The 72,089-nt window shown below is 38.3% G+C and overlaps 1 protein-coding gene across 1 annotated transcript; it reads right to left on the bottom strand.

Annotated features, from left to right (window-relative positions):
- Nucleotides 1–35,970: 35,970 nt before the first annotated feature.
- Nucleotides 35,971–56,608, bottom strand: LOC118479593. The gene is made up of 2 exons (XM_035974201.1): nucleotides 56,553–56,608; nucleotides 35,971–36,373 (listed from the first exon to the last, which is right to left on the bottom strand). The coding sequence occupies exons 1-2, from the start codon at nucleotides 56,606–56,608 to the stop codon at nucleotides 35,971–35,973; spliced, it is 459 nt and encodes a 152-aa protein (XP_035830094.1).
- Between the last annotated feature and the right edge of the window lie 15,481 nt (nucleotides 56,609–72,089).

The following is a 72,089-nucleotide window of genomic DNA, read 5'->3' as shown; positions in this document are numbered from 1 at the left end:
AATGGGAAGCCCCCATTATAAAGGATAAACGTGAGAATCCCTCACCAGTAGAATACACTTGTATGGGAATCCCCCACTAGATGGACATACGCATTATTAAAACGAACTTACTTTCTGTGAACTCGCTCAACTAGTTGTTGATTATTTGCTGCATGCCTTGCAGGACCTTAGGTACATTCTGGGAGCTTGCACAGGGAGGAGCAGGTCGTTGTGGGCATATGGATCGTGATTACTTATGTCATTACATACATTAATACTTATGATTGGGTTTTTACATTAATGCTTCCGCTATACTGAACTATGTTGGTTATGATAAACACCTTTCGTATTGATGGATAACTTTTGCTATATATTTACATGTTCAATATGATTGGTGGCTTGATCCTGGTCAGTCACGCTCCCAAGCGGTGATACTCCGCAGGTGGATTTTGGGGGTGTGACAGATTGGTATCAGAGCCATTGGTTATAGAGAACTCGGTTTTAATATGGGAAAACGTTTTTATTAAAACCAGACTATAACCAGAACAGTGCTCTCAACGATCCACAACGACGCTTCGCTCCACGTGCAAGACTCGACATCCTAGGTAATAAGGTTTATGTTATTGCCTGCATGCTAGAACTATATAGAACTTTGCTCGCATTACGCTTAGATACACATGACTTTATTACATGAGAACACCTACGTGCTTACACTTTTCTGTCATCGCCCTACTCGCGAACCACTCTCACTTACGTTACTTTTACTATGAAGATCATGTCTGGACGAATTAACATGACTCAAGCCCAGCTAGAGGCTCTCGTTCAAGCTCAAGTTGCTGCGGCACTTGCAGCTGCTCAAGCAGGTAGTATATCCTGTAGTCATAACTTACGCTAGGATCTTTAGATCCTACACTCCTAAACTAGCCCTTGTATTTAAACTTTGCCCTATTCGTACACAATAGGTCAACCAGCGCAGCAGCAAGTTTGCACCTTTAAGAACTTCATGGACTGTCGTCCAAGTACTTTCAGCGGCACAGAGGGGGCAGTGGGACTCCTCCACTGGTTTGAAAAGCTCGAGTCTGTATTCGAGATGTGCGAATGCCCAGAGGCTCGCAGGGTGAAATACGCCACTGGCACGCTAGAAGGAATAGCACTAACTTGGTGGAACGCCCAAGTTCAGATCTTAGGGTTGGCAGCTGCTAACGCCACCCCATGGAACGAATTCAAGGAACTTATCAAGCGTGAGTACTGCACAAGGGATGATATCCACAAGCTGGAAAATGAGTTTTATCACTTGAAGATGACGGGGTCAGAGATAGAAGCTTACACGAAGCGATCGAACGAACTGGCTATTTTGTGTCCTACCATGGTAGACCCTCCGATCAAGCGCATCGAGTTGTACCTCAAGGGTCTAGCCTCAGAAATCCAGAGCCATGTTACATCGGCTAACCTCGACAACATTCAGGATATCCAGCGCCTTGCTCATCGCCTCACGGATCAGGCGGCGGATCAGAACAAGTTGCCCAAACGCATCAGTGCTACCACTTCAGCCGCTACTCCCACTACACCCAGTGACAGCAAAAGAAAGTGGGATGGGGATTCTAGCAAAGGTTCAGCATCCGTTCAGTCTCAAGCTCAGCAACAGAAGACTTACCACTACCAGAGTCCTGGTCAGCAATCCTCTGGTGGTCATAGACAGAGAAGGTATCAAGGGTTTCACTCCAAGTGTCACAACTGCAACAGGCATCACAGCGGCCAGTGCAACAAGGGTCGTTGTCAAAGATGTCTCAAGATGGGTCACGAGGCTAAAGACTGTAGGAGCCCACGGCCTGCAAATCAGAACCAGCAACCGCAACAACCAGCTCCACAGAACCCGCAGCAGCAGCAGCAGCCACAGCGTGGAAACCGGGGATGTTTCCAGTGTGGGGCTGAAGGTCATTTCAAACGCGATTGTCCTCAGTTGAACCAGAATCGCAACAACAATAACCAGGGCAACGGGCACAACAACGGGGGAAACAACATCAACAACAATGGCAACGAGGCAAGGGGTCGAGCTTTCGTGTTAGGACGAGGAGACGCAATGAACGATCCCAATGTGGTTATGGGTAAGTTTCTCCTCGACGATATTTATGTTACTGTTTGATTTGATTCGGGTGCGGATACAAGTTATATTTCTGTGAAAGCCAGTAAACTGTTAAAACGTACATCAACACCCCTAAACACCAAACACGTCGTAGAACTAGCTAATGGTAAGAGTTTAGAAGCCACGCAGATAGTCAAGGGTTGTAGTATTGTCTTAGCTGGTCAAGTTTTCTCCATCGACCTTATCCCCATAGTCTTGGGAAGCTTCGACATCGTCATAGGGATGGATTGGTTATCCCAACATCAGGCAGAAATTTTATGCAACGAGAAGATCATTCGTATTCCACGTTCTGGTCAAGAACCTCTCGAAGTTCCAGGCGACAAGAGTGGTGCTGTAGTTGGCATCATCTCTTTCTTGAAGGCTCAGAAATGCTTACGAAAGGGGCACACTGCCATTCTGGCACTTGTTACAGACGCATCAGCAAAGGAAAAGAAATTGGAGGATATTCCAATCGTTCGCGACTACCCTCAGGTGTTTCCTGAAGATTTACCTGGCTTACCGCCTCACCGTCAGGTCGAATTTCAAATCGAGCTCGCTCCAGGAGCAGCACCCATAGCTCGCGCACCATATCGTCTAGCTCCATCAAAATTGAAGGAACTGTCAAAGCAGCTACAAGAGCTCTTGGAAAAGGGCTTCATTCGTCCAAGCTCTTCGCCATGGGGAGCTCCAGTACTATTTGTGAAAAAGAAGGACGATACCTTCAGGATGTGTATAGACTACAGGGAACTCAACAAGGTGACGGTGAAGAACCGTTATCCTCTACCACGCATAGATGATTTATTCGACCAGTTGCAAGGGTCGTGTTATTACTCCAAGATAGACTTGAGGTCTGGTTATCATCAGCTGAGAGTCCGGGATGAGGACGTCTCCAAAACCGCATTCAGAACTCGTTATGGCCACTACGAGTTTCTTGTCATGCCGTTCGGGTTAACGAACGCGCCTGCCGTATTTATGGACCTTATGAACAGGGTGTGCAAACCCTATCTTGACAAGTTCGTCATAGTATTCATCGACGACATTCTGATTTACTCCAAGAGTCAGGAGGAGCACGAGCAGCATCTACGCCTTATATTGGAACTCCTTCGAAAGGAACAGCTGTACGCTAAGTTTTCGAAATGCGACTTCTGGCTTCGTGAAGTCCACTTCTTAGGCCACGTAGTGAACAAGGATGGGATCCATGTCGATCCATCCAAGGTAGACTCGATCAGAAACTGGCCTGCACCACGTACGCCAACGGAAATACGCCAATTCTTGGGTTTGGCGGGTTACTACAGACGGTTTATTAAAGACTTTTCAAAGATTGCTCAGCCGCTTACGCTACTGACACGGAAGGGTGTCACCTACCGTTGGGGAGATCCCCAGGAAACTGCTTTTCAGCACCTAAAGGATAAACTTTGCAGTGCACCTATCCTCTCTTTGCCAGAGGGCACAGATGACTTCGTGGTTTATTGTGATGCATACATTCGGGGACTTGGATGTGTGTTAATGCAGCGCGACAAGGTTATTGCTTACGCTTCACGCCAACTTAAGATTCATGAACGGAACTACACGACGCACGACTTAGAGCTGGGAGCTGTTGTTTTCGCGCTTAAGATATGGCGACACTACCTGTACGGTACCAGGTGCACGATTTACACCGATCACAGGAGTCTCGAGCATATCCTTAAGCAAAAGGATTTGAACATGCGTCAACGGCGATGGGTCGAGTTGCTGAATGACTACGAATGTGCTATCAAGTACCATCCAGGCAAAGCCAACGTTGTGGCTGATGCCCTCAGTCGGAAAGACATTTTACCTCGGCGCGTGCGAGCGCTACAGCTTACGATTCAGTCTAGTCTTCCTGCACAGATACGAGATGCTCAGGCAGAAGCATTGAAACCAGAAAACGTCAAGGCTGAAGCCCTACGCGGCTCACGACAGCGATTAGAACAGAAGGCAGACGGCGCCTACTATGTAACGGGGCGTATTTGGGTCCCACTTTATGGCGGTCTACGCGAACTTGTAATGGATGAAGCTCACAAATCTCGCTACTCGGTACACCCAGGGTCGGATAAAATGTACCATGACATCAGAACTACTTATTGGTGGCCTAGCATGAAGGCCCACATCGCTACTTATGTCGGCAAGTGCTTGACCTGTGCGAGAGTCAAGGTTGAATATCAGAAACCAGCGGGTCTACTTCAGCAGCCTAAGATACCTCAATGGAAATGGGAAGAAATTTCCATGGATTTCGTTACAGGCCTACCTAGATCCCAGCGTGGGAATGATACCATATGGGTGATCGTGGATCGACTCACCAAGTCTGCACACTTCCTACCTATAAAGGAAACGGATAAGTTCTCCACTCTCGCAGACGTATATCTTAAATAAGTTGTTTCGAGGCACGGGGTGCCCATCTCCATCATTTCGGATCGCGATGCACGATTCACGTCAGAACTTTGGCAAGCGATGCATAAATCTTTCGGCTCACGATTAGACATGAGCACAGCATATCATCCTCAGACGGATGGGCAGTCTGAGCGAACGATTCAAACACTTGAAGACATGCTTAGGGCATGCGTTATCGATTTCGGCAACGGCTGGGAAAAGCACCTCCCTTTGGTGGAGTTCTCATATAATAACAGTTATCACACCAGCATACAATCCGCTCCATTTGAGGCATTGTACGGACGTAAATGCCGGTCACCTCTCTGTTGGGCAGAGGTGGGGGATAGTCAGATTACGGGTCCAGAGATTGTAGTGGACGCCACAGAAAAGATCGCACAGATACGACAACGCATGGCGGCAGCACGCGACCGTCAGAAAGCCTACGCGGACAAGCGTAGAAAGCCTTTGGAATTTCAGGTCGGGGACCGGATTTTACTAAAAGTCTCACCCTGGAAGGGTGTGGTACGTTTTGGCAAACGGGGCAAACTGAATCCGCGATACGTCGGACCATTCGAAATCATAGAAAAGATTGGCAAGGTAGCCTACAGATTGAACCTACCGGCTGAACTCGGGGCAGTTCACAATGTCTTTCACGTGTCGAATCTGAAGAAGTGCTTATCAGATGAGACCCTTATCATTCCTTTCAAAGAACTCACTATCGACGAGCAGTTGCAGTTCGTCGAGGAACCAGTTGAAATCACGGACCGGGATGTGAAGGTCCTCAAAAACAAGAGAATCCCTCTTGTTCGACTACGTTGGAACTCCAAACGTGGCCCAGAGTACACCTGGGAACACGAAGACAGGATGACAGAAAAGTACCCCCAGTTATTCGGAACCAATGCAACCACTACTGAGGCTGAAGCTACTACTGCGGAATTTCGGGACGAAATTCCAGATCAACGGGGGGAGGATGTGACACCCCAGGAAAACCAGTGAACGATTGAATTTATCTAGCTTCCTCAGTGAGTGCATACCAAATTTCGAGACGAAATTTCTTTTTAGTTGGGGATAATGTGACAACTCGAACTTTAGACCTATTTTGTGTAACGATACGTGGTTATGAGAACGTTATTAATTGAATAATTATGCGATTATGTTATTATGTGCATTGTGTAATATGTGTATGTATGTATGTTAAGCGAGCCCAAACCGCACAACATGTTCCGAACGCACAACACCACTCGACCGCACAAGCCATTTGGGCTTTACACTTGCATGCGGACCATTAGGGCAGCCCAAGTGGGTTCGGCCCACTTCCCTTAGTCGTGTAAACCCCATAGTTGGGGATTGGTATTGTTATTTGTCACAAGAACAAAATCATAACACACTAGAAACCCTAGCTCTCTCTTCTCTCTTCGCAAACCGACGGCCACCAAAGACTTTCGTACTCGGATCATCATTCCCTACTCGTAACCGGTTAGTGCACTACTATGAACGTATAATTGTTAGTATGTTGATTGCATGTATTATCTTATGATCTTAGTGATGTTGTGTGTTTAATCATTGGGTTAGTGTTCTTAGAATCGGCTTGTGTGTGTGCGTGTTTGATATATGATCTAGCCAATCGGATATGTTACTGATTGTTGTGGGTTGGTTATCATGTTGGTGTTTTAGATTAAACATATAAACTGGTTGGATGTTCATGCAAATCGGATCTTACCTTGCTGTTTCGAGAACCAATGTTCATAAATCGGTTTCATGCTTGTTAAATTATTCATATGTTTAGGTTAGGGTTCATATGAATTTGTGATAGATTATGCTTGTTTGATCGATATTCTTGCTAACTGATTTGTTGATATTGTGTTAATTGATAATTTGGTCAACCGAAATTAATTGGCTATAGTAACAATATTGCTTGAAATATGGAAACAATATAACTGTTTGGCATAATTTCGGATTCACACAAGTCCAACCGCACAAGGCCTCTTAATCGCACAAGAGGCTGTTCGCACAAACTCGGTCGCACAAGACTTCTTGGTCGTCCAAGAAGTCCAATCACACAAGACGTTGCCAACCGCACAAGGCTTGCGGAATCGCACAAGTTATCTTGTTGTTCACTGTTGGACTCATCATGTCAATTGGGCCTTAAAGCCCAAGACCCTCACTCGCACAAGGCCGGTTTATGTCGTCTGGGCCGGATAGTTATTGGGCTGGACTTGATCGCACAATCCAGTTCAGTCGCACAAGGTTAACCGGGTCGCACAAGGTTAACCGGGTCGCACAAGATGTTGTTTAATTGTTTTGGGCCGAATATGTTAGTGGATTGCTTATGTGTATGGGCCGGGGTATTGGATCGCACAACATGTTGTGGATCGCACAACCTGTTGGGCCAAATATTATTGGGCTTCTTGATATCACTTGACTGCTGAGATGTTGCCATGATCAATACGTGTTAGTAACGTGTTAACTTGTATGTTTTATACGTGCATTACGTGAAGTCAAAACCTGACTTGTGTGGTAACCCTGTTAGGACGTGGTTGACCACTGTTAGTCCAAGAACCCTCTTCTTTGCGTATCTGCCGAGCAAACCAAGGTGAGTTCACAGAGCCAAGGCATGGGATTCCCGGGTTGGGAATTGGGTTGGAATGTTTGATATGGAATGATTACTCGTACTTACGCAATCACTAGACTATAGACCATCGTCCTCAGGATAGTCAGGACACTTACGTAAAACCTACGTAAACTAGTATCTACCATTGTCTCCCGGGTCGGGAGGACACTTACGTAAATCCTACGTAACCTAATACCTACTACTGTCTTCCGGGTCGGAAGGACACTTACGTAAATCCTACGTAAACCCCACGCGTACCACTGTCCTCGGGGAAGGGCACTCACGTAAATCCTGCGTGACCTAGTACGTATTCCTGTTCTCGGGTTAAGAAGAACACATGGTTGCAAATAGTCTAGTAAGTACCATAATGGGAAGCCCCCATTATAAAGGATAAACGTGAGAATCCCTCACCAGTAGAATACACTTGTATGGGAATCCCCCACTAGATGGACATACGCATTATTAAAACGAACTTACTTTCTGTGAACTCGCTCAACTAGTTGTTGATTATTTGCTGCATGCGTTGCAGGACCTTAGGTACATTCTGGGAGCTTGCACAGGGAGGAGCAGGTCGTTGTGGGCATATGGATCGTGATTACTTATGTCATTACATACATTAATACTTATGATTGGGTTTTTACATTAATGCTTCCGCTATACTGAACTATGTTGGTTATGATAAACACCTTTCGTATTGATGGATAACTTTTGATATATATTTACATGTTCAATATGATTGGTGGCTTGATCCTGGTCAGTCACGCTCCCAAGCGGTGATACTCCGCAGGTGGATTTTGGGGGTGTGACAATTGGACGGGAGGAAAGTTTGTCTAATCTCATTAGGCATGCACCCCTTACACTCTTAGGGTGTAAGGGGCACTCCCCTAAGAGGGGAGTCCCCTCTCTTACGCATAACCAATCCCCGTGTGCCACGTCAACTCCCCTCTTAAACTCCCCTAACACCCTAAATTGATGGCGGCACTCCCCTCTTAGGTGACTTGGTTTTTTATTAAAAAAAAAAATTCATTGGTCCTTCTCCTCCCTCTCTTCTCCCTCTCTTCGGTGACTTCCCACCGATTTCATTCCCCCAAACCACTCACCTAAGTGATGACGGCGGTGTTCCCCTTAGGTGACTTGGGTCACCGAATGGGGTCACCGAAGGTACCCCTTACACCCTTAGATCGTTCGTAATTGCCGCCAAAAGCTCGACTGTAATAATTTAGTTCAAATTGATTAGACTTAATTAAGGTACTTGATTCGTATAAATATTCGAGATCAGTTTAATTTCACGATAGTTCACTTAAAAGAATTTTCATTCACGAATTTTCTTATATAGTAGGTCATCCGTAGTTATAAAGCCCTTTGTGGGACGTTATGCGATACTGTCGTGCCACGTCACACAGGGACTTTATGGGCATTATATCACTAGAGCCCGTAGTCATAAAGCCTCTACCCATCAAAACCTAATTATTAATTTTCGTTTTTATTAATTAATTAGAAAAACACTAACTAATTTTTGATTGGTCCAAACTTTGAAACCTCCCCCATACTTAGCGCTATATATATCACGCTCCACTAATTTTTTTTTTGTCTAATAAAACCCTTCGTAATGGCGTTTGGGGCTTTATATAGGCTTTATGTGGATGCATAACGCCCCACTACATATTGTCTTAGGCCTTGTTAGTTTGGTGCTATGCATTTTGATCTTAAAATTTGTTATTATTGTTAACTTATAATTTTACACTTGTATAGAAAAATATCAAAATTCAAAGTAAATGGGTTTAGACTGAATAAAACGTGCTTAACTAGCTTGACTTGTTTTTTTATTAGCTTGAGCCCGAGTTGGATTCATTCGTTAAACAGCCATGGGACGTGAACAAAGTTATAATACATATATATTTTTTTCTCATAGACTTGATTACACTTTTGCGTTTTAGATTTCTCTTGAAATAACCTAAACTAGCTGTATAGATTAAAGATAATTTTTTTTAACGACAAATTTATTTCAATCTCTATCATTTGTGGGACTTAAATCTAAGACTTTATGCTCTCAAATCCTGATGTTTAAAGACTTTGCCAATAGACAACCTCTAATCTTCATACATTCTTTATTTTTTTTAATGACTAAACTTGCACACCATGAGAATTATACATATAATCTTCTATTGTCCTAAACTTTATTTAACTCACCATCACCAGTGAGCTATTACAAAGTGGATTACATTCTGAAACAAATAAATGTTGAAACATAAATTTAACTAGCAGATTGACCCGCGTGCGTTGCGCCGCGGCCAATGAAATGGACATGCTGTTGATCAGATTCACATTTACAATGTGTTAAAGATGTTTTTGTCGGTTAAGTTTGTATTACTATCCTATATAAATAAGTAATTCACCAAATAAGCTCAATACAATTAATGGTATCATAATTACTACGTTACATGACTTGTATCCATACAAATAACCTATCGTATTAAGCTCCTCGCGTTGCAGCGGGGGCTTAAAACCGTGACAAATAGCACCAATGCCACACTATAGCCAATGACCACCAATATTGAAGTTCCGGCGTCTTAACGTGGAAAAATTAGACCGACATATAAAACATAGAAAATAATAACTAACTCGATTTAGAACTCGCGCGTTTTGACGAACTTATTAAACGGGGAAAAATAGACGACGTAAACACACTGTACCACACACGTACGTTGCCCCATGTTAACTCGCAAAATTTAGAATGAAGCGTATAACAAAACGTAAAATCGTTGAACCACACACACACATTGTGCCGTGTTAAGTCGCAAAATTTAGATCTAAACGTAAAACGAAAAATTTTGCAAAATATAAAAAACATAGGGGACTAAAGTTGAAAGTAAAAAAGTTGTGAGGTTAAATTGGAAAAACTAAAAACTTTTGGGTTAAAACTACAAAATAAAGTAGTTTTGGGTTTAAAGTGAAACATCACTTTTGTTTTTTGAAAAACCCTCAAAACATAGAGTAGAACACCCTAATAACTCAACTTATTGTAAATTTATATTATGTAAATAGTACATTTTTATTCTTTCTTCTTTTTATCAACGATTATTAATTGAAACATGTATACTGATTTACGAACACTTTTCAATTCTTTTTTGAGGAATTTATTTTAGGAATTTAAGATTAGTAGTAAATTAATGGGAAAATGTCACGGAATAGTAACAAAGTTTCAAAGTATTCTAATTAGGTCATTTGTATCGTTTTTGTCTCAATTAAATAATTTAATATTCAAATCAAGTCATGTCCTTTTTTTATGTTTCAAGAGAAAAATGGAGCATAAGATGTTGGGGTTGGATTATTTTAATATATGAAATTATATTTATAAAAAATAAAAATACTTTAATTACACTAAAAATTAAAAAAAACAAGTTAATATCCATGTCATCACTCGACGTTAGCATCAAAAAAGGGGGAAAAGAGACAAAAATTCATATCATCACACGGTTACCTATGAGATGGATAAAAAAAACCCTTAATTTTAATGAAAAATGAATTTTTAGTGATCTGGTTGAAACACTTTTGAAACTTGAATGACCTAAATGGAACACTTTAAAACTTGGTTACTATTCTACAAAGTTACCCGTAAATTAATCTTTAAACCTTCAAAAATTTAAATGTTAAATCCAAAACTCCTTTAAGAAACTTTTTGACTTGTTGAAAAGATCACTTAGGGTGGAAGGGTAGCTCCTCAATGGAGAAGAGTGGTAAATTTTTTCGCTAACCAATAATTTCATGTGTTGTCAACTCCTCACTTCATTCCTTAATTTGCACTCAAACACTAAACGTTTATATTTTTTATTTCTAGAAATTATGCATTAAAAATAAGTAATACATATATTAAACAAATTAAAATTAATTAAAAAACACATTACATAAAATTAAAACTAGAAAATTAAACCATAATAAAACAAAAATTTAGACATGGCATGGCCAATTATATTTTTTTTGCGATATCCCGTTCCCGCTCAGAATAAACGGCAACATCTCGGGTGAAGCATGGTCGTGTGGCTTAGTAAACGTTTTCATATCCCGATCATATAAAAGTTGTTTCACCGCCTCGCGTTGTTCCGCCACTAACGCTATAGTATCTTCCTCACGTTTCTTTTTTATATTCGACAACTCTATCGCCCGTGCTTGTTTTGCTTCTTTCATAATGGTGTATTGTGAGAGCTTCTCGGTCAAAGTCGTTTCGCTATCAGATAGTGTTGCAGCTCTCTTATCTTTCTTTCGTGGTCTTGTTGGAGAGGGACTATCGGATGGTGTTGCGGCTCTCTTATCTTTCGTGGTCTTGTTGGCGAGGGGTCTAGGTTTATGTCGGGTATACTGCTAGTGAACTCAGTTCCTGGTGTACCCGCATTATAGTTACCCGAATCCGACGACATTCCTTTTTGGCTCGAACTACCACTATCTTTATCCAACAATGGTACCGGGGCCCATTTGTCATGTTTATTAACAACCTCCCACGCCTCAACAATGTGAAAACCACTCGAAAATTTTGATTGGTAATCTTTTAAAACCTATTCATGATATCGACGTCGCCACACCCGCTACCACGAATACGATCCTGCATATATATATATATATATAACAGATATAAAGTAAAACATAAAAAAACCAATGTTATAGAAAATATTTTATAAAGTTCAAAAAAGATTATACCGCTTGTTGCCAAAGGCCGTTGAAGTGATTTATCTTATTCAACATAGGGAGCCATTTTGAACGTACTTGATGAACGGTTCGTGTACTTCCGCCGACCATTGCGTTGTAATGCTCCAGAACTTTTTTTTTCCAAAAATTGTCCGCTTTTTGTTGGTTGTCTTTTTTCTTGTTTAAAGAACAATGAACCCATGCCTTGGCTAAGGCCTCTTCTTGTTTTTTCGTCCAAGTTTGACGCTCCGCCTTTCCTCCCTTTTCTTTCGGCTCACTTGCTTCACCAACATCTTCGTCCTCGCCAATTTCTTCATTTAAATGTTATGTTTCGGGGACAACCTCTACATCTTGGTCTTCATTATCCTCGTAGATCAGAGGTGAGCGCTCGACATTCTGTCTTGGGGATTGAATTGGTGGGCTCCTAAATGCAAATGGATCGAATGAGTTTTGCGCTTCCATGGAGTATTCGTACATGCCGGGTGCGACCATCGTTGACCATGTGGGTGTGAAAATATTTGTGGCGGATAATTAGGTTGGGGTTGGGTGTTATAAAAAGTCGGTTGTGAAGCTTGGGGGTAAAAATATTGAGGTTGAGAGTTTGTTGAATATCCGTATGGGGTTTGAAACAGTGCACTCGGACCGCTAGAACCACCTCGTCTCGTTTGTGACACACATCCTCTTGGGTTTGCACCCGATCCTCGGCTAGCAGAACCTTTTTTCTTGTGTTCACCTTTGTTTTATTTATCCATGGGGTGGCGTGTAAAAATTTCAATGAGAGTGGTGTGTGAGATGAGTGAAATGTGTGGGTTTTATAAAGAAAACAATTTTTTTAATACCAACGGTAACCCCAGCGGTCTAAAAATCCATAATGTTCCTATTTTTCATTCGGTCACCGTTTCAACCCTTCACCACTCACCGATATTATGATGGCGGCACCTTGCCGATCAGTGAAGAGTCTCACCAAAGGGGTCATGGTGCCCCTTCCACCCCCTTTGCAGATCACATACTTTTTTTAAGCATGAAATCTTAGTTTTTAGTTTTCAGTTTTAATACTATACTGATATATTTAAAACAAGCATATCTCATTCTTTGTTTTTTTTATCTCTCTCTCACACACAACCATCATCATCACCAATACATCATTGTCACACTCCAATCTCCGCTCACTTATAGACGTAAATTAACAAGTGACAAATACTGGTATTAAGACAAACAACAAAGACAATATCCACTTTAGATGGTTTACCTTAACTTCCCAGATTAACACAAGACTATGATATGTACCACCAAATTGATTTGAAGAGAAAACAGAAGGATATAACCAGAAAGAACAAAAGAAATATATTAAACTTGTTTGTTTGTGTTCACTAATGTTAAATTGTGTTTGTTCGTATTTGTTTAATTACGTTTATTTGTGCTCGTTTATGTTTGTTAAATCATGTTAATTTATGTTTGTTTATGTTCGTTTGTGTCCGTTTATGTTCGTGAACTGTTCGTTTAGGCTTTATACGAACTAAAATAAACAAACACGAACATGCCAGCTTTCTTAATGAACAAACACAAACAAAAAATGTGTTCGATTATATATTCGTGTTCGGTTAAAGTTAAATGAACAAACATGAACATGCCAATGTTCGTGTTCGTTTGATTCGTTTACAGGCCTATTTATAGGCTTACTACAAAAAGAAAAGCTAGAACTAAAGGAGTATTGCATGGGAAGGTGGCTGTGGTGCAAATCAAATCGTGGCACACAACATGTTGGAAATTTGGTGAATGGATATTTAATATATTTATAATTTAATAAAATTATAAATATTAATTAAAATCTTCATGTGGTAAATAAAAGAGAAACTCTTGAGTAGAGCTTCTTGATGACATTTAATTAGTTTTATTAGAGTTTTTAAGTCTCTAATTAAGTGACTAATTAAGTGAAACATTTCACTAATCCTTAAGTCTTGTACAAATAGTATGTTATGTGCTTCTTTTGTTGCAACAAGAATATGGTATTGCTTGATACGTGAAGAATACTAGAAGGAGGATGAACACTTAAAGACCAACTAGAGAGATGAGTACTCTCTACTTGTTTTCCACCACATGAGTTCAAACACTACAATTACCGGATGTAACCTTGGGCCCGTGAGCCATCTCCGGCAGTACTGACTGCTTCGGCTGTTATACCCTGGGAGACAGACACTTTGTCTTTAGTAAAGTCACGAAATCTGTTTTAAGGGAAGCGTGTTGAACACGTGCCTCAATCAAAATTGTCAACGTTTTAGTGTGCTCTTTGTTGCAGTCAAGGGGTATTTTTCAAGACTCAAGAGGATGAATACTCGAGTCTAGGATGCTATGAAGTGTGCGGGAATGACCCACTAGAGATGCGGCTTGAATCAAGATTGGTATATATAATTATATTTTATATTCTTTTTATTTAGTTATTGCAACCGGTATTGTACTATGATATTTCCTACGAATAACGAGAGTCTCGTTATTATATATTTTGTAATTATATTTTACAAAAGGTCCTAATTCCTACAAACTTAAAACAGATTTCGTGAGATTGTTGGTACAATCTTAAAGACCTTATTTATAAGGATTTTGTGTTTACGAAAGGATTTATAATAGAATAAGAAAAAATATTTTTAGAGGATATGATCTTATAAATATTTGTTTTGGGAAATATATATGTAGTACAACTTGTTGTGTTTCGATTTTTGAGATTAAGACACAATCTTAAATCCTATACAGTGGTACAAAACGAATAGTTTTGGTTCCAACGTTTGGTTTTTTTTTTTTCGATTCAACGCTTGTCATTTAAATATAACCAGAAAACTTGTTAAGTTACATCAAAACAGAAGGTAGACGGGCAACAAGCTGCGCCGCCAACCTTTTCTGAATTGCAAACCCCAACCTCCCGAACACAAACCAAACATTGGAATTGAAATGATTTTGGGAATCGTTAATTTTTCTAACTTTTGTGTTAGATCGGGTTTATTAGTGTAAACCATACGTTTTTTTTTTTTTTTTTGTAGACGTTAAATTCTCTAACATGTGTGTTAGACCGGAATTATTGGTGTAAACCAATTCTCTTAAGTAGAGTTTTTTTTATGTCTTTAAATAAGAGTTTTATGTCTCTAATTAAGTCTCTATTTAAAGTAGACCCTTCATCCACCCATGTATTGATATGAACAAATAAGTCTTATAATAATTTTTTGTAATCATTTGTCTTCTAACATGTGTGTTAGAAACGTTCATGAAAAGCGTTAGTTTGGAAGCAATTTTTTAATTGTTTAGTTTCTAACGTGTGTATTAGAAATGACTTATTTATTTGAACCATATGTGTGTTTTTAGCAAGTCGAATTAACATTTTGTGGAAATGTTAATATTTCTAACGTGCGCGTTAGAATTTCTTTCATTTTAACATGATTGTTAAAAATGGTTAAAATACAAATGCTTTGAAATGTTTTATGTAAACATTTTATATAAGCAATTTCTTGTAGCATTGTTTTTAATGCTTTGTATGATTTAGAAATAAAATGTCATACATTGAAGTTGATGTTTGATTGGCTTCAAGGAATTAAATCACCATAAAGTGATGGTGTGGTATTTATATGAATTTAATGAAATTAAAATCATTTACTAGACTCTTCATATGAAGATAAACTCTTAAGGAGAGTTTCATGTCAATTTATTAGTTTTTATTAGAGTTTATGTCTATAATAAAATCTTTAGTTAAGTGAGACTTATCTCCACCCCATGTCTCTTGTATTAGGCTAGAGGGTATGGTGATGGTCCTCTAAGGGAGGATGATCTGCCACGTAGGTGCCACGTCATAGTCCTCCCAAGGATGGTCCATCCCCCAAAACTAGAGGGTATGGAGGATGATCCTAGTCATAGTCCTCCCACCACTTTTATGTTTTTTTTAATCTTCTACTTTTTTTTAAATTTAACAAATAAACTAACAAAATATCTTCATTAATATTAAAAAAACATTACATAAACTTAAAAAAAATAATATATAACAAAAGAAATTATGAAAGGCAAGTTAGTAACAACAAATGGGCTTTTGGGTGGGTCATAACTTAACACCAAGATAAACAAACAAATGGCCCAACTTTTCAATGTTTCACACATACAAGAAACCCTAGAGGTCCCACTTTCCTTTTGCACATATTTCGTCACTGCAAACACTTCTTCTTCTTCGCATATCAGTTTACAGGTTTGAACTTTGAACCTCTTGTTTCATCAATCGTACACACAAACACAAAAACAAACACCTAATTGTGCATATGTAATTTATTGCATTGAGAAATGGGAGAAATTTGTCCTCACATGGACCGTCTCAATCGTCCAGATCTCGCCGCCGAGGACGACGACGGGGGGGGGGGGGGGCACGGTGTTTGGTTCGTCGCCGGTGCTGGACGCGTGGGGGACGCTCCCCATACCGTCCGGCCTTAAAAGTAGGCTATGTGCCTAACTTGATGAGATTGAAAAAAAAAATACAAGAGTAAGAATACAAGAATTAAATCACCATAAAGTGATGGTGTAGTTGTGTGTGATTTTATCACCAACTTTAATTTGTGATTGGTCATGACTTAAATTTTCTAACACGTTTGTTAGAAAATGTGTATCATGAATATGAGGTTAGAGATTGTTCATAATGAACAGGAATGTTTTATGTAAAAATTTAATTGCCTCTGTGTGCATTAAAAATGATGAGAAATGGTTTATTTTATAAACTATATCTTTGGAAAACGTTTTATGTAAACGTTCGATTCTATAATGTGCTTGTTATAACATTTTCTTTCTAACATGCGTGTTAGAAAATGTTTAGTACATGTGTAGTAAGATTAAACAATATAAAACCATTTGATATTTTGGTTTGATCTATGTTTTCATAACCCTAATTGATATTATTAATATTGTATATTGCAAAACTAAGAAACTGTTTTGAATTATTTTCAAAACAAAGTTTTGCATAACATTGATAATTCAAATGGTTCGCTACTCTTGCTAGAAGTAGCATATGGTGAACAAAGTAACAGTCTGGTGGATGTTATTTGGTGAAAAACAACTTGGTGTTGTTGTGAACAAATTTAATTGTTCAAGTTTAATACTTAAATGTAGTATTTGTAACAACTTGGTGTTGTTTTGAGCACAATTGTCCAAGTTTAAAGTTTTAACATAAAATGGGGAACTTGTACTTACAAGTGCATAGAATCTTATTGAGGGAGTACCTCAAGACATGCCATGCGACAATATTGTTGAGAAGATTTCGGTCAGATTATAAAGTGTTGAAGATAAAAGTACTTTGCTATTTGATGTCTACATATTGTCTATGCTTCTGTTTAAATTTCAAAAGTGATTGGCACTTATGATTTAGTTTCCAATGTATTTTATTGTTTTGTGTTCAATATCTTCGGATAAAACATTCAATTTTTTACAAAGAAATAAATCACTAATGGTTGTGACGTATAAATTATTTTTGTGGAAGATAATAATAACGTCGGTTATACATTGTTTAAAAGAATATGGTTTTAACGGATAGTACATGAAAATACTTGGACATAAACAACTTGAGAGTTGTTACATTGACTAAAAGTCAAAGATGAAGCATCAAATGTATAACCACATCATGAGTGAGTAATGAAAGAACGTAGTGAGTGTCTTGAGAAGAAATACACTAACGACATTCATGTCGACATACTTCATTAGAAGTCATTGGAAAATTCACAAGTGTGAATTCTAACATATGAAAGTAAAAGTACTATATGTTATTGTATACCTTTAATAAATCTTGCGAGATTTATAAGTAGATGCGTCTACCACTTGATTATTGTTAGATCTATATAGAGATTTACCTTCACTTGGGAGAGCATCCTAAATATACATATCTCCTAATGAATAACAATAGATGTGTGCAAATCACTTATGGCAAAATTATGAATGCCATGTTGTTGAGTGTCGATCTAGCTGACTCTATCTCACACATAATAGTGATTGTAGCCGAGAAACATTCATCTTGTTGGTGATGAATATGTTCACCAAGTGACTTGGATAGACATATGTTTAAGTACTTACGAGTCAATGGTAGATTGTTGGAGATCAAAGGTAAACAAGTTATGTTCCTTAAATGAATGATGAAATTTAGCTATGTGCTATATACAATAATTTGTCACACCTTCCTAAATATTGATGTTTTAGGATTTTGAATAAGTCTCATCATTTTGTCTTAACAAGGGATGAATGTTGCAAAGTGATATTATGATATCCTTAGGGCTGTGAAGAATCAGAATGATGCATCTTCTGTTCACATGCTAAAGTATTGTAGTCTAAAGCATGCTAGACTAGTACTTGGTTAATTATGGGTCTTTGACGGAGACTAATTAACTCTAAACATTCAAATGTGTATGAACACATAAAGAATTTGTGTACAGACAAAATTAAGGGAGAATTTTTCATTCATTATAAGGAAAAGACATGTAACTTTTGAAGAGTTTGTTCAAAAAGCTAATGAGGAGAACTCATTGTCTAGGCTTATTCTAGATGTTAAATTAGAATTATTCTAAGTTGGTGAAAAACTTATGACAAGGGCATGTGTTGCTTTGGTCAGCTCAGAAGCTTATGTAAGCTAATGCAATATGAGTTGAATTCACTGATACAATGAGGTTGATCTTAGTTAATCATATGTGTATAAATGTCGTCATAAGTGAAGTTACATAAATGTTGATCAAACGGCAAGAAATGTGGGGGGGGTCTATTTAGAAACAACCCTATAAGGGTATGTAGAAATGGTTTTCATTACCCAATCTGGATGATATCCTATAACACTTAAATGTGGGGGTGTCTTGCATTTGTATCATAAAAGTTTGGCAATAAGGATTTTGTAATCCAATCTAACATTGCAAACAAACGACTAAGTGGAGGACAAAAAGGTCGTAGTGTATAATAGAGATGTGTTTGCCTTAAATGATACGTGTATCTTAGAAAGACACATATTATAACCAGATTCAGATGGCCACCGAGGTTATATTCTTAGAAGTTGAAAATAGGCAAAATTAACTTACGAGTTAAGAACACATCATGACAACTGATCTCAAATACGCAAAGTTATTTGTTAATGTTATGGATCCAACAACCTAAGGGTTTATTAGAGATCAAGTAGTGGAATGAGACTAAAGCCCATGGAATAAGGGTATGTGAAGGACACCTAACTTAGTTGACTGGAGATCTCAAGATGTAAGTTCAATAGGACAACTAACTTATATGCCTAAAGGTGGTCACTGTGGGGGGCATAAATGATATGCATAAGCTATTATATATGGTTATACATACCCTCAAAGTATAAAAAGGTGTTTAAATACGTCCTAGTTTATTCCTATGATATTCAGTGACAAAGAGTGAGGCTAAGCATAATATGTGGTAAATGATTTGGATAAATCACGATAACCACAATGCTTTTAAAGATCTAAGGAGAATCACCTATGTTAGAGAGAAGTGGGGTCGCTTCGAATGGTATTGAGGGCCTAGAGCTCTCGCAGAACCAGGAAAGTGTTCCACGACCATTATTGGACACGACTATGAGGAGATGACCCGGCTAGGGAGAGTCTTGTGTGAAGTGTATTGTCGTCTACACAAACGGCAAACGAGTTCAATGATATCGAGATCTACTCAGAGCAAGTGGGCTAAGTGCATTTCATGAGCGAAGGTTCAAAGGGTAACACCTACTTATCGTATATAAAACTCAATTGTCGAGGTTACATTGGAAATTTTAAGTGTTTTGAACAATCTCCATTCATGTGGGGGATTGTTGGAAATTTGGTGAATGGATATTTAATATATTTATAATTTAATGAAATTTTAAATATTAATTAGAATCTTCATGTGGTAAATAAAAGAGAAACTCTTGAGTAGATCTTCTTGATGACATTTAATTAGTTTTATTAGAGTTTTTAAGTCTCTAATTAAGTGACTAATTAAGTGAAACATTTCACTAACCCTTAAGTCTTGTACAAATAGTAGGCTATGTGCTTCTTTTGTTACAACAAGAATATGGTATTGCTTGATACATGAAGAATACTAGAAGGAGGATGAACACCTGAAGACCAACTAGAGAGATGAGTATTCTCTACTTGTTTTCCACCACATGAGTTCAAACACTACAATTACCGGATGTAACCTTGGGCCCGTGAGCCATCTCCGGTAGTAGAGACTGCTTCGGCTGTTGTACCCTGGGAGATAGACGTGTTGTCTTTAGTAGAGGCGCAAAATCTTTTTTAAGGGAAGCGTGTTGAACACGTGCCTCAACCAAAATCGTCAACGTATGATGCCGTCCCACATCAGAACGTATGATGTCTTTAGTAGAGGCGCAAAACCTTTCATGCTTCTCACAGCAAATAGCCGATTATGATTTTCAGAAAAAGATCAAGATGCCGTCCCACATCAGAACGTATGATGGGTCTGAGGACCCAGAGGACCATCTTCAGATCTTTACCGGTGCAGCAAGAATAGAGAAATGGTCAAACGCTGAATGTTGTCTAATGTTCATGCAAACCCTTATCGGATCTGCCAGGATCTGGTTCAACGATTTACCTGCTCGAAGCATTCGAAGCTTTGACGATCTCAGCAAGGGTTTTTTGGCCAACTTCTCTCAGCAGAGACGATATGTCAAAGATGCAACAGTCATTTTTCAAATAAAACAACGAGACAATGAAAGTCTTCGTGAGTTTATTGAACGATACAAAAAGGAAGGTCCAACCTATGTAGGGGCAGATGAAAAAATGAGGGTAGCCGGTTTCATGAACGCTATCACCTCGAAATACCTCACAAGAGATTTCAACAAGTCTCTGCCCAAGACCTTGGAAGAAGCCCTTGAAAGGGCAGAAGCCCACATTCGGGGAGAGGAAGCAGTCGACATCAAAGAGCAAAGGAAAAGAGGGTCTAGCTGGTGAAGTAATAGCCCAGTCAGAAAAATGGGGAATTACAACTCCTATGACAGACGGCAAAAGGGTCAGACCATCGAAGGTCTGAAGGCTGGAACCCTCCAACCAGGGAAAAAGGCATGAGTTTCACACCCCTCACAAAGACCCCTCAAGAAATCCTTGCAACAGAAGAAGTCAAACAGAACTTTAGGCCTCCAAGACCTCTCCCCAAAAGCAGAAAAAACGAGAACTCCACACAGTTCTGCGAGTTCCATGAAGAAAAGGGCCACCACACCAACGATTGCTTCCAGCTCAAGAAAAGAATTGAAGAAGCCGTTAAGTCAGGAGAACTTGCCCATTTGGTAAAAGGGGTTCGAGACAAAATGGCTGAAGGAAAGGGAAAGGAAGTCAACATGGTGAACTCTGATGAAAAGGTTCCTCATAAAAGGCAGCGGTTGGAAGCTTGGGAGCTCCAATGTGTTTGCTTTCCCCCAACAGAAAAAGGCCCTCTTTCAAGCCCTCTCGTCGTGGAAGCTACCGTTGGAACGATGGAAACACATAGGGCATACATAGACACTGGGGCAGCCACTGAAATCATGTTCGAGAAATTTTTCAACCGCTTGAGCAATGAAGAACATTCAAGGCTTCAACCCTCTGGAACCTCCATAAAAGGCATTGCTGATATACCCCTCAAGCCTTTAGGGCAACTGACACTAGATGTTTGCTTCAGTGAAGGTCAGAAGAAGAGGATCCAACCACTTACCTTCGTGGTTCTCAACATACCTTCAAACTATGATGTGATCATAGGGAGGCCGGGGCAATGTGCCTTCTTTATGGCAGTGTCCGTTGGGCATGGCACGGTAAAATTCCCAACCGAAAGGGGGGTAGCAACCCTTCAACCCTCCCAAGAGGCCTACATGATCGAGGGTGAAAGTACCAGAAGTGAAGAAGACAAGCAAAGGCTTATCATAAATCCTAAGTACCCTGAGAAAAGAATAAGGGTCAACCCAAACCTTTCACAAGAAACTCTTTCCTATTTGGAAAAGTTGTTGACACATTACAGCGATGTCTTTGCTTGGTGTCCGGAAGATATGACAGGAATCCCCCGAAGCATTGCTGAACATGAGTTGAGGATACCTCGTGATGTCAAACCTGTTGTCCAAAAGAAAAGAAGCTTAGCACCAGAAAGAAGCCTGGCTGCTTGTCAGGAGGTTGAGAAGCTCGTATCAGCTGGTATTCTCCGAGAAGTCAAGTACCAATCATGGGTTGCAAACCCGGTTATGGTCAAAAAACCTGATAACTCCTGGAGAATGTGCATAGACTTCAAAGATCTCAACAAAGCTTGTCCTAAGGACTGCTACCCACTACCAGAAATTGACCTTAAGGTTGACTCGCTCACCGGTTACCCTTTCCAATGCTTTCTTGATGCTTACAAAAGGTATCACCAAATACTCATGAAAGAGGAAGACGAAGAAAAGACGGCGTTCCACACCGATAAAGGAATCTTCTGTTACAAAAAGATGCCTTTTGGGCTAAAGAACGCCGGAGCAACCTACCAACGTCTGGTGGACAAAGCTTTTGCAAGCCAAATTGGCAAAAACATGGAAGCCTATGTCGATGACTTGGTAATCAAAAGCAAGACGGAGTATCAAATGCTTGACGACATCCAAGAAACTTTCAAGAATCTCAAAAAGGTTAACATGAAACTTAACCCTGAAAAATGCTCGTTTGGATTCGAAGAAGGAAAATTCCTGGGTCACATTGTCAGAAAACAAAGCATCAAAGCCAACCCAAATAAAGTAAAAGCTGTCCTCGAAGCCAAGCCACCAAAAACCAAAAAAGAGGTTGAAAGCTTAAACGGGAAACTTGCTGCCCTGAAGCGTTTCACCTCCAAGCTGGCTGAAAGGTCCCTACCCTTCTACAAAACACTTAAAAATTGTTCTGATAAGAAGGATTTCAAATGGACCGATGAGGCCGAGGAAGCATTCAACCAGATGAAACAACACCTGGCCTCCTTGCCAGACATTGCAGCCCCAGAAACGGGAGAGTTGATATCAGTCTATCTATCAGTTGCTGAAGAAGCCATAAGTGCAGTCCTCACAATCGAACGAAACACGGCTCAGGTACCCGTTTACTTCTTCAGCAAAACTTTAAAATTAGCTGAAACTAAATATCCTCCCCTTGAAAAACTTGCCCTAGCCCTAGTTCAAACAGCTAGAAGGCTTAGGAGGTATTTCCAACCACATCCTATACATGTGGTCACTGACCAACCTGTCAAAAATGTACTCGAAAAACCTGATAACTCAGGAAGGCTAGCAAAATGGGCAGTGGAACTAGGTGAGCACAACATCACCTATGTCCCACGAAAAGCCATTAAAGCCCAAGTTCTGGCCGACTTCCTTGTGGAAGTCCCAAACCAAACAATTGACGAAGTAAACACCACAACCACTGAACCCTCCAACCTTGAGGCCTGGAAGCTATTCACCGACGGGGCTTCAAGCGTTGAAGGGTCAGGGGTTGGGTTAGTTCTAATCAACCCTGAAGGGTTAGAATTCACATATGCTCTCCGTTTTGATTTTCAGACCACCAATAATGAGGCTGAATACGAGGCACTGATCGCCGGCTTAAGACTGGCCAAAGAAATGAAAGTCCAAAAGCTTGAAGTGTTCACAGATTCATTGCTAGTCTCAAGCCAAGTCAACGATAGCTACGTTGCTAAAGAACCCAATATGAGAAGATATAAAGAAAAATTCAAGGAATTGATGAACACCTTCCAAGCATGCAGCATCAAATTAATTCCAAGGTCCCAAAACAAAAAGGCTGACGCCTTAAGTAAGCTAGCATCCCTCACCTTTGCCCACCTCACCAAAAAGGTGTTGGTTGAAGTGTTGAAGGCTCCATCGATTGATGAATTGGAGGTCCAAGATGTAGTCACCGAGGAAGATCCAAACTGGATGACTCCCATTAAAAAATTCCTTCAAAATGGTGAACTACCAGATGATCAAGTAGAAGCTGAAAGGGTTAAAATCAAAGCAAGACAATATGTGTTGCAAGGAGAAACCCTCTACAAAAAGGGTTACCTTGCCCCCTTGCTAAGATGTGTTGGTCCCGAGCAAAGTAAGTATTTGATCAAAGAAATTCACGAAGGTGTATGTGGAGCCCATTTTGGAGCTAGGTCGGTGGTTGCAAAACTCATGAACCTTGGATATTTCTGGCCCTCGATGCATCGTGACACCACCGAGCAATTGCAGAAATGTGATGCTTGTCAGATTCATGCTCCAATCCCAAAAAGTCCCAAACATGATCTTGTCCCAATAACCTCGGCATGGCCATTCCATAAGTGGGGAATGGACATTGTTGGGCCATTCCCTCCAAGCAAAGGAGGAGTAAAATTCTTGCTAGCAGCAATAGACTATTTCACCAAATGGCCCGAGGTTAAACCCCTTGCAAAGATCACAGGGAAGCAGGTCATCGACTTCGTTTGGGAAAACATCATCTGCCGCTATGGGCTGCCGGGAGTGATTGTCACCGACAATGGAAAGCAATTTGCCGAAAAGCCTTTCAGCCTTTGGTGTAAAGAGTACAGAATCAACCAGATCTTCAACTCAGTGGCTTACCCGCAATCAAATCGCCAGGTTGAAAGGGCTAACCGAAGCATAGTGGAAGGCATCAAGACAAGATTAGGAAGATATGAAAGCAATTGGCTCGAAGAATTGCCTAGTGTCCTATGGGCAATTAGAACAACTGAAAAAACAAGCCATAAGAAAACACCTTATAGCTTGGTATTTGGATCCGAGGCTGTAATCCCTGCTGAAATAGGAGTTGTAACCCAACGAATAGTTAACATGGATCCCGAAACAAACCAACAAGAGACCATGTTGAATTTACAACTCCTAGAGGAAGCCCGAGATCAAGCCGCAATCCAAGAAGCCAAGTACAAGCAAAAAATGGAAGCCTACTACAACAAGACGGTTAAGAATGAACGATTCAAGCCAGGGGACTTAGTCCTCAGAAACAATGAAGCTAGCAAAAAGGAAAATCAAGGAAAGCTGGGCCCAAAATGGGAAGGTCCATACACCATCCTCGAAGCACACAAGGGTGGATCCTACAAGCTAGCAGATTCAGAAGGCAAAAGGCTTCCAAGACATTGGAACGGCAAAACCCTGAGAAAATTCCATGTTTAGACAGAAAAGTTTGGTTTGTATCAAAATGTACCTTGAACAACACTATGAGAACCTTTTGTAAAAAAGCAAGTATTGCTTGAATGAATGAAGTTGTTTTATCAAACTTGTCTTTCTATCCTAATATCAGGTTGAGAACCTAGCAAAAAACTCCATGGCAAGGGCCATGTAAGGGGATGAGCTCCCAGGCCACATCGCTCAATAGGTTCAAGGGTTGAATGAACCTATATAAGGGGTGAGTTCCTAAATCAATACAACTCCATGAGACTTATTAAGCCAAAACAACAATGTCTCATAGACAGGTCTGAACAGCCTACACCAATCGTTCCTTAAGCCTTAGAAAGATAACCAACAAATAGGCTTAGGAAGTTGAGTAAATCACAAAGAAATAATAAAGAGGATAGATACTACGTCTTCTTGTTAAAAAACACCAAGGCTAAGTGTCTGCAGCACTGAACCCTTTAAGGTGCAAAAAACATAAAGACAAAGTAAACTCAACAAAGACAAAGTTAAAAAAGAATGACAATTGCCCAAGGAAAAATAAGCAAAAATAAAATCCCTCAACAAAACATACAAACCAAACCAGAAGATATCAAGGCTTCAAGCTGCCCACACAACAGCTTAAAGCACTGAAGGCTTCAACCCACCTACGATTAGCCAAAAGGCTTGAAGGGTTAAAGCCAATCAAACAAACTCAGCAAAACAGACATAAACACAAAAACACAACACAAGTAATATAATTAACCATCATACCATAGCAAAGAAAGTCATGAAAGACTTTCAAATAAAAGTTAAAGCAAATTCTAGAAACTTGCAAGTTAAACTACTGTTCAAATGGCCATACAGGCCCAACACACCACCAACAGGAACCTTAAGGATTCCTGGAAACCTAATATTGTTCAAAATAATATTACAAACCATAAATTGTTTTGCTAAGAAAGCTACGAATAATCATCAGATGGCAGAAGGCTTGGAGACACCAGAACCTTCAGCTTTGGCCTTCTTGGCTTTCTTGGACTTCTTAGCCTTAGCACCACCATCACTACCAACCGCTGAGGTCTCCAAACCAACATCCTTTGAAACATCCTGCACACTCGAGAGGGTATCATCACTATCTCTGGAATAAGATCTTTTCTTCGAAAGTGAGTCCAAGACCTCAGTGCAAACCTTTTCATTTAGACCCTCTGGTTTCAAATCCTGTAAAACAGACAAAGGCTTACCAAAGCACGAGGAAACCTGATGAACATAAGGATAGGTTAGCCTCTCCATCTGTTCAACTGAGCTTTTGAAAACATCAGAAGCATCGGGACGAAATAAGGGGGACTTTTCCAGAGAATGCCCAGCTTCATGCAACTTGTAACCAGCAATGAGACCTTGGTGTTTTCCCAAAATAAGCAACTTTGTATAAACATCACCAAGAGCGGAGTTAAACTCGGCAGAATGAAGCAGGTAGGTGACAACCTGTTGAAAGCCCTGCTCAATCAACCACTGGTTATCACTAGTTGCACGAGAAACCGAAGCCTTCAGGCTCTCCTTCTCTTCATCAAAGGCTTTCTGAGCAACAGATAAAGCCTCCCTGTCCGCCTTTAGCTTCAACCGATCAGCCTCAAAACTCTTCTTAAAATCGATCATCTCAATCTCATGCTGCTTTATCAAGCCTTCAACCTTCTTCGACCAAGCTTCCTCCTTCTCAGCAAAGCTGCTTATCTCCTTCTTCATTGCTGCCATCGAAGACTTCATCTTATCTTTCTTCTTGGAAAACTCTTCATACTCTTGCATCCTCTGACGAAAACGGGCAACGCCCTGAGGAAGCATGGCAGTAAGATTGCAAGTACTGAGAATCATACGAGACAGCATCAAATCATCATCCATTTCGGAGATAGTCTTGTGAACCGAAGGGGGAGCAATATGACTCAAGGCTTCTTCACAAACAGCAGCATCTTTAAAGCTGTCATCAACCTTCACCGACCAACATGGCACATAAACCGCATCCGGATCCAACCCTTCAATGTCCATACTCGAAGAACCTTGAACAGGTGTAGCAGCAACCTTCTTGGCTGAACCCTTTTTGCCATGAACAACTAATTTCTTCTCCCTTTCAGAACCCACTTCAACACCTTGATCCCCAGACTCTTCAATATCATCACTCAACTCCACCGGTTCGGTAGAAGTGGATTGAGGAGCGGCTTTCAAACGACGAGTAGATCGCCGGGTTGAAGTCTTGGGGGCAAGAGGTTTAGAAAAACCCTTAACATTCGAAACACTAACATACCCAGCACCTTCAAACCTTTGTTCAGCACCTTTAACCACAACATTCTCATCAGGGATAACAGGAACATCCCCAAAAACCACATCCGAAGTGTCATCACTTTTGATGAAATCCAAGGCAGACATAACTGCAAGCAACAAACAGAAAGAACATGAGACGAAAATTAAGAAAAATACAAGAAAGGAGAAAACGAAAATGCATACCCGTGCCATCTCTCATCAGAACCGGATCCCGGTCAGCTTTTTCCCACAACTTACTAATCCCTAATAAAACTAGCAAATGCTCAGGAAAGGGACGAACCCTTGAAGGGCATTCACGAATAGATTTCAGAAAAGCATCATTCAAATCAGATGCAAGGGGTTCCGGTTCATTGAGAACAACATCCGGGTGTCGCCACACCATTTTAAACGGAACAATAGCGTCGGAAACCCAGAAAAAACGATTCTTCCAAGTTCCAAGTGTGGTAACCATAGATGAAATAAGGCCAGAATCAACCTTAGATGCTTCAAAAGTAAACCAATCGCCATTTTTGGCCAAACGGAAAAAACGACGAAAAAGCAATAATGAAGGATCATATCCGAGGGCACAGCACAAAACCTCAAAATTTAAAACCCTAGCCATGTCCTTCGGATGAATCTGACCAAAAGAAACCCGGTAATATTCCAACAAATTCAAAACAAACAGAGAAAATGGATAAGGAAGGTTCGAAAACTCAAAGTGCCGACAATAAAGGGCGATGAAACCAGTTGGACATTTATCAATCGAAGCATCACATGCAGGGGCAGTAGGTGTAAACTCAATCCCAATACCGTATTCCTTACAAAATAACTCTACTTCCTCTTGGGTTAACCGGGAAAAGGATTTTGCTAAATCCTTAAGGGCACCCATTTTTGCAAAGAAACTATGAAAAATAAAGCAAAGGAAACCAACACTAACCTTGAAAGAAAAGGGGAAGACTTGCAGAGAATACTTGGACGGGATAATGAAAAGGCAAATAAGAAAATATAAACAAGTTAATATAGGGGCAATAATGTAAACAGCGCACCCTGCAAAACCGCCACCCTAGAAACTGCTGCACATTAATCAAATCAGTTGTCAGATTTTCAAAATTCAAACATTAACTGCCGACAACCTTCCAATCCTTCAAGCCTTGAAACATTGAAACCTTCAGGGAATAAAACAGATGCTTAAAAAAGTCAGAAGTCTTTGATCTACTCCCAAAAACCTCTGACTTGGGGGGCTGATGACGGGGGTAGCCCGAGACCAAATAAAATGGCCAAGTATGTAAACACCTAAAAGGTTAAAAGGTTCAACGCTTGAAAAAGCTGAGGAGATGGAGTAAAGTAACACGGGAACAGTGAACAAGTCACATCCCCAAACAGTCTCACCAACCACAGCCGTAAAAGCAATGCAGGTCCACAGAATACACGCTATTATCCAGGGGTCAAAAGGCTTCAACCCCCGAAAGGGTAAGCCCCTCACTGCAAGCTGGTTCACTAGTCAAATGAATACTCCTTTGGGACATGTCTTCTCCTATATAATGACACTTCATTCATTAACAAAGACATCTCAGATCAGATTTATTCTCTCAAACTCTGGTCCTTCACATCGTACATTCACTTCATTCAAAGTGTCCCTCACTCACATTCACATTACGCTTATTCTTTCTGTTCTTCAGTCCTTTTCTGAATAACACCTCGGAATTGGATCTTCAAACAAGAAACATAAACAAGTGAACCTCCTTTCACGTCTTGAAAACGTGGGGGGACCCCACGACCTGCGTTAGGCAAGGTTAAACCCTTTAACCCTTCTGCCTAACCACCCTTGCTACCATCCTTGGTCTATATTTTGTTGTCTCAACACTAAGCATATGAAAAAACTCAATAACTTTATGCCAAAATTATATAAACATGAAATATTGTGACTTTAAACCATATAATGGTTGCTTGCCAATCATGTAGAGCTTACAAAATCAAACTACTAGTACTAACAAAATCAGTTGATGTCGAAAAAAGCATATACATTGGTGGAAGTCAAAAAAACCTTAATGTTATAAACACCAATTTCTCCACCAAATGAGGACGTTGATATAACTTCTTGTATCTTTGGATACCAATTCACATCAAAGTTCCAACGAGCCCGAGCGGCTCACAAGCCTAGACGAGCCCACTATTTATATAATTCGTCATAATATATTAAATATATATTTAAATAATAACAATTACTATTTATAATGTTATGAAAAACAACTAAATTATATATACAAAATAATAGTTATTATTAATTATTAAATATACAAAATCATAGTTATTATTAGAACAAGAGCAAAATTCAACCCTTTCAAAAAGAAACAGAAGAACATAGATTCCAACTTATTATTTTGGCAAGCATTTCATAATGTGAAGTCTAATCTCTATATTTGCAACATCGCTAGTTGTTATTTGTCTAATTCAGTTTCACTTAATCATTCCATTGGGTTTGAAATTAACAAAATTTATATTCACAAAATTGCAAAAACACCAAATTCATATTCACAATTTCAAACTCATAAACATACTAACAGAATCATAGATTATAAGTTTTAGATAACTAGAAAAGTAAAAGAAACTGAAGGTTTACCTCCTAAGTCCCATATCCTAATCGTGTTCTGACTTCTAAAATCTGAATGACCTGGAACGGGAGACCTGGAGAGCGGAGGTGGCTGGATAGCCGCTGTGGAGGTGGGTGATGGCGATGGCGAAGGGGTGATGGCAAAGGGTCGATGGCTGCAATGAGGTCAAGGGAGAATGAGACCATCTCGGTGCGACTACGTGTACAAGTTTTTTTGAACAACCAAATGAACTTTCATTAACACAAACATATACAATGATTAAACCGGCAAGAAGACGGCTGAAAATATACCCAAGAGCAACAACCTGGTCCATAACCTAACACAATGATATAAGTACTATTTATAAAACTGAAAAACATTAAATAACATAAGTAAAGAGAAAAAAAACTAACCTTGAAACTTTGTAGGGTTGTTAATGGTGAAATTGAATAAAGAAGATGAAGAAGTTGAATGAGGAAGATGGGGAATTGAATGAGGAAGATGAAAGGAATTGAAAGAGATAAGGTTTTGGTGGTTGTTATGTGCAGCGATCTTGAAAGTTTATAAGACGGTGTACACAGACAACACCGTCTAAAGGATGCAGAAATTAGTATAAGACAGTGTTTAAGCATTAGACGGGGTTCTTTTGAATTTTATTGAATATTTATAACACGGTGTTCAGAGACAACACCGTCTAAAGGTTGGAGAAATTAATATAAGACGGTGTTTAAGCATTAGACGGTGTTCTTCTGAATTTTATTGAATATTTTATTTAAAAGAGCTTAACGTTCATATTGGTATTGGTTTTAAGACGGTGTTATTACTTTAACACCGTCTAAAACAAATCCTTAACACCATCTAATGCTACATTTTGTAGTAGTGCCATTCAGACTTAAGGTTACCTCTTATTCATTCAGAAGTTTTAAACCATTAAGAGGTGGCATCTGAATGGTCATTAAGAGACTACCAAACAGACCCTAAGTTAATGATGGATTCTTGTTAAAAATAGAACCCCTCTCGAGTTTTCAGAACTAGGGCTGGCATATCGGGTTAACCCGATCTGTTAAGACACGAACACGATAAGACACGAACACGAAACCTGTAAACACGAACACGGCACGAAATCTTATCGTGTCAGATTTTCCAAACACGAACACGAACCTGTTAATAAACAGGTTACACGAAATGACCTGTTAAGACACGAAAATGTTACCAATATATCATATGACCTGTTTAAGACACAAACACGACCTGTTAAGACACGATTATAAAACAACCTGTTAAGACACAATCTTATTGAACCTGCAGTCACAGTTAATTGTCAAACATTATCAAATAATTATAAAACGACTCTGTTTAACATAACAGTCATAACTAATACATAAGTAACATAATCACAGTGAAAAAACGCCAGAATGATGGCTTCCGGTGATGAGCATAATACATTCACATTCATAACTAATACCTAAAGTGAAAAGCATAATACATTCACAGTCATAACTAATACCTAAACATACCACAGTGAAAAACCGCCGGAATGATGGCCGCCGGTGATGATGATAGTGAGCGGCGCCGGTGAAGAGGAAAGTCGAAGACTTGAAGAGATGAAAGTTGAAGACTCCGATGATGAAGGTCGAAGACTCGAAGATAGCCGGAATGATGAAAGTGAGCGGCCGCCGGTGATACTGATGATGAAGAAAGTGAGCGGCGAATTGAATAGATTTTTTAATTTAGGGTTTGGAGCGGCGAACTGAATGATGAAGTGAAGGAATAGATTTTTTTTTAATTTAAGTCGAAGACTCCACATGTCCCCACCCACCCCACATATTTAATATATTTTTTTAATTTAAAATTATAAACAGGTCACTAATGGGTCTTAACAGGTTTTAACCTGTTTAGACACGAAATTTAAACAGGTCTTATCGTGTCGACCTGTTTAGACACGAAACCTGTTAAGGTCAAACACGAAACCTGTTAACTTCGTGTAGGTTCGTGTCGTGTTATCGTGTTCGTGTCAGAATTGCCAGCCCTATTCAGAACCTCTGAAAGTTAACCCAGGTTTACTTGCAATCAATCTCGGCGAATTAGGCATTAAATACATTTAAGTGAGCATTATGATACAACTTTAACTTTGGCAAGAATTGACAATTATAATAAAAGTTAGGACTGGTATTGAGATTAAACTCTTATTAATCATTGATTCAAACCCTAGCATTTATTCTTAATATTATATCACAACTATTTAATAAACTAGGGGGAATACCCGTGCGATGCACGACATGCATAATAGTTATTGTTTTTTTTCTGGAACGACGACTGATATAGATAGTGCGTGACACGGTACGAAAGTGCGAATATAGTATAGATTTTTAAAACAAAAACCGGGTTTTTTTTAAAGTTAGCCATTTGACCATGGTTATTTTGACCAAAGTCCATTCCTCATTCGGCGCTTTGTGGTAGCACCACCAGTCAAAAAAGGCCCAAAACACCCGAGGGTACAGTGTTCCCCCACGTTTTTAAGACGCTTTGAGAGAGGTTTGCGCCCCACCACATGTGGTCTCACAAAACTTCAAATCTATGGACGTGTGGTTTCTCAATCCTCTTCAAAAGACGTCACAGTTTTCAAATTTTTTTATTTTTTCTTTTTCATTGTGTTTTAAATGGTGTAAAATAGATGTTATATATATATATATACATATTATACTACATACACATATACATATAAATTTAGTTTTAACATCTAAAATTCAAATTGTAGGTTTTGTTCCCTTTTATAGATCAGAAAGCAGTTTATAAACCAACAAAATTAACAAATCCTAACAGTTCTTCAAGTGTTTAGTTATATAATCTATATATTTATTTACTAAAATTTATTACAATTAACCCAATACTTAATAAATAGGGTATGCAGGACTTAAAAAGTGTTATCTGGACACGTATATCACTCCAGCTTGCCAATCTTGTGTACCGACTCCAGGGTAACATTTTCAGATGCCTGCAACACATCTGGTTATAAAAGTAAAAAATAAACAAAAATGATGTTTTAGATTTTTACCCTGGTCTCAAACTTAATGTAGTTGTTTAGTCCATTTAATTAAATTTTATTTTTAGTTGACGCATAGGTACAATGTAGTCCTCTATTTGTGACAATTGTCATTGTGCTTATAGTCATGTGATGTTGTTTTAATACCTGTTAACCAACTCGTTTCGCCTCTATTTCTCAGTTATTTAAAGAAGCAACATATACATCAGAAGTAAATTTCTAAAGATAATGGTGAACCGTCAATGGTACAATAAACTTACCTCAAGACTACCATTTGCTAAACTGGTAGTGTATCTTAGAGTCCAGAAATCCCGTGCTAGAGCTATTTCAATTAATATATGGAGAAAAGGAAGAGCCGCATTGATTAAACATGGTCATAAAGGCTCGTACTATTTCATTAAAGTTAATTGTAATATCAAGTATTAGTTATCTAATAACCAATCAATCCTTTAAGGTGAATTGTTATGAAAAGTCTATAAACCCTAACTTAAACATTAATATATGGAGAAAAGGAAGAGGCTCATTGATTAAACATGGTCATAAAGGCGGCTGGTACTATTTCATTAAAGTTAATTGTAATGCATTTAAAGCAACCATAAATTTTGATTTTAAATATAAGATATAGCTAAACTTAGAAATTGTTTACTGAAAGTTGAAGTTGAAATAAATCATATTCAGATAATTATTTTTTATATGCAAATTCAAACAGACCTATCAAAATATGTAGGAAAACTCCATGCAAGTCTAACTCCGTCACGCTTAAATTCATGTAACCTGAATGCGGTTCATTACTTATTTAACCCATTTATTTAAATAGGCAGGCGAGTAGTAATTGGGTTGGTGGGTTGTAAAACTGTGTTAATTTTACCAGCATGGTGGAAGTCAATATTCTACCAGCATCATTACATCCAACTTTTTAAAAGTAAACAAATGGTTTAATAATATGAAAACTATTTCAAATGAATATTAGTAATGTATAAATTTAAACGAACATTCAAATGAAAATAAAGAATGGTTACAAATGAACGCAAATAAGAGAGAGGACAGACATAAACGAAAGTCAATCATCGAACATAAATGAACGAAAATAAACGAACATAACATTGAACCTCCAATTCGTTTACGGGTTGCACCTACTTCTGTTTAAAGCAAGATGTATAGATTATGCAACGTACCTTAACCATGCGTGTGTGTGTATGTGAATATATGTTTTTAGCTTGATCCGCATAAATAGTTTTGAGCCAATAGAAAGCGAACCGGAGACTAAATAAAAAATGGAACCCAACTAAAAGCGAAAACCAAGGAAACTGAAACCAAACCTAAACGAACCAAAGAACAAAACCAGACCGAAACGAACCTATGCAAACTGAATAATTTTACCGAAACAAATAAGCTGAGACAAATAATGTTGCTGAAATGAAAACCGAACCTGAACCAAAAACAAATAAAGCGAATCTAACCGGAAAGGAAACTAAATTTACACAAAACTAAAAAAACTGAAAACGGAACAAAAAACGTAAAAGATCTTACCGAAACGAACTCAAAAAACTTAGATCGAAACAAAACAATTGCTGGGAAAAATCAAAACCAAAACGATGCAAAAAATAAAACAACCTAAAACCAAACCGAAACCAAAAACTGATAAAAGTAAACAAAATTGATTCAAAATTGACCCGACAATAAAAACGGTCACGTTAATAAAGTATTCACCTTCACACCTGGCAGGGGTGATTAGTATGTGGTAGCCAAACAATCAAATAGTTAACGAACAACAAAAATGCAGGTACCTTAACAACGGTAGTGACTCGGTTAGTGACTATCAATTGTTCTGAGATTACTTTGAATCAAGAGTTAGTATGCTAATGGGCTATTAAGCAGTTAGTAATAAATAACCGAGTCACTAACAGCTCTATTAACCAAATATGTTGCACCAGTTCTACTAAAATTGTTAAATAACAATTGATAGTCATTATTATTAACTCTAACAACATTAGCATACTAAAATTATTATTGACTATCAGCTAATTATTTATTACTAAAATATTGTATTAACTTTATTCTGCAACATATTCTTTATAAACTATGCTTACCTTGACATAACCTAATAGCTATATTTCCTTATTAGAAGTCAATGATAATTGAAAATTAGTACATATTATTACCTTGCTGGTGAACACATTTACTCTATGTTTAGGGCACAATTTGATTAGGTTGATGATACTGAATTGAATATCACACCAAATTACAATAGCAGTTTATATTGCTACTATTCACCCAAATCAAGCACCTTAAATAAGTCAGTGTTTCTCTATATTCAAAAAACAAACTATAACTGACGATCATTAAATTGCAACAGTCAATTCAATCCAAATACTGCAATAGAAACATAAAATCACAACAATTCGTTGGTTAATCACGTATAGTTCTTAATCGATTAGAATCAGAAAAAGGAAATTGACTCACTGTAACTTAAAATCAGGAAGAAGGCGAACAAAGAGGCGGAGTTTTTCAAAATCAATGACCCCTGTCTTTCATTGTTATTCCTTGAATGAGGTAAGCAAGACCCCATACTACACACTGCATACACATACATAAAAATTGGGTTCAATATTATTTGTATAAACACAGATTGGAAACCCTCACATTGCATTTGATGAAACCCTAATCAATATAAACACACACACTAACACTCACGAATCGAATTTATAAAAGGAAAAATTCGGGCTGTTTTTACCTCTTGCTGCTCCAAATCTTCATTACCATACATTATCTTCATCTTAGAAATATATATATTGCACTTAAAGGTTGCTGGAGAGTTGGAGGATGATGTGTAATTAAAGGAGCAAGTAAATGACCCATTTTGATTCCAACTGAAGTTGCCGACTGATGGAGAGCCTGATGGAGAGCCTGTGCAGGAGATCAATCGAAGATATATGTCTGAGAATTGTGTGCCAAATCTATGAAGATCTTCAATTGGGGAGAAGTTAATTACGATTCCAATTGAGTTGCCGACTGATGGAGAGCCTGATGGCGCGCCTGTGCAGGAGATCAATCGAAGATATATGTCTGAGAGTTGTGTGCCTAATCGATGAAGATCTTCAATTAGGGAGAAGTTAATTATGGATTGGAGAGCATATATTGAGAGGCGAAGGATGAGTATCACGGACTCCAAAGTCCCCACAAACGCTAGTTAAACAACCCTTTCACTTCCGGAAGTCCTCTTCTCGCCGTTGCATCCGTCTCCGGCGACTCCTCCACTACCTCATGTTCTTCCTTTGCACATTCTTCAACTAATGAGATGTCGTACGGAGGCGAAACCGAAACCTCTGGCGGAGGATTTAAAGCTTTTCCGGCGAACCTCTGATGACTCGCCTTCTCTTTCTTCTTAGGTTTACGGCCGCGACAGTTAACCTGTTCACTACTGGTAAAGTTTTCTTCAATAGCTTCAATTACTTGATGAATTAGCTCTCGGTTAACAGACGTGTCCCACCGGAACCAGTAATTCGTGTAATAATCGAAGCAATCGCAGTCGAATACCGGAGATTTGTGTGCGGCCGGAGCTTTCTTCTTATTGTTATTATCAGATGATCTAGGGTTTGTGGAATTATTTTTGTGGAATTATTTTTGACACAAATGATTAAAGTAATGTAACTTGTGATTATTAAACTGGAATTGTTTTTGACCCAAATGATTAAAGTAATGTAACTTGTGATTATTAAGTAAATTAAATGAAATTAATAGGATTCTTATAGGCTGGTGCATTTAAAATGAATTTTTACATATATCCCCTTATTAAAAGCCCTTATTACATATTTGTCCAATCTTTAAAATCAATTACATATTTCCCCCTTTCTTTATGAAATTACCCTTTTACCCTTTTTCTTAATTTCTTATCTCTTAACTTCAAAATCAATCTAGTCAATACTCTATATGTTGTGATAAAATCTTTAAAATATTTCTTTGAAAAAAAAACGGTCATACCCATTTTATAAAACAAGTGACCTTTTTACATATCTAGTTACTGGTTAAGTTTTAGTTTACATATTTTTTACAACCGACCCATTATACATTTAAATTTTAGTTAACCACAATAATAATTTACGTTAAAATATTGATTATCTAAAATATCTTATATAAAAAAACATATTGTTATAAAATATACGTTTGTTTTTTTCAAGTCGTAATCAATTTTTCTTTAGCCTAAATGTCACACCCCGATTTCCACGTGTCTCACCGGTGGGCCCGGTGGGGGATTACCATGACGATGTTGGCAACAATATAGTCAAACCACACAATTATATAATGCACAGCGGAAGCATAAGATAAATATATAAATTCAACCTCTGATTGTAATATCAAAATGTATTACAGAGTTGAATATCCACAGTGGATCGAAAATAAAGGTAAAGTATTGTTCCATTAGATACTGCAATCAAGCTTGCGAGGCTTATCCCGACGCTAGGGAGCTAATACCAGCCAATTACGTTTAGGTACCTGCACTTAATCTTTTTGGGGAAAATACGTCAGTTTACACTGGTAAATACATTCAACTGACACATTTGAAAATGTTTATTAAAATTGATTTGAATGCACAAGGCACAAACTCTTTTATAACTTGGGAAAATTCATAATGATCTTGTGAACGTTTTACATGTTCCTTTATGCGTTCAGTAGCCCGGGTCGTGCCGGGTTAAAGATTTATAGACACACCACGTTCGCGTAAAACCGTAGTACAGAAACCAACGGCTACGTCTTTTAGTTTTAATGTCGACACTTTATACCGGGTGTACGCCTACACCGGGATGTCGATGGTCGTGGCCATTTCGTAAAATGATGCCGAGGATATCCGGGACAACGGTCATTAAACCCCCCAAAGGCTTATAAGCAACAAAACTGTTTAAATGAGCCGATCATATTATTTAGTTATCCACCTAAGCGATGGACGAATATAATGCTCAATCAAGCGGTATTAATATACCGTAACCCAAGCCCATATAGGGGAAATAAGTCAAAAGTATTTACCTTTGCAAGTATTAATCCTTAATTAAGATCAAGTCACCGATAGCTTTTACTGGGGCTCCTAATCTGGAACGAAGGTTTTAATTAACCTCTTAGAATCCTAACGGTCCTTGTATTAGCCGTAGCTTAAACCGGTTGATTCCGATATATAGATATGGTTAATTCGCACGAAAAGGCGAAAACCGAGAATGGAGTATGATTTGGACCCAACAAGTTCAGAGACTTGTTTTGTATGTGTTTATAGTTCATACTCTGGATTTTGGGGTTCAAATAATATAATTTGACCCATATCGGCTATTGCACGAAAACTAGTTCCATGAGCCGTACCGTGTGCGCAAATAGGCGAAACGGTTAACCATAAGAGTCGTACGCTTATTTCCTAAGTCAATATGCCTTAAAAGTATTTTGGTATCAGTAGGATACCTTCCGTGACGCCCGTAACGAGTTTAAGTTTATATTATGCCCCGTAGGGGCTTTTCGGTCATTTTAAAGACTTTAAAAGGGCTTTTAGAGTTCTACAGGAAATCTGAGTTTCCCGAACAGCTTATAAAGCTTAAAATACTTTATTTATTATTTAAAACCAGTGGCAACTGGAATCGGGTCAAAAGACCTTGTAGAACTCCCGTTTTGGCCAAAAAGGGCATATTCGGTATTTACCGAACCGTAGCCATAACCGCAGGTTATGAGCAAGGTAAAAATTTTTAAAAATCTTTAAAATTCCCAAAATATTATTTTACCACAGTGGGTAAAAGTTTTGGTGACGAAAACTTGGGTTAGATGGGCGTTATGCTAATTGCGCCGTTAAATACAAAACTTTCTTAAAAGTGCGCCTTTTAGCATAACTCTCATTCTAGACCTCGGATTGACGTGAAACTTTAGGGACATGCTTATAATTTAACAAGCAAGGTTTTGGTCCGTTCACGTGTCCGAAATACTCGTTTTAATTTTAAAAGGCCGTTACGGTCAACTTTTAGGCGAATGACGGAAATACGTAAAAGACTCGGGTAACTCATGAACCGACCACAGAGGCTTATACCAACATGTGACCTGGTCCTAAGAGAGTCCTAAGGTATATTTATACCTTACTAAAACGGGTCAGAACTGAAGTCAAAGCAAAAGTCAAACTTTTGCGACTTTCGGCTCCGAACCGGTTCTATATAGCAAATAATCGATTCAAACGAGCGCAAACATGTTTATATACTTATTATCATGTTTTATGATTATCAAAACAGGTTCCATAACATATATATTACAGATTATGCATAAATCGCCAAAATAGCTTTCTGTTGACTTTTTAACCGCACGTTTGACTCGATAATTGACATAGTTAGAGTGGTGATCAGGGGGAACCATTTTAGAGGTTTAATACCCACATAAATACCAACTCATAACCATTTTTGATTCGTCATAAGACTGAATCATTTGCAAGATATCGCAATGACAACCGTTAGTTACGACGGTTGCGTTTATAGGCTATAACTATGGAAATGTGAAACCAAAATGGTTATGAACGACTTACAGAAGTTAACTCTTGATGAGAGAACAGAAGGGAAAGCTAGAGAGCTCTTGAATGATCAGATATAAGTGTTTTTGAGTTGTGTGAATTGTTATGCTTAAGGCATGCTATTTATAGCCAATGCCAAGCTTTGTTGATCATTGCAAGCACTACCATCTGACCAGAGGTAATGGTAGGTGTCCCCTAAGTGATATGGGTTGAGCATAGGGTGCCCATGCCCCATAATTATGTGCATGATCGTTCACAAGCTCCAAAAGCCAAGTAGTTACCATATTTCTGCATCTGGGCACTTTACGCGGCCCGCATGGGAGTTCCCATGTGTTTTAATGCGGGTCGCCTAAAGATCAAACATCAGACGCGAAATAGAGGAGGCTCGCGGCCCGCCTCAACTAATGTTGAAACTTCACGCGGGTCGCCTAAGGTTAATATTTCAGGATTTTTAAATCTTTTTGTAATTATTACAAAATCTGGCCATTAATAACGAAATCTTTCGTAATGATTCGCCTGACCTTTCGGTTTTGAAGGGGTAACTTTGCGGTTTGGCCCTCGGTTATTTACCGATAGGGGCCTCGTGTTAATTACCCGCATTAGTAAGTCCCCGGTTTATTTATTATTTATATTGGAAAGCCTTAGCTTTCACTGTTGACGCTTTTAACCCTTCTTCTACGAATTCGATCGTATCTTTCTCGTTTCATATCGAAACTTCGTGAAATTCATATATATTATTTTAGTGAGGGTATAATACCGTTACAAAGTCTTTGGGACGTTAAAAGGTCACTCAGAGGTATTATTAAACATGTTGACACAGTTAACCCCTGTAGTTTGTAATCTCTCACTTTCTTCCGCGTTTTATTTTTGTACGATCTATAATTTATTCGTTTGAAGGTTTAAGCATTATTTAGGGATACTATACAGTATATTTACCCTTGTTGACATTTATAACCCTCGAATTTACATACTTTCAAGGTTTGTCAAAATTAGTCCCTTATTTATTATAGATGCCACGTGTAAACAAATGCCACGTGTTAACACATCATTGGACACAAAAATTCGAGGTGTTACATCCTCACCCCCTTAAAATAAATCTCGACCCGAGATTTACTCAAATAAATAGGGGTATTTTTCTTTCATTGTAGCTTCGACTTCCCACGTATATTCAGGACCTCTACGAGCATCCCATTTGACCTTTACAATCGGTACGTGCTTTCTGCGAAGCTTCTTCACCTGTCGATCTTCAATCGACAAAGGTTTTTCTATGAACTTTAAGCTCTCATCTATATGCACATCCGTGTGTGGAATCACCAACGACTCGTCGGCGAAGCACTTTTTGAGATTGCAGATGTGGAACACATTGTGAATTCCATTGAGCTCTTCAGGCAAGTTCAGTTTATAGGCAACTGATCCGACTCGTTCGATGACCTCAAAAGGTCCTATGTATCTCGGACTCAGCTTGCCCTTCTTGCCGAAACGCATCACCCCTTTCCAAGGTGATACTTTCAACAATACCTTTTCACCCACTTCGAAGTGAAAATCCTTACGCTTTGGATCAGCGTAGCTCTTCTGCCTATCGCGGGCAGCCTTGAGACGTTCCCGTATCTGGACAATCTTGTCCGTTGTTTGGAAAACAATCTCTGGTCCCGATAATTGGACCTCTCCTACTTCCGCCCAACAAACAGGCGATCTACATTTCCTACCATACAATGCCTCAAATGGCGCAGCCTTTATGCTGGTGTGGTAGCTATTATTGTAGGAGAATTCGATCAGGGGTAGGTTCTTATCCCAGTTACCACCTAGATCGATCGCACATGCACGAAGCATGTCTTCTAGCGTTTGGATAGTACGCTCACTTTGACCGTCCGTCTGTGGATGGTAAGCCGTACTAAAATTTAAACGCGTGCCCAAAGATTGCTGGAAACTTTTCCAGAAGTGAGATGTGTATCTAGTATCCCTGTCGGAGATAATAGACACAGGTATGCCGTGTAAGGCTACAATCTTATCAACATAAAGTTGGGCTAACATATCGGAGCTATACGTCTCCTTGATGGGTAGAAAATGAGCTGATTTAGTCAGCCTATCGACTATGACCCATATTGTATCGTTTCCTTTCCTGGTCTTGGGTAACTTGGTTATGAAGTCCATAGTTACACATTCCCACTTCCACTCGGGAAGTTCAGGCTGTTGTAGCAAGCCAGACGGCTTTTGGTGCTCGGCTTTGACTTGAGCACAAGTCAAGCACTTTGCTACATGGGCGGCTACAGACTTTTTCAAGCCTATCCACCAATAATTTGCCTTTAAGTCTTGGTACATTTTATCAGCACCAGGATGGACTGAGTATTTGGAACTGTGGGCTTCCTGGAGAACAACATCTCGTAGTCCCCCATAAATCGGAACCCATATACGTCCATTCAGCCTAAGAATTCCATCCTTGCTAAGAGTCAACTGCTCCGCAGTTACTCCCAGCTTTTCATTAGGATAATTAGCTTCCAACACAGCCTCTCGCTGTGCAGCCAAAATCCTTTCAATCAGATTATTTTTAACTTCAATGCTCTTGGCATTGATTCGAATGGGTTTTACCCTTTCTTTCCTGCTCAATGCATCGGCGACTACATTCGCCTTGCCGGGATGGTACCTGATTTCGCAGTCATAATCATTCAGGGTTTCCATCCAACGGCGTTGTCTCATGTTCAACTCCTTCTGGTTGAACAGGTGCTGGAGGCTTTTGTGATCAGAATAAACCACAAATTTAATACCATAAAGGTAGTGCCTCCACAACTTAAGTGCAAATACAACGGCACCCAACTCCAAGTCATGGGTGGTGTAATTCTTTTCATGCACCTTTAATTGCCTTGAAGCATAGGCAATCACCTTGCCCTTCTGCATAAGCACACACCCCATGCCTGTGTGTGATGCATCGCAGTAAACTACGAATTCATCTGTACCCTCAGGTAAGGTCAACACAGGTGCGTTGCTTAGCTTCTGCTTCAGTATTTCAAAGGACTCTTGCTGCTTCGGGCCCCAAATGTACTTTTCTTTCTTCTTGGTCAAGGAAGTCAAGGGCGCAGCAATCCTCGAAAAATTTTCAATAAATCTTCGGTAGTATCCTGCTAAACCCAGGAAGCTACGAATTTCGGTAGGCGTCTTTGGCTCTTGCCAGTTCATGACTGCCTCTACCTTAGCGGGATCCACTTGGATACCACGCTCACTCACAACGTGTCCTAAAAACTGTACTTCTCGTAGCCAGAATTCACATTTCGAGAATTTGGCGTAGAGTTTCTCACGCTGTAGTAATTCGAGAATGCAACGAAGGTGCTTCTCGTGGTCATCTTGGCTTTTAGAATAGATCAGGATATCGTCTATGAAGACTATGACGAATTTATCTAAATACGGCTTGCACACGCGATTCATGAGGTCCATGAACGCAGCTGGTGCATTTGTGAGCCCAAAAGGCATCACTAAGAACTCGTAATGACCATATCGAGTCCTAAATGCAGTCTTGTGTACATCCTCATCTCTGACCCTTAGTTGATGATAACCCGACCTTAAGTCGATCTTGGAGAAGTAGCTTGCTCCTTGCAGCTGGTCGAACAGATCATCGATCCTTGGTAAAGGATATCTGTTCTTTATGGTAACTTTATTCAGCTCTCTATAGTCGATGCACAACCGCATCGATCCGTCCTTCTTCTTTACAAATAGGACAGGAGCTCCCCAGGGAGATGAACTAGGTCTGATAAAACCCTTCGCCAGCAGTTCATCCAACTGGGTCCTCAGTTCTTTCATTTCCGTTGGCGCTAGTCTGTAAGGTGCTCTTGCTATCGGAGCTGCTCCAGGAATGATGTCAATTCTGAACTCCACTTGTCTATCTGGTGGCAAACCAGGTAGTTCTTCAGGAAAAACCTCGGGGTATTCAGAAATGACAGGGAGATCCTCGATCTTCGGCTTTGGTTCTTCAATTATCACTTGAGCCATGTAAATTACACAGCCTCTGTTCAAACACCTTGAAGCTTTCAGCATAGATACGTCTTCGGGCAATCCGTAATGCGTATCCCCTCGAATGGTAAGAGATTCACCACTCGGAGTCTTTAAAACTATTTGCCGCTTGCCGCAAATGATTTGGGCCTGGTTATGGGATAACCAGTCCATGCCTAGCACGATGTCAAAACCCGCAAGTTTGAAAGGAAGTAGAGATAAAGGAAAAGAATGGTTCCTAATGGATATTTCACATCCTTCTAGAACGGTAGAGACGGTTTCTATCGTGCCGTCTGCCAACTCTACTTCGTATTTTACGTCTAGGGTTTTGATTGGCATATTTAGTAGTTGGCAAAATTTCTGGTCTACAAAGGACTTGTCAGCGCCAGAATCGAACAGTACTCTTGCAAATATATCATTTACGAGAAAAGTACCTGTAAGCACAGTGTCGTCCTTGACCGCTTCCTTTGCATCCAAGCGAAAAATTCTCGCATTTGATTTCTTCGTTTCTTCCGTCTTCTTGGCATACTTCGGGCAATTACTCTTTATGTGCCCCTTTTCGTTACAATTATAGCAGGTTGCGTCCTTTATCTTTTTACACTCCACCGTCTTATGATCCTTGGACTTGCATAGCCCACAGGGTGGAGTCCTTTGTTGCGACTGCGAACCAGACGCAAACCTACACTTCCCGGAGTGAGGTTTCTTGCAGACCTTGCAGTAAGGTCTTCCATCAGATTGCCCCTCCTTTCTTGCCTCCGACCCTCTTTTGCCCTCACCGTTTCCACGGTGCTTTTTACCGGACTTTCGTGAGGTATCATCCTCACGCTTTCGCTTTTCAGCCTCCTTGCTCCTTTGTGCCCTCAGACGGACAGCATCAAGTGTAAGAGACAAGGAGAGGTCAGTAACTGACCTGAAGGTCGTTGGCCTAGAAGCCTTTACGCTGGCCTTGATCGCCGGCTCTAAGCCCCCAATGAATCGGGCAATTCTTCGTGGTTCTGGTGTCACAAGATATGGCACCAGTCGTGACATAGTGTTAAAACTTGTCAGGTATGCTTGACAATCCAGGTTTGTCATCACCAGTGAGACAAAATCTGCCTCAATCTTCTCAACCTCGTGCTGAGGGCAGTAGTTTTCTTTTATGAGGGTAATAAACTCCCCCCATGACATTTTGTACAAGGCAGACTTACCTGAAGCCTGCACCAGAGCTCTCCACCATGCCAGGGCCTCGCCCTTGAATGACTGGGACACAAACTTAACCACGTCCCTCTCAGCGCACCCGCTGATGTCCACAATCGTGTCCATCTCGTCCAGCCAGGTTATACAGTCAACCGCACCTTTCTCCCCTGTGAATTCACGGGGCTTACATGATACAAAGTATTTGTAAGTGCAACCCTTAGCACCAGACGCATCAGTATATTCTCTATCGCGGTGAACGCTGTGGTCAGTAGACGAATGCTTGTCGTCATCTTTCTTAGGTTCAGAGGGTGGTTTGGAGTGTGTCTTTGGTTTAGAGAGTGGCTTTGTCACAGATCTGCCTTGAGACTCCGTATTTTGACGATCAATCGCTGCCTGGACAGCATTGTTGATCAGAGCCTTAAGCTGTGCGCCTGTCAAATGAACTGACGCATTGTCATAGTCATCTTCATTCGTGTGGCTGTTCTCACCATTGGGATCCGCCATTTGTAACTTGAATCTGTTATAGAAGATAACAAAATTTTAATTCAGGAGATTATTATGTGATTGTCTTTTATGACACTTTGTCAACCATGGTACAGAGACCATATTTGGTTAACTTTTTATTTCATTAAATATTAGGATTTGAATATATCCTATTTTAACTATATAAATAGTATTGGCGGCATAAGCCTAATCATGATGATGTTTTATAATATTAGCCGAGATTTCAGAGAATCAAGGGCATAGAGAATTGAACCGTAGTTCTTTTATCTCTTTCTGACAGAGAGTCATAGACTACCACTGCCTTTTGTCTTTATAAGACAATTATTATGGCCCATAGGCACTACACCTCTAATGGATGTCTTAGTATGGTTGGCCCGTAGGCACTACATCACTAATGGATGTTTTGATAATATTGGCCCGTAGGCACTACATCACTAATGGATGTTTTAATATTACTGGCCCGTAGGCACTGCATCACTAATGGATGTTTTTATAGTATTGGCCCGTAGGCACTGCATCACTAAATGGATGTCTTTATAGTACTGGCCCGTAGGCATTGCATCACTAAATGGATGTCTTTATAGTACTGGCCCGTAGGCATTGCATCACTAAATGGATGTCTTTATAGTACTGGCCCGTAGGCATTGCATCGCTAAATGGATGTCTTTATAATACTGGCCCGTAGGCATTGCATCGCTAAATGGATGTCTTTATAGTACTGGCCCGTAGGCATTGCATCGCTAAATGGATGTCTTTATAATACTGGCCCGTAGGCATTGCATCGCTAAATGGATGTCTTTATAATACTGGCCCGTAGGCATTGCATCACTAAATGGATGTCTTTATAGTATTGATCACCTTTATTGGTGATTTAACCCACGATTTATATATCATTTAGTTGGGTTTTGGAATCCTTAAAGGATTATTGTATAAGAATGACGTGCGTGATTATAACGAATCACATCTGCCATGAATGTTAACATGCGTACAGAGGTTAACAGGGAATCAGAATCTTTTCAGTTAGGTCGTACCATCTTGACTAGATCTTAAAAGACCCCAAGCTAGGTTTCACCTTTTAAGATTCTTTATTTAGGCAGATCAATATAAAAGGAATGGTTTTGATTTATTTTTATATATATTAAAACAAAACTCATAACATACATTCCAAAATCTCAAATACAATTACATATTGCCCTAAACGGGTCTTTCAAATAATACATACCTCCATAGGAGTTTTAAAATAAGTGACAAGTCCACGCAGGGACTAGTACAAGATAGATGCCCATGCAAGGACTAAAGGTAAGTCCACGTAGGGACTGAAATACGTTAAGTTGTCCACGCAGGGACTTATTTTAAAGTAGAAATTACATTCGTATAACTATTAAGGGCTAGTGGTCACGTTTCTTCTTTTTGCCCTTTAGTAGATTCGCCAAGCCCTTGAGAAATCCTCGATGGCTTTTCTTTTCTTCCTCGAACTCTCTCTCCACACGATCTAGTCGATGGAGTATTTCTTCCTGTTCAGGAGGAGAAAAACGTGGTTGCGGTGCTTGTTGCGGAACTGGAGGTCTGGGAGGTATTGGATACCCATGAGCTGAGTAGTCCGGTGGTCCCATGTTTCCATGTGCTCCGTCAGGGTAGCGCGCATTATATCTAGCCGACACCACATATGGGTCGCGCTCATAGCCGTAGTTGTATTGTGCTTGTGACGGTTCAAACGGGTTGTAAGCCGTTGGACCTGTGTAAGCTGGTATGGGTTGGTCATACCCAAATGGTGGCGAATTTCGTGCAGTAGGTGCGGAGTTCGCTTCTTGTATAGGACTTGAAGGTCCTTCTTCTTGTAGCGGCGGATAGTGGCTACTACTAGAATGTCGAGGAGTGCTGAAGTGGTTACCCCCTCCTCCTCGTGTAGACATACGAGCATTGGTCCTCCTACGCCTCGGCGGATCAGGTATAACTGGTTGTGCCGGTGGCGGAGGTGGTGGCGTAACTGCCTCAAAGCGTGAATCCTCAGATGGATCCTGTGGATGTCTCGGTTGTTGTGTCTGATGAGATGGTGTGTTGTACCACTCATGTCGGTCAAACAAGGCCATAAAGCTGTCTGGGCCTTGATACTGCGGACCATGATATGAAGATCCATCAGATACTTCTATCGGATGCGTGGGCGTACCACGAGCTGGTTCAGTTGGATCCTCATCTTCCTCCATGGGATCTTCAGAAAAATGGTCTTGTGGCCCTAGTGGAACAAAACCTGAAGGTTCCTGTATGTAGTCAGCCGGATTAAACTGAGCTACGTAGTATGGACTAGGGTCGTCGTAGTTTCGGTGCGAAACCGAACGTTGTAGAGGTATGAAGGAAGGTTGTGGGTTGTTGGGATTATTTTCTGAATCTGGTCCAAAGGAGTGCCGGTAGGATGGCGTTGAGCTGTGCGAAGTGGAATGCCTCGCTGGTTCGTAAAGATCTCTTCGTCGTTGTGGCTCTTCGCTTCGTGTCATCGAAGGATGTCTTGTACCAGATGGTCCAGCTTCTTGATCATGATGTGTCACGATTTCTCCTCGGCCTCTTCGTCCCCTTCCTCTTCCTCGGAATATAACAGGTGGCATTTTCCTGCTCCAAAACTTATTAAAAATCAAATCGAAAAATAAAGAAAAAAAAGGAGTATAAATCCGAATTTGTCCTAAGTTCTTGTCTAGACTCAAGTATGTGCAATTGTGTCACTGAGATTAAACACGATGCCTATTGTGTTTAATTCACTCAATGTTGGCTCTGATACCAACCTGTCACACCCCGATTTCCACGTGTCTCACCGGTGGGCCCGGTGGGGGATTACCATGACGATGTTGGCAACAATATAGTCAAACCACACAATTATATAATGCACAGCGGAAGCATAAGATAAATATATAAATTCAACCTCTGATTGTAATATCAAAATGTATTACAGAGTTGAATATCCACAGTGGATCGAAAATAAAGGTAAAGTATTGTTCCATTAGATACTGCAATCAAGCTTGCGAGGCTTATCCCGACGCTAGGGAGCTAATACCAGCCAATTACGTTTAGGTACCTGCACTTAATCTTTTTGGGGAAAATACGTCAGTTTACACTGGTAAATACATTCAACTGACACATTTGAAAATGTTTATTAAAATTGATTTGAATGCACAAGGCACAAACTCTTTTATAACTTGGGAAAATTCATAATGATCTTGTGAACGTTTTACATGTTCCTTTATGCGTTCAGTAGCCCGGGTCGTGCCGGGTTAAAGATTTATAGACACACCACGTTCGCGTAAAACCGTAGTACAGAAACCAACGGCTACGTCTTTTAGTTTTAATGTCGACACTTTATACCGGGTGTACGCCTACACCGGGATGTCGATGGTCGTGGCCATTTCGTAAAATGATGCCGAGGATATCCGGGACAACGGTCATTAAACCCCCCAAAGGCTTATAAGCAACAAAACTGTTTAAATGAGCCGATCATATTATTTAGTTATCCACCTAAGCGATGGACGAATATAATGCTCAATCAAGCGGTATTAATATACCGTAACCCAAGCCCATATAGGGGAAATAAGTCAAAAGTATTTACCTTTGCAAGTATTAATCCTTAATTAAGATCAAGTCACCGATAGCTTTTACTGGGGCTCCTAATCTGGAACGAAGGTTTTAATTAACCTCTTAGAATCCTAACGGTCCTTGTATTAGCCGTAGCTTAAACCGGTTGATTCCGATATATAGATATGGTTAATTCGCACGAAAAGGCGAAAACCGAGAATGGAGTATGATTTGGACCCAACAAGTTCAGAGACTTGTTTTGTATGTGTTTATAGTTCATACTCTGGATTTTGGGGTTCAAATAATATAATTTGACCCATATCGGCTATTGCACGAAAACTAGTTCCATGAGCCGTACCGTGTGCGCAAATAGGCGAAACGGTTAACCATAAGAGTCGTACGCTTATTTCCTAAGTCAATATGCCTTAAAAGTATTTTGGTATCAGTAGGATACCTTCCGTGACGCCCGTAACGAGTTTAAGTTTATATTATGCCCCGTAGGGGCTTTTCGGTCATTTTAAAGACTTTAAAAGGGCTTTTAGAGTTCTACAGGAAATCTGAGTTTCCCGAACAGCTTATAAAGCTTAAAATACTTTATTTATTATTTAAAACCAGTGGCAACTGGAATCGGGTCAAAAGACCTTGTAGAACTCCCGTTTTGGCCAAAAAGGGCATATTCGGTATTTACCGAACCGTAGCCATAACCGCAGGTTATGAGCAAGGTAAAAATTTTTAAAAATCTTTAAAATTCCCAAAATATTATTTTACCACAGTGGGTAAAAGTTTTGGTGACGAAAACTTGGGTTAGATGGGCGTTATGCTAATTGCGCCGTTAAATACAAAACTTTCTTAAAAGTGCGCCTTTTAGCATAACTCTCATTCTAGACCTCGGATTGACGTGAAACTTTAGGGACATGCTTATAATTTAACAAGCAAGGTTTTGGTCCGTTCACGTGTCCGAAATACTCGTTTTAATTTTAAAAGGCCGTTACGGTCAACTTTTAGGCGAATGACGGAAATACGTAAAAGACTCGGGTAACTCATGAACCGACCACAGAGGCTTATACCAACATGTGACCTGGTCCTAAGAGAGTCCTAAGGTATATTTATACCTTACTAAAACGGGTCAGAACTGAAGTCAAAGCAAAAGTCAAACTTTTGCGACTTTCGGCTCCGAACCGGTTCTATATAGCAAATAATCGATTCAAACGAGCGCAAACATGTTTATATACTTATTATCATGTTTTATGATTATCAAAACAGGTTCCATAACATATATATTACAGATTATGCATAAATCGCCAAAATAGCTTTCTGTTGACTTTTTAACCGCACGTTTGACTCGATAATTGACATAGTTAGAGTGGTGATCAGGGGGAACCATTTTAGAGGTTTAATACCCACATAAATACCAACTCATAACCATTTTTGATTCGTCATAAGACTGAATCATTTGCAAGATATCGCAATGACAACCGTTAGTTACGACGGTTGCGTTTATAGGCTATAACTATGGAAATGTGAAACCAAAATGGTTATGAACGACTTACAGAAGTTAACTCTTGATGAGAGAACAGAAGGGAAAGCTAGAGAGCTCTTGAATGATCAGATATAAGTGTTTTTGAGTTGTGTGAATTGTTATGCTTAAGGCATGCTATTTATAGCCAATGCCAAGCTTTGTTGATCATTGCAAGCACTACCATCTGACCAGAGGTAATGGTAGGTGTCCCCTAAGTGATATGGGTTGAGCATAGGGTGCCCATGCCCCATAATTATGTGCATGATCGTTCACAAGCTCCAAAAGCCAAGTAGTTACCATATTTCTGCATCTGGGCACTTTACGCGGCCCGCATGGGAGTTCCCATGTGTTTTAATGCGGGTCGCCTAAAGATCAAACATCAGACGCGAAATAGAGGAGGCTCGCGGCCCGCCTCAACTAATGTTGAAACTTCACGCGGGTCGCCTAAGGTTAATATTTCAGGATTTTTAAATCTTTTTGTAATTATTACAAAATCTGGCCATTAATAACGAAATCTTTCGTAATGATTCGCCTGACCTTTCGGTTTTGAAGGGGTAACTTTGCGGTTTGGCCCTCGGTTATTTACCGATAGGGGCCTCATGTTAATTACCCGCATTAGTAAGTCCCCGGTTTATTTATTATTTATATTGGAAAGCCTTAGCTTTCACTGTTGACGCTTTTAACCCTTCTTCTACGAATTCGATCGTATCTTTCTCGTTTCATATCGAAACTTCGTGAAATTCATATATATTATTTTAGTGAGGGTATAATACCGTTACAAAGTCTTTGGGACGTTAAAAGGTCACTCAGAGGTATTATTAAACATGTTGACACAGTTAACCCCTGTAGTTTGTAATCTCTCACTTTCTTCCGCGTTTTATTTTTGTACGATCTATAATTTATTCGTTTGAAGGTTTAAGCATTATTTAGGGATACTATACAGTATATTTACCCTTGTTGACATTTATAACCCTCGAATTTACATACTTTCAAGGTTTGTCAAAATTAGTCCCTTATTTATTATAGATGCCACGTGTAAACAAATGCCACGTGTTAACACATCATTGGACACAAAAATTCGAGGTGTTACACTAAATCTTAGTTCGATCATCAACATTTTAATTGTTTTGAAGCAGGAGCTAAATTTCCATTTTTTTTGTGTAATGCTATTTCAGAAATCTAATTGTCATGTTTTAAACATTCAAAATAATAATGAAAAAACTGTTTTACAGCAAAAGTAAATTTTTAAACCATGGTCGCACGACTGTTTTCTTTAAAAAAAATAATGCTTAAGAGCTATGACGTATTATATATAAGCAAAACTTTCAATTTTCACATAACAGAGGCAGAAGGTTATAAAAAAATAGGCAGGGCTTTTAAAAAAATGAATTCATATCATTAGGTTAATATCTTATTTGTAAACAATTATATTACACATTAAATCATAAAATATGTAAGTAATGGTATTAGAAAGGGGAAAAATGTATAATCATTTAATAAGTTCATTAAGGGTAAAATAGTAATTCAATAGGAGTGATTTTAATAAAATGGGTAAATATGTAATATGTATGGTTTAAAAGGGGGAAATATGTAATTGATTTTATGGGTTGGGTATATATGTAATAAATGATCTTAGGAGGGGGATATATGTAAATGACCTCATTTAAAACAACCATAAATTTTGGATTTAAAATAGAACATATAACTAAACTTTAGAATATATATAGATTATCTAAAATATCTTATATAAAAAAACATATTGTTATACAATATACGTTTGTTTTTTTCAATTCGTAATCAATTTTTCTTTAGCCTAAATCTTAGTTCGATCATCAACATTTTAATTGTTTTGAAGCAGGAGCTAAATTTCCATTTTTTTTGTGTAATGCTATTTCAGAAATCTAATTGTCATGTTTTAAACATTCAAAATAATATTGAAAAAACTGTTTTACAACAAAAGTAAATTTTTAAACCATGGTCGCATGACTGTTTTCTTTAAAAAAAAATAATGCTTAAGAGCTATGACGTATTATATATAAGCAAAACTTTCAATTTTCACATAACAGAGGCAGAAGCTTATAAAAAAATAGGAGGGCTTATAAAAAAATAATTCATATCATTAGGTTAATATCTTATTTGTAAACAATTATATTACACATTAAATCATAAAATATGTAAGTAATGGTATTAGAAATGGGAAAAATGTATAATCATTTAATAAGTTCATTAAGGGTAAAATAGTAATTCAATAGGAGTGATTTTAATAAAATGGGTAAATATGTAATATGTATGGTTTAAAAGGGGGAAATATGTAATTGATTTTATGGGTTGGGTATATATGTAATAAATGATCTTAGGAGGGGTATATATGTAAATGATCTCATTTAAAACAACCATAAATTTTGGATTTAAAATAGAACATATAACTAAACTTTAGAATATATATAGATTAACTAATTTTGAATGATTAAGTATTTTTTTTTGTTTTTTTTTTTATTTCAAACCACAACCACAACCATTATTAATATATAAGTTTTGTAATTCTCCAAGTCTTGCGTGTGACTTTGTCAAAGGTCAATTTTAATCTAAATTAGGCTTCAATAATGCGATGCTATGGATGTGAATATGGCCTCAATCCTTTTTTTTTTCAAACTTTTGTGTTGTATACTCAAGCTTAGAGAGTTTTCATTTTTCTTTTTTTCTAAATGTTTTAAAAAATGGTTTTTTAATCATACCGGTTTAAACTCAAAAATTAATTAACCAATTGAAAAGGGTTGTACCGGACGGTTTAACTGGTTGACTAATTAACTCTATACATCCATAAAATGCAATTTCAAATCAAAAAATTATCTAAAACTACATTATTCAATAATAAAAAATATTTTAAAAGTTAATCCATAAAAAAAAAATAATCCAAAAGTTCACTATCAATGTCATCCTCATCAAATTAATCTATTGGAGTGTTGAATGCATCAAGTTTACAGTCGCTTAAAAGATGAAATTCACTATCAATGATATAAAAGTCCAAATTTTAACCTTGGCCCGGTACCAGTATACCGGTTTAAATTAATATAACCCAATTTACTGGCGGTATAACTTCTTTGTTGTTCCTTCAATTTACAAGTATAATTCATGCCGGCCAAACTTCAGGCATTAGGTTTAACCGGTTCAATTCGCCGATATAAACCGATTTTTAAAACATTGCCTTTTCTTCAATAACTTCTATTGAACTTGAAAAGAAAAGAATAATCAAATAATTGATGATTGTGTGAGAAGTCTCCTTGATATTTTTCAAGAGGATAACCAAATTTTTAGCACAGAATAACTAGATCTTGTTCATAAATAGATAATGAGATCCGAGTTTCATAAACACCCTACAAGAGTACAAGGTATTAGTGTTTGTACATGCAACAAGTTGTAGGGGAAAGTTTAAAGTTAAGCTACTAAACGTACGAATAATATGAAAAAACAAAAAGCATACGGTGGCATTTTGTAACTATCTGTTTGTAAGGTAATTATCAAAATTACTCTACAAATGATACTGTAGAGTAATTTTGTAAAATTTTCTTGTAGAGTAATTTTGATCAAAAAAACTATACCTAACTAAAAAACCCCCAAAAAAACCTAACCCCACACACCCCCCAAAAACCTAAACCAAACCTAACCCTCCCCCCACCCCCCCCCCCCCAAAAAAAAAACCTTAAAAAAACCTAACCCCCCCCCCTCCCCCCAACCCAAACTAAAAGCTAAAAACTAAACCATAAAACTAAACCCCATAACTAAAGGCTAACAAAATTACTCTACAAGATTAAAATTACTCTACAGGATCATTTTACAAAATTACTCTACAAGATCAAAGTTACTCTACAGGATCATTTGTAGAGTAATTTTGAATTGTATGTTGTTTGATAAGCTTGCAGGGTAATTTGATTCACTTGTAAAGTAATTTTGATGCAGAGTAATTTTGATACACTTGCAGAGTAATTTTAATAATTACCTTATAAGAACAAAATTACTCTACAAGAATATTTTACAAAATTACTCTACAAAAGATCAAAATTACTCTACAGGATCATTTGTAGAGTAATTTTGATAGTTACTGATAATTACGAAAATGCCACCGTGTTTTTTTGTCTTTTCCTTCAGTTCGTATGTTTTGTACGTTAACTTTATTTGTATTTGATCTTTTGTCACAAGTTGTATCCTCTTAAAGTTTAACGGGTCAAAATTATGTTTTGATTTTACTTTTGCCACACATGTTATTAGATATAATTTAATACAAGTAAAATGCCTTGATTTGATAGTCGATTTTGGTTCATGTACAAAAATGTGTTCTTCATTTAACAACCTTTTACGAGATCTTGAATGCTTCGATAAATCATGGTTAGAGCGTTTAGTGTAACATTCTATACTTCGCGGTGTAATATAGTCGTAACATTTTTATATTATAGTGATAATTTTCGTTTTGAGGTGCATATACATTTTAATTATCGTCAAATTTAGACCGATATGTCATAAAATGCCGATTTGGAGGATCAAAAGTGTAAATTGTAAATTTGTGGTTAAAGTCTTAGCATGAAGGGATAAATGTGGTCAATTGAAAGCTTAAATTACAAAAATCGTCCTTTATGTATGTTACTTATTACAAACTGTGTGCTTTGTCTTCAATAATTACAGAAAACGTACTTGATGTTTGCAAACCCTTGCAAGTTATGTACTTTAGCCCTAACTCAGTTAATCTTTGTAGTTAAATCTGACCAAATGGACCCCACATGAGGGTATATTGGTCATTTTACCCTAAATACTAACAAAATAAAACTATAAAAATTCAGATCTTCTCTCTCTTAACTCTAATCTTCATAGTATGCATATTATCATTAATAACCCAGATCTTCAAAACTTCAAAACACATTATCATCAATAACCCAGATCTAAAACTTCAAAACCCAGATCTTCAATAACCCAGATCTAAAACGAATCAGACAACTTTTCTGTGAAGCCCTTTTGATCAAATGAGATTTCAGAAAGAGTTAACATTTGATACAATCCCCTTGAAAATGGGTTGGATAATGTCATTGACGACATGGCATCAATGTCTCATGTGGGGTCTATTTGGTCAAATTTAACCACAAAAATTAACTGAGTTAGGGCTAAAGGACATAACTTGCAAGGGTTTGCAAACATCGAGTACGTTTTCTGTAATTATTGAAGACAAAGGACACAGTTTGCAATAAGTGACATACATAAAGGACGATTTTTGTAATTTACTCTAAATTCACGGATATTTGAAAACTATCCACGTTCATACAATTTATAAACTCGAATAAATGTATAATTTTGTTTTAGGATAAACGAATTTGCACCGAACTCAAATTGGTTTTCAACCTTCCTTGTAGTCATTGTAAGAGCCCACAATCACTTGTGAATCATTTGGTAATATTCTAACCATCCAATTACTCTATTGTAGTGATTTGACTGAAATACGAAACAAACCTAAATCTGATTGCTCCATTGGTTTTAATTATGATACAAAACAGAGAAGTTAGCAAATTGAGTTGAAGCAAATTAAGTTGAGTTTTCATCTCATCTCATCTTTACTTTCAACTACCCTAAATTTCCTTAATCACTGACAACACTTCTCTCATAACTTTTCTAATAAATAATATATTTGGAATAAAAAATAAAACAAAACTTTTATTAAAGATTAAACATCACATTAATTTAAACTAAGAAACATTATGATACCATAACTTAAATTGGAAATTAAAAAAAAAATCAAGAAAAGGTAAAAAAACTAGAAATCACAAGACCAATCATATTTTTTCACAATATTACGTTTTTGGGCTAGAGTCACTTCCAATATTCGACAGGTCAAATTGTCGCGAGGCCAATTAAATGTCTTTAAGTATGGTAAAACATCATTTGCCTAGCAGCCTCGCGTTGATCCGCCAGCAACGTTATAGCTTCTTCTACTTGTTTCTTTCTTATTTCCACCAACTCTCTAATCGACGCTTCTTTTCTTGATATGAAGTCGCTAAGTTTGTCAGCCAAACTACTTTTGCTTGATGACTCGGCTCATATACCCCGCAAACCACTAATATCACACCCCAACTGATGGCAGAAATATCGGATTGAGATGAAAAGAAGATCGTAAGAGACTTCATAATGTCTAAACGTGACAAGTATTTAAAAAGTAGACTTTCATTTCATTGCTAACGGTTCAAGTACATGATTTGGAAACAAAAGTACAACAAGTAACGTATAACTAATCAAATAAACATAAATTAAAGTTTGGTGCGTTTCTAGTCCTTCTTACTAGATTCTTTTCAATGCGTCACGATCACTATCCTGCAATATATAGTACAATAACATGTCAACACATAAAGTACCGGCGATTATACAAGTTTGTGTGTACTAGCATAAGTATAAAAGAGTTTAACGAAATCCACATGGCAATAAAGTATACTAAGGCATAGCATAACATAACATAATCTAGCATGCATCACATACTTGTCAACCCAAAGATTCCCGCTAACGTAATCTTCTCGTAGCAACGACAAGACCATTTTGTTTAACTTAACATGACCTCAAGAATACGGGCGATGCATTACTCCTATAGTTTCATACATGTTAAGGGAGGCTTGTACGAAGTTAATGACAAAGTATTGTGCAAGTAAAGTTTATAGCATGCATGTATTTCTAAGTATAAACGTATAAAACATGTATGTTGGATTTGATTGTATGAATAACGTATTGGCGTATAAGTGTTTGTATGAGTTTTTGTATGATATATATTGCACCCAAAAGTCATAACCTAAATATAATGTTTGGGCCATATATATTAGGCTTTCCCGTAAATGAGCCTTGCCGCGCGTCACGACACCTTCCCACACATCCCCCGCGTGTCACGGGGGTCCACAGCTGATCGACGTTGACTTCGACTCTCTAGCGTGTCGCAGAGGTGTAAGCGCATTCTATCGTGTGTCACGGAGGTTGCCCAGGATGACTTTTTCATGTTTCCAGCATGCGTTGACCTGCTAAACCCATTCCTTAACTTGTTTTCTATCATCAAACTTTTTTTAACACCTGTTAATCCAAAAATACCAAACATACGATAAATATATAAACACCTATGAATAAACGTATTAAAACACTAAAAATCCACACGAACTAGTATAAAATACAACGTGTTTTAACCCTACATCATGTACAGGCTTAAAAAATCTTAATGTGCGATCTGTAGTGTGTGGACCAGTTCAAGATTGTTAGTGTGCGAGCTGGCTTACTGTGTGACCTGGCTTAGTGTGCGACTTGGACTAGGGTGCGACCAGACTCCTAGTGTGCGGCCAGACTCTCAGTGTGCGACCTGGAGTGTGCCTTCTGGTTAGTAGGTTGTAAGCTGGACACTAGTGTGTGGTCCAACAGCAAGTGTGAAGTCCAATAGCAAGTGTGCAACCCAACAGTCAGTGTGCGGCCCAAACTAATAAGTGTGCGGTCCAAAAGGTAGTATGCGGCCCAATTCGAGGTGTACGGTTTCATTGTGTGCGACCTCAAAGAATGTGCGGCCCAATATAGCTAAGGTGGAATTTTAACCAGCTGACGTGTTCGGTTTTAAACGTATTTAAGTGCAGAATTTGATCTGCAAACAATCTTGGCAAACCGAATGCACGGTTGGACTCGTGTGATTTTTAGGACAAAAAAGGCATGAAAATCCCGAAAAAGTGTTTGGACATTATATATCATTGGACACGAAATTTCAAGACGAGTCTAACGATACGATTTGGTAAAAACAGTTTTCGGTCTGGTTTCGGTAAAGCAGACATTTCCGGGGGATCACTGTTTAGCAACTTAAGAATGTCTTCTCAAAGTGAAGTGCTTGAGCAGAAACTTAAAGGTTTCAAGTATATTCCTGGTGAATCTGTAGAAATACTTACTGGCCGCTTTGCTGAACTGCTTTCTGAAATGAAGAATGCAGAGATTGTGATGTCTTCTCATATAAGCAACAAGAAGCTTCTGGATGCTCTAAAAAGTATTCCAGAGCAGGAAAAGTGTAGCTGGTTTAGAATTGTTAATCAGATAGTGTTGACAACCAACTGGTACAGAATGAAGCCTGATGAGCTAATCTCACTCATCAAATCATATGATAAGGCTGACAAGCAGAAGGCTCAAGATAACACATCTGCTGTAGTTTGCTCATCCACTACTGCTGCTCCATTGCCTGCTGTAGTTTGCTCATCCACATCTGCTGATTCATTGCCGAATTCAGAATCAGGTTACTATACAAGAACTTAGATTAATGACTTCACTCCTACTCCTACTGAGGTATGTGTACATAATATTTGTTGCACTAAAGCCTGTAGAGAGAAGGTAAGGGGCTACAAAGAACAGGCCAACTCATTAATTATGTGCAGTTATCCAAATCTGATTTATATCAGATCAAAAAGAAAATCAATGGATACAAGGATATGGTGGAGGCACAAAAACGTGATATCCGTCAGTTGCATAACAACATGAGTCAAGAAAAGTGTAGGCATCTCCACTTTAAAAAACTTTCAGAAAAACTAACTGCTGAACTTGATTCATTAAAATCAACATTTGGAAACACATAATTTAATTTTAAGAAATTCAATGTTTCTAGTGAAAAAGTTGAAAACATGATAAATAAACAGTTACAGTTTAGTAAGAAAGAAGTTAGAAATAAGGGTTTGGGATTTGTTTGCACTCCTCCACCATACAACCATTCCTATACCTCTATTCCTATGACTGAAAAGGAGATTGAAAACATGCCTGACATGGTCTATGGGCACGCTAGTGAGGTCAAGGTTGAGCCAGCAAAACCTATGAAAATTAAAATCTCAAAGCCTAAAAAGAATGAAACAAAGACAACCGAATCAGCTTCCGCACCTGTCTTTGTTACATCAGAAAATGTCTCTAAGCAAACAGAGACATTGAGTTTTGAGAAATATACAGAATCGGCTAATGAACCAACTGAGCCAGCTGTACCATTTGACTCCAAATGTGAATCACGTGAAGCAACTAATTCTGAGAAATTGGAATAAGTTGAATCTAGTGAATCCAACTGCGAGTCTTCTGGAGCAGCTAAATCAACAGCAGAGGATTCAGAAGATATACTACAAAAGGAATGTAATTCTAGCTCTGAATCTAAATGTGTGAACAATACTGATGCTTCTACTTCATGTGCAGATGAAGTAAAGGTAGAGGATTGGGTTGAGGGGGATGATATTGTTTGCGAAGAAATTACCGATGTTTGTTTAAAAACATCAAATTTATCTGTTAATGCTCCTCCATATGTGAAAAAGGTTGCTTCTAAGCCAGTTTTGAGAGGCCCGTCAGATATATACGTGCCTCCAAAACCAGTAGTTTCAAATGAAATTGCTAAATCTAATAGTGAATGTATTAACTGTTGTAGACAGAGACATATGAAGCAGGGTAGAAAGTTGGAAAAATCTGCAAACAAATCATCCAACAAATCCTACAACTCAAATTCTTCATTGGCTGGATCTAATGGATTAGGATATGCTCCTTATGTGTAAAAGCAAACATGCTACAACTGTGGCATTCCCGGTCACATTGCACGAAATTGCACACATTGTCCCTGTGTGCCACATTATACAAAGAATCAGAGGGTTACATCAAGGGATAGATCTTATTCTAAGCCAATAAAGGTTGAAAAGACCAAGGAAGTGATGAATAAGCATCCTAAGGTTAAACTATCTGATGGGGACTAGAATGATGCGAAAGCTAAACGAAAACAAGCTTTGAAACCTAAACAAGTTTTGAAAAATAAAAAGGTTGAAAAGTAAACAGTTTCGCAAAAGGCACCAAAGAAATTAGAAAGGCATAAACAAATTTAGAAAGCAAAACTTAAAGCAGCAACAACACCAGTTCCTGATACAAAAGGGGACACGTGCTTATGGGAAGTATCTTATGTTGATTCTTCAGGAAATCCCAGGACCACGATGGCCTGCGTACCATTGTCTTACTGGTCTCCTTATTTTTCAGGGACAACCAAGGAGGAGCTATTGACAATCCTTGGAATGCTGATAGCGGTTGATCCAGAGATATAACGGGTAACATTTCACTGTTGCAAAAGTTCTATTTCTTTACAGTTGATATGTTTCCTTTGGAGGAGATAAGAGAAGTAAGATAAGATCAACAAAAAGGTACAATTTAAATTTCGTGTTCTAAAATTTGATATTGATTAGTCTTAAATCTGATGACAGAACGGTTAAGCAAAAACAATAAAAATATTTTCATTTTGTTTCGTATTTCTCTGTGTACATACATTTTCTTTGTAAGGTAAATTTGTGCATAAGATTTATACACAAATTTAGGGGGATAGAGAGAGGTATCTGAATATATTTTTTATATTAGAGAGAGAAAAATACAAGGGAAATTAAACAAATGTTCGTGTTAAAGGGTATCGACCAACACATGTAACGTGCTATAGCTGAAAATACTAGGATCTAATGTGATATGTCGATAGGCTTGACGCTCAAAGTGATAAAAGATACCAAATGTTATAAACATAACGAACTATGTTTCATGTGGGTAACATACCATCGGCGTATGATTTCATGGTCTTAAATCTTGCGTTGATAGATAGCCAACGTCTAAGGTTTCGGGTCTTTATACTGATGAGTCATTCAGGGATATCATGGCTATCCTTCTGTTTCATCCAGATTATATGCAAACCTAGGCACAGTCAGGATATCTTAAAAGAGCCAAAAAGAGGCCAAAAACCTTAAAGGAAGATAAACTCAAATTGAGGGAATTCCAATGTGCTTTTAAAGCAAAATTCGTACCAAAAAGGTACTCACCTAACCCCCGTTGGACACAAACATTGGTCGCTCTACTGTACAAAAGTACTGACCTATCACCAATGGTCTGACGTTGTAAAGTAAAATGATGAACTCAGTATACTCACCTGCTACGATGAATTGTTGTGCTTACCTTGATCACGTGGGTATGTCATGGTATGGGACACACGGGTATTATAGTATAATATTACCTTAAACGTATCATTAGTTTGAAAATTGAAGTAGAGCGTTAGGTTTAAGAGGACAAACATATTGACAATCGCTTAGACAAGTCTGAATAAGTTTGTATCGAAAAATGTTCCTTGGTCTGCCTGAGAACGATTTTGATCCCATTGCAATTGTATTTGTACATTAGTTCCTTTGTTTATTTGTGTTCTGTTTATATGCTTATATTTAAAAATTAAAAAAATTAGAAAATTAAAAATCCAAAAATAGAGTAAAATTTGTTTTAAATTAAAAAAAAAAATAACCGTTCTTGAAGATTTACCTGATCATTAAAATTGAAAGAAATTTGAATTTTGAAATCCGAGTACAAATACTTGAATGTACCAAGTGTTCATGTGGTACTTTCCTCTGATGCACAGAAATGTTTGCTTATGAATTTCTAAGCATGTGCAGCACTTGATTTTAATAAAGAAACAGGGGTTAATGAGGATTGAGATGCTGTTAGTTGTTGACAAAGCGTGAAGCATCACAACAACAAGGTATACATGAGTCGAAAGAACCAGATACGAGTCATCGTCTGACAACATGTGAACTTGCTTGAAAGAGAAAAGTTTGACAAAGAAAAAAGCTGCTGAGAATCCTCTTCTCGCATTCTTTTCAACAAGATTTTCAAGCAAAGCTGATCATGATCAAGAAGAACAAAAGATCCAAGTTTGAAGATGATGAGATAAATTATCTTCCCACAGAGATATGATAAAGACAACAGGTTGATGAAGACAGTATAAACCATGGGGGATATTGTAAGGCCATATAATTGAGTAGGTTTACGCTTATCTTTATCAAACACAATTATAAGTTATTTGGACTTAGTTGTCTAGTGGGCTTGGGTTAGGCCATGTAGGTCGAGTTCTTTATGGACCTTATATAATGCGATGTTTTGTTCATTATTAGGGTTAGACTTGTTAGACATTGGTTAGAGATTAGTAGCTGTTCTTGCCTAACATTTTCGAGTCCTGTGATAATTGTACCATACAAGTTTTATACTCGTGTGCAATCTAATTAGTTCGACTGTTCTTGTTCTTATCACTTTCATTAGTTTTTTGCACTTTTGATTGTGTTAGTGATATCTGATTGATAGTTTCTGGACTTACAGTTCTTCTTGTCATCTTCAAGCCTTATGAACCTCAAAACTCGGTTCCTTATGTAAGATCGTTTTCTGACCTCACGAGTCGTTCAGAGAAGCTCGTATCCGAATTAAGAGGCGGAAACTAATAATTCGGTGCAATTGAAGCTGTATTCACTTTAATCTTGCTGTTGTATTGATATCAAACACAAATACAAGTTCTGACAGCACTTCGGCAGCACTTCGTGGCTCACCGGAAGAATATACCGTTCTATGTGTTGTGGATCGCCCCTAATGACCTATATATAAGCATTCTGGTCCGCTCATACGACATGTCCGTATGAGCGATCCTACACTTTTCCGTATAAGCGATCCAAGCAACTACCAAATAAGCGATCCTAACAAACCATGACACATAAGCGATCCTAGACCTTGTACATATAAGCGATCCATATACAACCAAGCTATTCTAGGATTCTGTGCCATGTCTGATCTCCTTAATCTTCAAGACTTGATGGAAGACATAGTCAGCAGACGTAGGTGCACCAACAGACTCCCCCTCGGATGTTGACGGAGTCTTCATAGATCTTTCCAATCTGTCTTCGCACATGTCTATCTACTATCTTCATCAGTCGACAATCTGCCTCTGAAATATCTGTCATTCCAAGAAACCTCGTTCTCTATCTTCATCATCATCAAACTCTTCTCTCTTGAATGTTGACTCGGTGTCTTCAGACTCCCCCTCTCACACAGCTGGGATCGTAGTCTGGAATTCAATCTTTCACTTTTTCTGAAATCGTTAACAGGCTCCCACCAGGTTTCAGATCATATCCTGGCTCTTTAACACCTGCACAATCTCTACCCAACCATAAGTTTCTACAAAAATAAAAACGTTTCAACAATTTAGAAACTATGTTGAACTAATACAGTAATAATTTTGCATTCAAGAAATGATTACCGGTTCTTATCAAAACATCTTTACTATCTATACACAAACATTCCCCAAACCAGTTCTTCAAGTTTAGCACTTTGAATTTTGAAAATCAGTATCTCAACACCAGTTGTCGAAAATCTTTTTGATTTTTCAAAATTTATACTAAAACACACCAAAAATCTTTTTGGAATTTTCGGAATGAAAATAAATGCAGAAAATTGAAATATTTACAAACAATATTTTTGTGAGTTTGTGCAAGAGGATCATATCAGTTATGAAACATATCACTAACACCGTTAAGCTTGATTACATGATAAGTTCTAAACAATTTACCTAGATTGTCAGTATGTTTGTCCACTTAAATTTTCAACACAAATTTCAATCGATTCGAGATACAATATTAATGTTTTAAAGACTTAAACTTAATTGTGTATCACTCCACTTGAATATACTCCTGTATCCAGATCCCAAATATTCAGTCTTACAGGTGAATATACCACAGATGATATCTGTAAAGGGGTAATATGCGAGGGCCGTGAGAGCTCAGGTCGATACTTCCGTATACGGAGAGAGATGACGGCTTCGACTTTTGGTGGGTCCCCTTTAGAGGATCTTTTGTTACAACAGCAAAGATTACCAATTTTATTGTTTAATCAGTTTGCTGAGGGCGGCGCTTATATTTCAAAGCTTTTTGCAGAAAGTATTATTCGGGGACTAGGTCAGTATTTCCATACAGCAGAAGTCCCGGAATAATACCCCAGATATCACTGAGCATAAAGACCTAGTATCTCAGAATACGGGACCTTTCAAACAAGATTTCGGGGGTTACCCATATATCCAAGAATAGTTACCCACGAATCAAGTAAGTTTGATTTAGATTTATATCTCGTTTCAATTTACTAAATGTGCGAAAATCTACTGACACATCTGCAGTAAGATTGTTTATCACATTTTGACTTTACAATTCTTTAGCGTGCTGTGATAGTCCACTGATGTACTATCATTTCCTCTTTTATGCAACAAAAACTCATTTTTGATTTTATCATGTTTTTGTCTTTTTCAAATTTTCTGATGTTTTTGGATTTTCTGAAAATACTTACTCCCCCTAATATTCAAATACATCTAAAGAAAATTGAAAACAAACTGTACAAAACATGACAACTGATACCAAAACACCTCAATTCTCCATCCGTTTGGCTTAAACAATCAGAACTCCCCCTCACAACAAACTATTTTCCCATAATGATTTCAAAACACTTAAGTTTGTTTTAATCAGAATGGTTTTTCCGGAAAATAAGTTTCGTTGTTTTTACCTTTTGTAAAAATGGGGTTCAAATCATCACTTTGTTTACCAAATTCTTGAATAATAATTAAATCAAGTCCAATTTAATGACCCTGATTTAATCACTTGAAAGATCAACTGGTTCTCATTCAGAACCATTTATAACAAACACAAACATACAACCACTTGTAAGTTTAGCAATTCAAGCTCTTCAAACCTGTTTTTCAACCAATTACCATCTTTTGGTTGAATTCTCAAGGTGCCGATTCCTACTCCTCGCTTACAAACCTGGGAGTTCCGGCAAGTCCTACAACTTCTCAAAAAACAAATTTAGAAAGATGCCGATTCATGATCCACAATACCATCTTGGGATCTCCGGCAAGTCAGGTTTTCATTCTTGAAAAAATATATCCACCCAAGCCTGACCTTCCTTGGGTGTAACCTCATCGTTTTCATTGTTTCTTTCAACTGACCTGTAAACCCATCCTTTGGAAGCATAAAAATCCTGAATGCTTTGGGCCTTACCACTGACCATTTTTCCAAAGATGCGTTTTACATTTCCGTTAAAAGTTTTTTCAACATCAATTTTCTTCTTGTCAGAATAAAACTGATTTGATATTTCAACTTTTCCGATTTTAGATTTGTAATTTTTAGCATTTAGTGTCGGAAAATTCACATCGTCCACTTTCTGAACTTTCTTTTCAATCTTTTTCTCAACACGTGGCTCCTCTGATTTTATGGAATCAAATTCATCACCAGACTTGTTACCTGAACCTTTTACAACCCATTTCTGATTTGTAGCATTGTCTATTCTTTTGGAAGCACTCTTTGAACATTCTCCTTTTTCATAAGTCGAATTCTCAAAGCCTGTGAACTTCCGAGTTGACAGTTCAGTCTTCTCAACAACTTTTTCTTTCATTTTTCTTGAGACTTCTTGTTTTGGTCGAAACGTCTTTGGACAATCTTTCGCAACATGACCCATAGCTTTACACTGAAAACAAGATCTCTTTTCAATCTTCTTCGGATCTTCCTTCTTCTTCATGTCCTCTTGCTTCTTAGCAAGGAATTCTTGATTTGTCTGATTTCTGAATGATTTCTCTTTTTCAGCTTCTGTTGTTTTTCCTGCAACAAACATTGTTTTTGGTTTATAAACTTTTTCATTTTTATAGTTTTTCTGTGAAATAAAACCAAGACCTTTCTTTTTGAAATTACGATCATGGTTTGGTTTCTTTTGGAAACTATAACCACAATTGTAACCCGTTTTCTTGTTAATTCTCTGTTGATCTCTTGAAGTGTATTGTTTTGGTTTTCCATTAAGATTGAAATCTTTTATTTCAGAAATATTAATTTCTGTTAGTTTGAAAACCTTGTGAATCATTTCAAGTCTAACACTTCTTATTGGAAAACTTTCATCTGAATATAATTTGTCAGAACCTTTCAAAGTATATGCCACTTTGACTGATTCATCATTCAAATTAGATTTCGAAAGTAAAAACTCTTTATCATAAACCCGTTTGTCCTTTTTGACTGTTTGCTTTGACGCACTGGACCCAGACTTTGACTCGGGTTTTGACTTCGATTTTGATTCCTCATTGTCATCTGTGTCTAACACCTGATCTACCATACTTTTTATCAACTTTGACTCATGATCAGTGTCTGATGACGTGTATGTGACATCAATACTTTCTGGTAAGTTATCCGACGACCCAGACTCCCATTTCAAATTGATTGCTTGATTGACTCTTTCTGAATTTGGATTTCGAGGTGAATATCCATTTTCAACCGGGGGCGGACATCTATTGTAGGGTACACTCGGTTTCTTACCAGAAGTCTTCAATTTTTCTTCATTTTTTGTCACGGATTTTTCTTCTTCAAATATCTTCACTTCTTCAAAAGTCTTCAAATCTTTCACCACTGGATAAATCCTGTCAACAACAAAAGTAGAACATGAGTAACTGTCTAATAATTTCTTAACTTTCTCAGTTTCTATCTTTTGTGTTGCCAACTCAAGCTCGAGATCTGCACATTTCTTTATGTTATAGTTCGCCGTATCAAGCTGTCTCAGATAAGCTATCTTCAAAGTATTCATAGCTTCAGCTTGTTCACCATCAGAATCTGTATATTTTTTGATTTCTCTGTTCATTGTATCATATGATTCCTTCAACTTGTGAATATTGTGTAACAGCTCATTGTTCTGCTTAATCAGCGAATCACAGCTCATGCACTTTTCTTGGACCATGACCGGTTCAGCATCCACTTTAATCTCGAATTCAGGAACCTCTTTGACTGTCTTGCTTGAATTTAAAAATCATGCTCTTCTCAATTTCTCAGCTTTTGCTTCCTCTTTCAATCTCTCTTCCTCTTCAGCCTCCTCTTGAATCTTTCTTCGTCTCTCTTCAGTAGCTTCCATGACTTTTCTGCATCTTTCTGCACATTTTAGATCATAAGCATTAGCAAAGAAAGCATGAGAAGTATTTTTGGCCATAAAGTCTTGATCTGTACAGAAATCATCCCAAGTAAATCCTTCAGCCAACTTCTCGTCATTTTGTTCAGCTACACACACTTTGCTTTCTTTCGGAAGATATATTTCCCAGGTAAAATTATCATATTTTCCCTGACTAACAACACATGCCTTTTTATCAACCACGTCTCTCCCATGAGCCGTTTGTGCCTGATGCTGCTGTGCTGGTTGAGTGATTTGATGATAAATGGCCTTCTTGTGATAATCATTGTTTCCGAAAGGATTCTGGGCACCGGTAGCTTCACGGTTTTTGCATTCCCTCTTGAAATGCCCCTTCTCCCTGCAACGAAAACATGTAACTTTAGATTTATCAAAACCTAAAGTTGAAACGTTTGCATCACGAAAATCATCACGGCCAGTAATTTGTTTGAACTTTTCAGTGCGTCTCATCACACTCGCCATACACCATTTTATATCCATCAATTCCATTTCCTCAGCATCAATTTGATCGTAATCCTCTTTCGTGAGCATTGGATTTCCGATCTTTCCTGCAACAAAACAACTATAAGATTCTAAAATCATCCCTAACAACGACATTTGATTTTTAGCAATATCTTCAGTGTAGTCTTGATCATTTTCAAGGCTTAACACAATGTTACACTGAAGTTTTCTACCATTCTTTGTTACAGAGATGTTAGGATCAAAAGATGAAAATCTTGTGTTGTTGCTTGATCCTTGAGATGTCTTCTTTTCAACAGAATCTTTAACACTGTAAGCAGTTTCGATCTTAGGAGAGAACTTTGTTGAATCAGTAACACCATGCTTGTAGTATAAACTGATATCCTGCTCTCCATCGTAATTCTTCATCCTAGCGATCTTTCTCTGCTCCATCTCTTGAGCTTCTAAATGCTTGATAAAATCTCCCAAGGTCATAGCTCTGAAATCTTTTCTGTTAGATTTTAGCATCATCAAAAAAGTTCCCCATGTTTCGTGTGGAAGAGCATCTGCAAAGTTTTTCAATTAATTCATCAGTATCTTTCTTAACACCTAACTTTGTCATATGTCTCACCAAATTACAGTATCGATCAATAATTTGTTTGGTGGTTTCATTTTTAAATCCCCGAAACAAGTCAAATTCTTTCTTCATGAGAGACATTTTGTTCTTTAACATATCGTCACTTCCCGTAAACTTTGTGACAACCCTCACAAAACCAGGTATCCGTACGACTTAATTAACTATTAATTATTGCCTAATTACTGTGCTTAACTGAGATTTCTGATAAACTGCTACTTGATTGTTGATACTTGTACATATCTGCATCATACTTTGATTTCTGTCACTACATTATTTACTTACTGAACTCTAGTGACAAACATTTGCGCAAAAGCACAGTAGCATTTGAACGGATAACCTATTGAACATGCTGATATAGCCAGCATCAGGCAGACACTGCCTCTAAAGGCCTGAATGAGCCAGAAATATTTTACTACACCCATAGTGTGTGTAGGGATACAAGGGTTGTTAAACTGCGTCTCTAGGAATAAGATACAGAGATTGGATGTGCCTAAAACATATTCTAAGCACAAAACACAACACTTTTATCAACACACTAGCTTCTAGCTAATTAATAAAGTGCCAAAACATGGGGAAATATTCCTGACACTTTGCAGAATAAATTGTGTCGCTAAAAATATTAATTACGACGCTTAAAGGATTACTTAAGCACTTTAACGGATTACTATCCAACCGAACAACCGGACTATACCCGGAACATAAAAATATTGCCAGAAATATTATTAGTCTTTTTCTGAGCCAGTTAGGGTCCCTGATTACCCTAACACCCGCTTTATAACGCGTCATGCAACTAACGGGGTTAATCCCTAAAAGTAACCTACTTAACTAAACTGAACTCTAACTGTATGATTGGAAACGAACCGGATACCCTTTCCTCCTAAAGATATCGGCCAACAAGAGGGGACAAGGAAGTACGCTTTTTGATTATTAAATTATTTATGTTGGAAATCTAGTAGACACGAGACCCGTTGGACGAAAGAACTTGATTTTTCCTATAAATACCCTACACTTCACATTAGAGATCACATTTCACCAACACTTCTCTCTCTTGCCTCCCCACTCTCGGCCGTAACTCCCCACCCACACACCTCCATTGTCGGCTTTTGATCTCTCCATTCCAAGCTTATACAAGGCTTACGGATCACGTATAAGGAAGCTTGAAGCAAGCGGAAGTTGAAGGACCTCGTTTCTTTGCTTTTATCCACGCCATTTTCGACTAGATTCTTCCCTAGCCCCGGGCTAGAGGTATAATGTTTAAAACTCACTCTCGATCGTATCTAAGGTGGTTAATATGATTTTTAACGGTTAAAAGTCGGAATCATGCGTTTTGAATCTTTAAAGGCTACTAAAACTCGAATATTGTTGGTTAAAAGCTTATAACATGTGTAAAAGTCGTAGTATTCGAATATGTTGATTATTGAGGCCCGATCTACGTTGTGGTGGCTCTTATCATCGTTTAACCCGACTTTGTTAAGATCACGAATCTTGACATACGCTTGTTTCTATCGGTACGAGGGTTAAAAGGTGAAACTCCACCACACGAGAAACATGAACTTGTGTAAAAGTATCTTGACTAGTAAAATAGTATTTAAAAGGAGCCGATCTACGTATGTACAAGAGGTATATTCGTAGAACCAAGTGTCGAGAAAATCATGTTTATAAAAGTTGGATGACATGTTAACAAATATGATTTTTACAAACTACAAGTGTATAAACACTTGTGAAATGAAAGATCCGACAAAATAACAATTTTTACAAAAGTTGTCGGGAAGTTGTAAAGAATGATTTGTTCTAAAAACGGGGTTTTTACAAGACTAAACTATTTTATACATAGATCCACTAAATATAAGGTGATCTACACTATGATTTTCGGAAGAACTACAAGTTCATGTAATAATGCGATTTTACATACTAGCCTACAAGTTTGATGTATTGAAACTGGTTTGAAGTATCGGAAATTGATTGGTTGATTTAAAGAAATTGTTGAAGTGATTTTGTAAAAGAAAATGATACGCTTGAAAGCGTGGCCACCTCCAGTTACAGGGGAAACTCTGGCGAAATTTTTCTAAAATCTAACACTTAGAATTATTTACAAGTGTTAAACTATTTTGAAATGTTTTCAAAATACATTTCGCCAAGACTTTATTTATTAAATAATCGGAGGTGGGATTTTTCACAAAACTAAACGTGATAAATATTTATTCGATAAATATATTTTTCACCACACTGTTTATGATTATTTTGTGGAAATATATAAATATTATTTTTAGAGTAAAAATAATATTTACAAACTTTGTCGAACCCAAAATAATACCAACGCCTACACGACAAACATATAAGTTACAACGGTAATTACTATTACCACTAAATCGCCAAAACGTAACTTACGCTTTATACGGAAATATTCATAAATGCGTATTTTGTCAACGTATTATTTTGGAAAGTATTATGCGAAGAGAAAATATAATATTTTTGAGAAAAATATTTATATTTTGGAATGAGAAGTAAAATATATTAAGTGAGACTTAATATTATAAACGCGCATGTATTAATTTCCCCCATCCTTGGGAAGGAGATTAACTACCAAATATATACAAGGAACGGTTGTCTAACTGTTTCCCGAAACTTAAACTATAAAGCTAAAGCACGGCCATCCGTCTAATAGAATTAGCACATGTAGGTCGTTGCACAGCTTTCGGATATTTGGAGTACTCTACTTAGCGACGCACTGACTGTGAGTTCATGTCCCCCTTTTCTCTTAACTCTTTTCAGTTTTATAAACTGCGGGGGTGAAATACATGTTACTATGATTATGAAATACTTGATACATGGTATGGTTAGCGTAAGGAGGGTTATTACTTAGATCATGTGAGTGGGTAGGCGGGAACTGGAGGCCATTAATCCTCATGGTAGGACCGAGGGACGTAAGCGGTAGATCTATCTGGGTGTAGCGAGCCCAACTCCGGGTCCAGCATAACGGACCTTGGGGTGACTTTGTGCCCGACGCAAAATCCGCTAGGTTTGAGTCTTCCTACTTGCACTTCACACATATCAATGGCCTTGCAAACCATTGGTGATCTCTTTTCCCTTATTTGCTACATACCAGGTTTTTGATAAAGATAAAGGTTTATATACTCACTTTCGCATGAACTCGCTCAACATTATTGTTGATTTTTCATCTTACATGTATTTCAGGGAATTAACGATCTGGCGCGGTATGGCTTGTTTTCCGCTGCATAAGTCACCAGGGTCATCCAGGGTTCGGGGAATGTGGCTCTTTCCTGGACAAGTCACAGTCCTTGAATCATGTTCATTTTATGTTTGTGGTTGTAATGTTTAGACAAGTTAATGGGTGTTGGGTGTTAACCCGTTAAGACAATGTTTTGATTTTTATTTTAATGGATGATCTTGCATATTTTAATTCATATAGCTTTGTTATGATTAAGCTATGGTATTAAGAAGTCACACCAAATTAACCACGCTTCCGCAAAGCCAGGGTGTGACAGCTTGGTATCAGAGCTCTGATCATAGCGAACTAGGATTCTTTCTTGAGTCTAGACTATGATCACTAGGGCTCTCACGAAAACATTTTTACTGCATACCACTTAAGTCCAGATCCAAAACATTTTTATAAACAAATGTTGAGCACAATTTATTTTATTTTTAGGCTCAGTCTGGGAGGCTGAGGCTCGGTCTGGGAGGCCGAGGCTCGGTCCAATGGATCGAGGTAGTTGTCTAGTGGGACTAGGGAGTCAGTCTGGGAGGCTGGGAGAATTGGCTAGTGGGACTAGGAAGTCAGTCTGGGAGGCTGGGAAAGTTGGCTAGTGGGACTAGGAAGGACAGTCTGGGAGGCTGGGAGGCTAGTGGGACTAGGAGGATTATGTGATTATTACTTGGTAACTTGTGTGATTACCTGATTTACTGATTTTTGTGTATGCTTGTGTTTATGTTACAGACCCATGGACTCACTAGCCACGGGTGATTCAGATACCACCGGACCTTTACCCATAGTATCGGACGACATTGTGTCTTCAGAGCACGAGGTGCATACCTCCGACTTCACCAGCACCGATGATGATGACTCCTTGCCCTTCGCTCTACCCGAGGGTGCTTATGAGCCTATTGATGGCGCACCTACTGAGTATCTTCCCTTGGTTGTGATTCCA

Source organism: Helianthus annuus, chromosome 6, assembly GCF_002127325.2.
Source record: "Helianthus annuus cultivar XRQ/B chromosome 6, HanXRQr2.0-SUNRISE, whole genome shotgun sequence".
Lineage (NCBI taxonomy): Eukaryota > Viridiplantae > Streptophyta > Magnoliopsida > Asterales > Asteraceae > Helianthus > Helianthus annuus.
The sequence above is the reverse complement of the archived record's forward strand: the minus strand, read 5'-3'. Positions and strand labels throughout refer to the sequence as shown.

Excerpts from the sequence above, each read along its gene's own strand:
- LOC118479593 (XM_035974201.1), bottom strand. The coding sequence starts at position 56,608 with ATGGTCTTGTCGTTGCTACGAGAAGATTACGTTAGCGGGAATCTTTGG. Across the intron at positions 36,374-56,552 it reads GGGAATCTTTGGGTTGACAA|ATCATCTGATAATAACAATA; the intron begins GTATGTGATGCA and ends CACAAACCCTAG.